The 72,089-nt window shown below is 37.9% G+C and overlaps 3 protein-coding genes across 7 annotated transcripts; all 3 read right to left on the bottom strand.

Moving 5' to 3' along the window:
- Positions 1 to 42,685: 42,685 nt before the first annotated feature.
- LOC145807712 (uncharacterized) lies at positions 42,686 to 45,092 on the bottom strand. Its single transcript, XM_082906391.1, has 5 exons — positions 44,607 to 45,092; positions 44,205 to 44,512; positions 43,725 to 44,130; positions 43,436 to 43,641; positions 42,686 to 43,354 (listed from the first exon to the last, which is right to left on the bottom strand). Exons 1-5 carry the CDS (start codon positions 44,707 to 44,709, stop codon positions 42,701 to 42,703), a joined length of 1,677 nt encoding a protein of 558 aa, XP_082762517.1. The 5' UTR covers positions 44,710 to 45,092; the 3' UTR covers positions 42,686 to 42,700.
- A 3,166-nt stretch (positions 45,093 to 48,258) lies between these two features.
- On the bottom strand, positions 48,259 to 51,795 carry LOC145807006 (protein FAR1-RELATED SEQUENCE 5-like). The gene is made up of 3 exons (XM_082904900.1): positions 51,443 to 51,795; positions 50,258 to 51,166; positions 48,259 to 48,412 (listed from the first exon to the last, which is right to left on the bottom strand). Exons 1-3 carry the CDS (start codon positions 51,445 to 51,447, stop codon positions 48,259 to 48,261), a joined length of 1,068 nt encoding a protein of 355 aa, XP_082761026.1. The 5' UTR covers positions 51,448 to 51,795.
- Positions 51,796 to 53,862: 2,067 nt separating this feature from the next.
- Positions 53,863 to 60,470, bottom strand: LOC114301591 (putative serine/threonine-protein kinase WNK4). Of its 5 annotated transcripts, none has more exons than XM_028246544.2 (7): positions 59,570 to 60,470; positions 58,068 to 58,333; positions 57,131 to 57,354; positions 56,468 to 56,625; positions 56,081 to 56,393; positions 55,338 to 55,673; positions 53,863 to 54,742 (listed from the first exon to the last, which is right to left on the bottom strand). In XM_028246544.2, exons 1-7 carry the CDS (start codon positions 59,657 to 59,659, stop codon positions 54,624 to 54,626), a joined length of 1,506 nt encoding a protein of 501 aa, XP_028102345.2. In that variant the 5' UTR covers positions 59,660 to 60,470; the 3' UTR covers positions 53,863 to 54,623. The 5 variants fall into 5 exon arrangements, with proteins under 5 accessions (XP_028102345.2, XP_028102342.2, XP_028102343.2 ...); XM_028246541.2 differs by having other exon boundaries at positions 53,863 to 54,722; XM_028246542.2 differs by having other exon boundaries at positions 53,863 to 54,641.
- Between the last annotated feature and the right edge of the window lie 11,619 nt (positions 60,471 to 72,089).

Below are 72,089 nucleotides of genomic sequence, written 5' to 3'. Positions count from 1 at the left end.
CAAAAATTCGTCGCTAAAGACTTTTCTAGATACACTTTTAATGACTTTTTTAGTGACAAATTTAATTTTATTACAAAAATTATTTAAAAACCAAAATAATAATTTTAAGAACCAAAATAATTAATCACCAAAAGTCTTATATATTATATATGGACTTTTCTCATGTGTGCCTTGCATATGGTATGCAAGGCAGTTACACCCTTCCATTTTGCATTTACACATTTATATGTATTGGGTTATATCAAAATATTTGGAAACTTACACATTGGTGACCTGCTAAGCAGGTCAGTTTCCAGGTAAATTAATAAAATAATATATTATATGACTAAAGGTGTAAATGGTCTCAAGAAAGGCGTAAGGAATTTCAGAAAAGGCGTAACTGATTACTGAAAAGTATAAATCATTTACACCTTTTATGAACACTTACTCCTTTTGTGTAAGAATTTTTGGCATAAGATTTATACCTTTTGTGGAAGCCCAACTTAAAGCTTTTCGGAAGTCAAAAATTCTTACACAAAAGGAGTAACTTTTCAAAATATATATAAGCACTTCCACGAAAAGGTATAAGGTTAAGAAAAAGGTGTAAATTTGATGAATTTTTTTTTCCACGAAAGGTATAAGTGACTTCCGAAATAGGTTTAAATTGGCCTTTCACAAAAGGTGTAAGTTCGAAGAAAAAGTATAAATCTCATGCCAACAATTCTTACACAAAAGCAGTAACTTTTGAAAAATGGTGTAAATATTTTCACGAAAAGTATGACGGAGTAACATTTCAAAGCGTTGATAACGAGAAAAGGAGTAACAAAGGGTTCATTTAAAAATGTTCGTAAACACAGAAGGAGTAACATATGTTCATGTCAGAGTAGTAGTAAACACAGAAGGAGTAACATTTCGAAGTGTTCATAAACCCAATTGAGACAACCACTGAACAAATGAAAGGGTCGTCACCACCGCTGACCACACAAGCGTCGGTGGGCTCCAGTGCTCACAGCCTTCTGAGATCGGCACCTCCACTGGCACCGCCGCCGCAAATCAAAGGTTTTTTGAAAGATTGGCTATCGATCTTGGTCTCTCTGTGTCGATGTCGGTCTCTCTCTGTCGATCCCTGTTTATCTCGGTCTGTCTCCAGCGATCTTGGTATGTCGGTGTCCATGTGGGTCTCTTCTCTGTCGATCTCTGTCGATCTCGGTCCCTCTGTCGATCAGTGTCCATCTAGGTCTCTATGTCTGTGGATCTCAGTCTATCTCTCTCTCTCTCTCTCTCTCTCTCTCTCTCTCTCTATGTCTCTGTCCGTTGCTCTATACTAAAAACGGTATCTATATCTGTCGATAACAGTCTGTCGATCAGTTATACCTTTTGTGGAAAAATAAAGTCATCAAATTTACACCTTTTCCCTAAGCTTCTACCTTTTTGTGGAAGTGCTTATATTTTTTTGAAAAGTTACTCCTTTTGTGTAAGAATTTTGGCATAAGATTATACCTTTTCTTCGAACTTACACCGTTTGTGGAAGGATAACTTAAAGCTTTTTCGCAAGTCAGTTATACCTTTTGTGAAAAGATAAATTCATTAACTTACACCTTTTGCTTAAGCTTATACCTTTTCGTGGAAGTGGTTATATTTTTTTTGAAAAGTTACTCCTTTTGTGTAAGAATTTTTGGCATAAGATTTATACCTTTTCTTCGAACTTACACCGTTTGTGGAAGGCCAACTTAAACCTTTTTCGGAAGTCACTTATACCTTTTGTGAAAAGATAAATTCATCAAATTTACACCTTTTGCTTAAGCTTATACCTTCGTGGAAGTGCTTATATATTTTTCGAAAAGTTACTCCTTTTGTGTAAGAATTTTTGGCATAAGATTTATACCTTTTCTTCGAACTTACACCTTTTGTGGATGCCCAACTTAAAGCTTTTTCGCAAGTCAGTTATACCTTTTGTGAAAAAATAAATTCATCAAATTTACACCTTTTGCTTCGGCTTATACCTTTTCGTGAAACTGCTTATATTGTTCTTGAAAAGTTACTCCTTTTGTGAAATAATTTTTCTCATAAGATTTATACTTTTTCTTGAAACTTACACCTTCTGTGAAAGAGTATATAAGCACAAAAGTATAAATGTCATGCCAAAAATTCTTACACAAAAGGAATAACTTTTCAAAAATGGTGTAAGTATTTTCAGTAAAAAGTGTAAGCTTAATCAAAAGGTGCAAAATTAATGATTTTTTTTTTTCACAAAAGGTATAAGTGACTTCCGAAATAGGTTTAAGTTGGGCTTTCACAAAAGGTGTCAGTTCCAAGAAAAAGTCCAAAGTATAAATCTTATGCCAACAATTCTTACACAAAAGCAGTAACTTTTCCAAAATGGTGTAAATATTTTAATGAAGGAGTAACATTTGAAAGCGTTGATAACCAGAAAAGGAGTAACAAAGGGTTCATTTAAAAATGTTCGTAAACACAGAAGGAGTAACATATGTTCATCTCAGAGTAGTAAACACAGAAGGAGTAACATTTCGAATTGTTCATAAACCAATTGAGAGAACCACTGAACAAATCAAAGGGTTCGTGACCCCCGCTGACCACCCAAAGCGCGGTGGGCTCCGGTGCTCACAGCCTTCTGAGATCGGCAACTCCACTTGCACCGACGCCGCAAATCAAAGAATTTTTGAAAGATTGGCTATCGATCTTGGACTCTCTGTGTCGATGTCGGTCTCCCTCTGTCGATCCCTGTTTATCTCGGTCTGTCTCCAGCGATCTTGGTCTGTCGGTGTCCATGTGGGTGTCTTCTCTGTCGATCTCTGTCGATCTCGGTCCCTCTGTCGATCAGTGTCCATCTAGGTCTCTATGTCTGTTGATCTCAGTCTATCTCTCTCTCTCTCTCTCTGTCCGTTGCTCTATATTAAAAACGGTTCTCGTTTACATTGACATACTTGGTTGGATTTGGACTCGGAGTCGTTATTGGAAGCCTTCCCAGACTCGTCTTGTATGAAACGGAGTTCTACTGGGAGAAAGGCCAAGCCCTCCGAAACGCCCTTCTCTCTCACATTGCCATTATCTGAACAAGACAAATACAGTGTGATTGGATTTTAGGAACTTGCAAAAAAAACGGAACTTGGACGTTTTGCGAAGTTACTTACATCTCTTTGTGGCATAGATCTATACGTTTTCTCCGAACTTACACCTTTTGTGAAAGTCCAACTTAAAGATTTTTTGGAAGTCAGTTATACCATTTGTGAAAAAATAAATTCATCCAATTTACACCTTTTGCTTAAGCTTATACCTTTTCGTGGAAGTGCTTATATTTTTTTGGAAAAGTTACTCCTTTTGTGTAAGAATTTTTGGCCTAAGATTTATACCTTTTCTTCGAACTTACACCGTTTGTGGAAGGCCAACTTAAACCCATTTCGGAAGTCACTTATACCTTTTGTGAAAAGATAAATTCATCAAATTTACACCTTTTGCTTAAGCTTACACCTTTCGTCGAAGTGCTTATATTTTTTTCAAAAAGTTACTCCTTTTGTGTAAGAATTTTTGGCATAAGATTTATACTTTTTCTTCGAACTTACACCGTTTGTGGAAGGCCAACTTAAACCCATTTCGGAAGTCACTTATACCTTTTGTGAAAAGATAAATTCATCAAATTTACACCTTTTGCGTAAGCTTACACCTTTCGTGGAAGTGCTTATATTTTTTTCGAAAAGTTACTCTTTTTGTGTAAGAATTTTTGGCATAAGATTTATACCTTTTTTCGAACTTACACCGTTTGTGGAAGGCCAACTTAAACCTTTTTCGGAAGTCAATTATACCTTTTTCTGAAAAGATAAATTCATCAAATTTACACCTTTTGCTTAGGCTTATACCTTTTTGTGGAAGTGCTTATATTTTTTTGAAAAGTTACTCCTTTTGTGTAACAATTTTTGGCATAAGATTTATACCTTTTTTCGAACTTACACCGTTTGTGGAAGGCCAACTTAAACCTTTTTCGGAAGTCAATTATACCTTTTTGTGAAAAGATAAATTCATCAAATTTACACCTTTTGCTTAGGCTTATACCTTTTCGTGGAAGTGCTTATATTTTTTTGAAAAGTTACTCCTTTTGTGTAACAATTTTTGGCATAACTTTTATACCTTTTGTTCGAACTTACACCGTTTGTGGAAGGCCAACTTAAACCTTTGTCGGAAGTCACTTATACCTTTTGTGAAAAGATAAATTCATCAAATTTACACATTTTGACCCTCTCGTGGAAGTGCTTATATTTTTTTTGAAAAGTTACTCCTTTTGTGAAATAATTTTTGTCATAAGATTTATACTTTATCTTCAAACTTACACCTCTTGTGAAAGAGTATATAACCACAATAGTATAAACTTGATGCCACAAATTCTTACACAAAAGGAGTAACTTTTAAAAAAAAATATAAGCACTACCACGAAAAGGAATAAGGTTAAGAAAAAGGTGTAAATTTGATGATTTTTTTTTTCCACAAAAGGTATAAGTGACTTCCGAAATAGGTTTAAGTTGGCCTTTCACAAAAGGTGTAAGTTCGAAGAAAAAGTATAAATGTCATGCCAACAATTCTTACACAAAAGCAGTAACTTTTCAAAAATGGTGTAAACATTTTCACGAAAAGTATGAAGGAGTAACATTTCAAAGCGTTGATAACCAGAAAAGGAGTAACAAAGGGTTCATTTCAAAATGTTCGTAAACACAGAAGGAGTAACATATGTTCATCTCAGAGTAGTAAACACAGAAGGAGTAACATTTCGAAGTGTTCATAAACCCAATTGAGACAACCACTGAACAAATCAAAGGGTCGTGACCACCGCTGACCACCCAAGCGTCGGTGGGCTCCGGTGCTCACAGCCTTCTGAGATCGGCACCTCCACTGGCACCGCCGCCGCAAATCAAAGGTTTTTTGAAAGATTGGCTATCGATCTTGGTCTCTCTGTGTCGATGTCGGTCTCTCTCTGTCGATCCCTGTTTATCTCGGTCTGTCTCCAGCGATCTTGGTCTGTCGGTGTCCATGTGGGTCTCTTCTCTGTCGATCTCTGTCGATCTCGGTCCCTCTGTCGATCAGTGTCCATCTAGGTCTCTATGTCTGTCGATCTCAGTCTATCTCTCTCTCTCTCTCTCTCTCTCTCTGTCCGTTGCGCTATATTAAAAACGGTTCTCTTTTACATTGACATACTTGGTTGGATTTGGGGTCGGAGTCGCTATTCCAAGCCCTCACAGACTTGTCTTCTCTGAAACGGAGTTCTACTGGGACAAAGGCCAAGCCCTCCGAAACGCCCTTGTCTCTCACATTGCCATTATCTGAACAAGACAAATACAGTGTGATTGGATTTTAGGAACTTACAAAAAAAACGGAACTTGGACGTTTTGCGAAGTTACTTACATCTCTTTGTGGCATAGATCTATACGTTTTCTCCGAACTTACACCTTTTGTGAAAGTCCAACTTAAAGCTTTTTTGGAAGTCAGTTATACCATTTCTGAAAAAATAAATTCATCAAATTTACACCTTTTGCTTAAGCTTATACCTTTTCGTGGAAGTGCTTATATTTTTTTGGAAAAGTTACTCCTTTTGTGTAAGAATTTTTGGCATAAGATTTATATCTTTTCTTCGAACTTACACCGTTTGTGAAAGGCCAACTTAAACCCTTTTCGGAAGTCACTTATACCTTTTGTGAGAAGATAAATTCATCAAATATACACCTTTTGGTTAAGCTTACACCTTTCGTGGAAGTGCTTATATATTTTTCGAAAAGTTACTCCTTCTGTGTAAGAATTTTTGGCATAAGATTTATACCTTTTCTTCGAACTTACACCTTTTGTGGAAGCCCAACTTAAAGGTTTTTCGGAAGTCAGTTATACCCTTTGTGAAAAAATAAATTCATCAAATTTACACCTTTTGTCTAAGCTTATACCTTTTCGTGGAAGTGCTTATATTTTTTTTGAAAAGTTACTCCTTTTGTGTAAGAATTTTTGGCATAAGATTTATACCTTTTCTTCGAACTTACACCGTTTGTGTAAGGCCAACTTAAACCTTTTTCGGAAGTCAATTATACCTTTTGTGAAAAGATAAATTCATCAAATTTACACCTTTTGCTTAAGCTTATACCTTTTCGTGGAAGTGCTTATAATTTTTTGAAAAGTTACTCCTTTTGTGTAACAATTTTTGGCATAACTTTTATACCTTTTGTTCGAACTTACACCGTTTGTGGAAGGCCAACTTAAAGCTTTGTCTGAAGTCACTTATACCTTTTGTGAAAAGATAAATTCATCAAATTTACACATTTTGACCCTCTCGTGGAAGTGCTTATATTTTTTTTGAAAAGTTACTCCTTTTGTGAAATAATTTTTGTCATAAGATTTATACTTTTTTTCAAACTTACACCTCTTGTGAAAGAGTATATAACCAGAAAAGTATAAACTTGATGCCAAAAATTCTTACACAAAAGGAGTAACTTTTAAAAAAAAATATAAGCACTTCCACGAAAAGGTATAAGGTTAAGAAAAAGGTGTAAATTTGATGATTATTTTTTTCCACAAAAGGTATAAGTGACTTCCGAAATAGGTTTAAGTTGGCCTTTCACAAAAGGTGTAAGTTCGAAGAAAAAGTATAAATCTCATGCCAACAATTCTTACACAAAAGCAGTAACATTTCAAAAATGGTGTAAACATTTTCACGAAAAGTATGACGGAGTAACATTTCAAAGCGTTGATAACCAGAAAAGGAGTAACAAAGGGTTCATTTCAAAATGTTCGTAAACACAGAAGGAGTAACATATGTTCATGTCAGAGTAGTAGTAAACACAGAAGGAGTAACATTTCGAAGTGTTCATAAACCCAATTGAGACAACCACTGAACAAATGAAAGGGTCGTCACCACCGCTGACCACACAAGCGTCGGTGGGCTCCGGTGCTCACAGCCTTCTGAGATCGGCACCTCCACTGGCACCGCCGCCGCAAATCAAAGGTTTTTTGAAAGATTGGCTATCGATCTTGGTCTCTCTGTGTCGATGTCGGTCTCTCTCTGTCGATCCCTTTTTATCTCGGTCTGTCTCCAGCGATCTTGGTCTGTCGGTGTCCATGTGGGTCTCTTCTCTGTCGATCTCTGTCGATCTCGGTCCCTCTGTCGATCAGTGTCCATGTAGGTCTCTATGTCTGTCGATCTCAGTCTATCTCTCTCTCTCTCTCTCTCTCTCTCTGTCCGTTGCTCTATATTAAAAACGGTTCTCTTTTACATTGACATACTTGGTTGGATTTGGGGTCGGAGTCGCTATTCCAAGCCCTCACAGACTCGTCTTCTCTGAAACGGAGTTCTACTGGGACAAAGGCCAAGCCCTCCGAAACGCCCTTGTCTCTCACATTGCCATTATCTGAACAAGACAAATACAGTGTGATTGGATTTTAGGAACTTACAAAAAAAACGGAACTTGGACGTTTTGCGAAGTTACTTACATCTCTTTGTGGCATAGATCTATACGTTTTCTCCGAACTTACACCTTTTGTGAAAGTCCAACTTAAAGCTTTTTTGGAAGTCAGTTATACCATTTCTGAAAAAATAAATTCATCAAATTTACACCTTTTGCTTAAGCTTATACCTTTTCGTGGAAGTGCTTATATTTTTTTGGAAAAGTTACTCCTTTTGTGTAAGAATTTTTGGCATAAGATTTATATCTTTTCTTCGAACTTACACCGTTTGTGAAAGGCCAACTTAAACCCTTTTCGGAAGTCACTTATACCTTTTGTGAGAAGATAAATTCATCAAATATACACCTTTTGGTTAAGCTTACACCTTTCGTGGAAGTGCTTATATATTTTTCGAAAAGTTACTCCTTCTGTGTAAGAATTTTTGGCATAAGATTTATACCTTTTCTTCGAACTTACACCTTTTGTGGAAGCCCAACTTAAAGGTTTTTCGGAATTCAGTTATACCGTTTGTGGAAAAATAAAATCATGAAATTTACACCTTTTGCCGAAGCTTATACCTTTTCGTGGAAGTGCTTATAATTTTTTTTGAAAAGTTACTCCTTTTGTGTAAGAATTTTTGGCATAGGATTTATACCTTTTTTCGAACTTACACCGTTTGTGGAAGGCCAACTTAAACCTTTTTCGCAAGTCACTTATACCTTTTCGTGGAAGTGCATATATTTATTTTAAAAAGTTACTCCTTTTCTGTAAAAATATTTGGCATAACTTTTATAGCTTTTCTTCGAACTTACACCTTTGTGGATGCCCAACTTAAAGCTTTTTCGCAAGTCAGTTATACCTTTTGTGAAAAAATAAATTCATCAAATTTACACCTTTTGCATCGGCTTATACCTTTTCATGAAACTGCTTATATTTTTCTTGAAAAGTTACTCCTTTATGAAATAATTTTTCTCATAAGATTTATACTTTTTCTTCAAACTTACACCTTCTGTGAAAGAGTATATAAGCCCAAAAGTATAAATGTTATGCCAAAAATTCTTACACAAAAGGAGTAACTTTTCAAAAATTGTGTAAGTATTTTCAGGAAAAAGTGTAAGCATAAGCAAAAGGTGCAAAATTAATGAATTTTTTTTTTCACAAAAGGTATAAGTGACTTCCGAAATAGGTTTAAGTTCGGCTTTCAGAAAAACTGTCAGTTCGAAGAAAAAGTATAAATCTTATGCCAACAATTCTTACACAAAAGGAGTAACTTTTCCAAAATGGTGTAAATATATTAACGAAGGAGTTACTTTTCAAAGTGTTGATAACCAGAAAAGGAGTAACAAAGGGTTCATTTCAAAATGTTCGTAAACACAGAAGGAGTAACATATGTTCATCTCAAAGTAGTAAACACAAAAGGAGTAACATTTCGAAGTGTTCATAAACCCAATTGAGACAACCACTGAACAAATCAAAGGGTTCGTGACCCCCGCTGAACACCCAAGCGTCGGTGGGCTCCGGTCCTCACAGCCTTCTGAGATCGGCAACTCCACTTGCACCGCCGCCGCAAAGCAAAGATTTTTTGAAAGATTGCCTATCGATCTTGGACTCTCTGTGTCGATGTCGGTCTGTCTCTGTCGATCCCTGTTTATCTCGGTCTGTCTCCAGCGTGGGTCTCTTCTCTGTCGATCTCTGTCGATTTCGGTCCCTCTGTCGATAAGTGTCCATCTAGGTCTCTATGTCTGTTGACCTCAGTCTATCAACGGTTCTCTTTTACATTGACATACTTGGTTGGATTTGGACTCGGAGTCGCTATTGGAATCCTTCCCAGACTCGTCTTGTATGAAACGGAGTTCTACTGGGAGAAAGGCCAAGCCCTCCGAAATGCCCTTCTCTCTCACATTGCCATTATCTGAACAAGACAAATACAGTGTGATTCGATTTTAGGAACTTACAGGTTTTCGGGGGAAAAAACCGAACTTAGACGTTTTGCGAAGTTACTGACATTTCTTTGTGGCATAAGATTTATACTTTTTCTTCGAACTTACACCGTTTGTGAAAGCCCAACTTAAACCTTTTGTGTAACAATTTTTTTCATAAGATTTATACTTTTGCTCCGAAGTTACACCTTTTGTGGAAAAAAAAATTCATCAAATTTACACATTTTCCTTAAGCTTTCACCTTTTCGTGGAAGTGCTTACACCATTTTTCAAAAGTTACTCAGTTGGTGTAATAACTTTTGGCATAACATTTATACTTTGTCTTCGAACTTACACCTTATGGGAAAGCCCAACTTAGAGCTTCGTCGGAAGTCACTTATACCATTTGTGAAAAAAAAAATTTATAAAATTTAGACATTTTGCTTAAGCTTACACCTTTTTGGGAACATATTTACACCATTTTTGAAAAGGTACTCCTTTTGTGTAAGAATTTTTGGCATAACACTTATACTTTTTCTTCCAACTTACACCTTTTGTGAAAGACCAAGTTAAAGCATCTTCGGAAGTCACTTATACTTTTTCTTCCAACTTACACCTTTTGTGAAAGACCAAGTTAAAGCATCTTCGGAAGTCACTTATACCTTTTGTGAAAAACAAAATTAATGAAATTTACACCTTTTGCTTAAGCTTACACCTTTTTGGGAAGATAGTTACACAATTTTTGAAAATGTACTCCTTTTGTGTAAGAATTTTTGTCATAACATTTACTCTGTGCTTATACAATCTTTCACAGAAGGTGTAAGTTGGAAGAAAAAGTATAAATGTTATGCCAAAAATTCTTACACAAAAGGAGTACGTTTTCAAAAATGGTGTAAGTATTTTCTCGAAAAGGTGTAAGCTTAAGAAAAAGGTGTAAATTTGATGATTTTTTTTTTTCCCAAAAGGTGTAAGTGACTTCCGAATAAAGCTTTAAGTTGGGGTTTCACAAAAGGTGTAAGTTGGAAGTTAAAGTATAAATGTTATGAAAAAAATTCTTACACAAAAGGAGTAACTTTTCAAAAATGGTGTAAGCCCTGCCACGAAAAGGTGTAAGCACAAGCTAAATGTGTAAATTTTTTGTTTTTTTTTATCACAAATGCTATAAGTGACTTCTGACGAAGCTTTAAGTTGCCGCTCACAAACTTAAAGGAGTAACTTTTCAAAAATGGTGTAAGTATTTTCACGAAAAGTATGAAGGAGTAACATTTCAAAGTGTTCAAAACCACAAATGGAGTAACAAAGCGTTCATTTCAAAATATTCATAAACACAGAAGGAGTAAAATTTCTGTTTATATTTACAAAAATTTAAAAAACTCAAATAAAAACTTGTTTGGCAAAATTTTTGATTTATAAATCAGTGGTCTCAGTTTATAAATTTGGCCAAAAAATAAAAACACAAAAAATGTGTTTCCATTTTGAGCTTTCAGTTTTTTTTTTTTTTACCACCCAACACTAGCCACCACCCGCCACCATTTTCCACCACCGTCTTCCGCCTCCGCCACCACCACCCACCCCCACCCCCACCCCCACCACCACCACTACTGCCCACCACCCACCACCCACCTGCCATCCAACCGCCACCACCCACCACTTGCCATTACCATCCACCGCTCGCCACCACCACGTACTTGCCACCACCCACCTGCCACCACCACCTGCCACCACTAGCCACCCACCACCACCTGCCACTCACCTGCCACCACCACCGCCCACCACCCACCACCACCATCACCTATCACCCACCTGCCACCACCACCTGCCACCCGCCACCACCACCACCCAGTCGTTACCACCTATCACCCGCCACCGTCACCCACCACCACCACCACCACCACCACCACCATCCGTCACCTACCCGTCACCACCCACCACCACCCGCCATCCGCCACCCACATGCCACCACCACCCGCCGCCACCACCACCCGCCACCGTCACCCACCCACCCACCATCACCACCCGCCACCACTCGCTATCCGCCACCCACCTGCCACCACCACCCGCCACCATCACCACCACCACCTATTCGTTACTACCCACCACCCGCCGCTGTCACCCACCCACCCACCCACCCACCCACCCACCATCACCACTCGCCACCACCTAGCACCTACCACCACCCGCCATCCGCCACCCACCTGCCACCACCACCCACTTGCTACCACCCACCACCCGTCACCGTTACCCATCCACTCACCACCACCACCCGTCACCTACCCGCTACCACCACCTACCACCCGCCACCACCACCACCACCACCACCACCCACTCGCTACCACCTGCCACCATCACCCACCCACCACCACCACCACCACCACCCACCACTCACCGTCACCACTTTCCACCACCGTCTTCCGCTGCCACTTGCCACCACTCGCCATTTCTCACTCTTTTTTATATTTTAAATTTTTTTAAAACATTTTGTCAATTACGAAACGCGTTTGTAGTTTATGTTTTTCAAAAAATAAACAAAAACTAGTTTATAAATTTTTTGTAAATATAAACTGAAAACGTAAACGTTACCAAACACACCAAGAAATTATTTGACAAAAGGTATAACCTTTTCAAATATGGTGTATGTTTGTCCGTAGAAGGTGTAAATGACCATAGAAAAGATGTAAGTTTTGTTTTTCACTAAAGGTGTAACTTGAAATAATAAGTGTAAATTTTACGAAAAAGGTTTTTCCACAAAATGTGTCATTTTTCAAGAAGTTGTAAATATTTCCGAGAGGAGGTGTAAATTTTTAGGAAAGGTGTAAACTTTAGGAATAGTTGTAAACTTTGTGATTTTTTACAAAAGGTACAAGTTCCCAAATAAGAGCAACCATCGAAGCTGAATGTTTCGTTTTTACAAAAGATATAAGTTCCCAAAGAAGACCAATCCGAATTAAAGCTGAATGTTTCGTTTTTGGAAAAGATCCAAGGTGTAACTTTTACTAAGAAAATTAATGTAATGTAAAGATAAAGTTCCAAGGTGTAACTTTTATGAAGAAAATTAATTTATAAATGATGTCAGTTTTCATTAAAAGGTGTAGGTTGTCAGAACAAGTATAAAACTTAAAAAATTGTCGAAGTGTTCAGAAAAGGTGTAAGTTCCGTCGGCCCGTCCGTCTCTCTTCCATCTCGGACCTCTCTCTTTGTTTGTCTTTCTGTCTGCCCGTCTCTCCGTTGTTCCATTTCCCCGTAGCTGTAGGGTTTTACAGAGAACAATATTTGAGTGCTGAGCTTAAGTTCTTGGGAAGGCTAGCCATGGAAGTGGATGCGTAAATACTTTTTTTGAGTTGATTTTTGTCGGTGGAGCACAACCGCAAGGGTTAATCGAGCACCACCGTCGGTTCGTCTGATCCGGTTGGTATTTCCTTTATTTCGTGCTGGTACATTATCTGTCTCCTTGTTTGTCTTCTATCATTCGCATATACCTTCACACCCAACCCGAAATCGACCCAATAGGAACTGTTCTGTACTCCATTTTGGTATTTTGTGCTATTCGAATAGGAACTCTTCCCTCTGCTAACCGAAATGAACCCAATAGGAACTGTTCTGTACTCGATTTTTTGTATTTTCTCCCTTCCGAATAGGAAGTCTTCCCTCTGCTATCAGTGCTGCAAGTTGAACATAGGTATGATAGTAGTTAGCAACAAGAATAAAAGGTGTTCTGCATTTACATGGCGAACTTGTTATGTTGGGTTATATATAACGAAAGAAGACTTTAAAAGAAATTTGTGTAATGTTGGCACGGGAAAAACAAATTTTTTTTTTTCTTTTCGAGTAGCCAAAAAAGCAAAAATAAGAAACTCGATAAACAAACAATGACTAATCTTGTTTCCGCAACAGGTAGCACACTCGGTTGAATTGTGCTTTAAATTTTGCTGTACTCGGTGATTTTATATTGCCGGAACTTATGTTTAGAAACAATCTGTGGTACACGGACTCTTCAAAATAGATCAAATACCCGTGTCGGACACCTGAGAGTCGGACAAGGGTATGGGATATGTGTCGGATACTTTTCAACGGACACTTCTTATATAATTGTATAAAACACAATTATTATATGTGCAAATTATTGTGAAATTACTATAAATGTGATTTTGACACCGTGAGTTACATATAGTACCATTTTATGGCACATATTAGATTAAAAATATGATATTTTTTCCCCACACCGTGTACCATTGAATGTAGGGTTAAGATATAATGAGTCGGACCTGTACATGCATACCGCACCTGGGACCCGTACCCGAGTCCGTGTAACACAGTAAACAACTCTTTCTTTCAGTGCTGAAGTTCATGCATAGTTGACGGTATTCAACTTAAAACATAGGAAAGCCAATTGAAAGAGTTGAAATGAGGATGACGATTTCCAAATTTTGTAGAGAGCTATTCGTTCCCACACCCAATTCTGAATCAAGAGTTGAAGCATTCACTTTCATGGCTAGCCTTTCCAACAACTTAAGTGGCCGGAGACGATGGCTGAAAACCAATACCTTCTCCCCACCTGAGTCGGAGAACCCTAACAGATTAAGGAAGAAGTTTGCCTTCAGTCCTTGTCTAATATCCAACTTTTCTAAGATGTGGTCCATCCGGGCATCGTCAATGCCCTCTGTTTCTGTGGTTGACGTGTCTGTAGGTGAAATCTTTAGGAGGGATCTCAACTGTGCGTGCACATACAGTGTGCTCCCATCGCAAGTGATGTTCAACTGCTTAACGAAGTTGTTCAGTTCTTCAACTTCACGAACTGTCGTAAGGGTGAGGTGAAGAAATTCAGAGAAGTCAACAAGCCCAGGCAATTCACGAAGAAAATCTAATTTGTAGAAATGGACAACCTTGCCTGTCATTGCACGCAACTTTTGAATGACGGTTACCTTTCTGTTGAAGTTATCATCTTGCATATATATACAGCAGTTACATTTGAAGAGGAAGGTAGCTGTCATTCATGAGTTGCGGGCTGTTTGAACTTCATTGAGCGTAGAAATGAAATGCGTACTCTCATTTGTCTTTTTTATGACCTTCGTGCAGAATGAGAATGGATGGGTACGTTAGTAATATTTTTTGGCAGGCAGTGGCAGTCTTGCTTGTTTCATTGTCGCATACAATTGATGAAACTTGTTTGTCAACCACAGAAAAGTATTCTTCTCTGATCTGCCCACTGTCTGAGCACCCGAAGGTAATGGTGCACGGGCCAGGATGCAGCCACCTCGATTCTCTGCAACCAAGTTGCTCAGTAGGAAATTGAAGCCCTCAACTTGATGGCTGGCCTTGCCAACAACTTAAGCGGCCGGAAAGTGCGTGCACGCTGTATGTGCACGCACAGTTTAGATCCCTCCTAAAGAGTTCACCTACAGACACGTCAACCACGGAAACAGAGGGCATTGACGATGCCCGGATGGACCACATCTTAGAAAAGTTGGATATTAGACAAGGACTGAAGGAAAACTTCTTCCTTAATCTGTTAGGGTTCTCCGACTCAGGTGGGGAGAAGGTATTGGTTTTCAGCCATCGTCTCCGGCCACTTAAGTTGTTGGATAGGCCAACCATCAAGTTGAGGGCTTCAATTTCCTACTGAGCAACTTGGTTGCAGAGAATCGAGGTGGCTGCATCGTGCCCACTGTCTGACCACCCAAAGGTAATGGAGCACGGGCCACGATGCAGCCACCTCGATTCTCTGCAACCAAGTTGCTCAGTAGGAAATTGAAGCCCTCAACTTGATGGCTGGCCTTGCCAACAACTTAAGTGGCCGGAGACGATGGCTGAAAACCAATACCTTCTCCCCACCTGAGTCGGAGAACCCTAACAGATTAAGGAAGAAGTTTGCCTTCAGTCCTTGTCTAATATCCAACTTTTCTAAGATGTGGTCCATCCGGGCATCGTCAATGCCCTCTGTTTCCGTGGTTGACGTGTCTGTAGGTGAACTCTTTAGGAGGGATCTAAACTGTGCGTGCACATACAGTGTGCACGCACTCTCCGGCCGCTTAAGTTGTTGGCAAGGCCAGCCATCAAGTTGAGGGCTTCAATTTCCTACTGAGCAACTTGGTTGCAGAGAATCGAGGTGGCTGCATCCTGGCCCGTGCTCCATTACCTTCGGGTGCTCAGACAGTGGGCAGATCAGAGAAGAATACTTTTCTGTGGTTGACAAACAAGTTTCATCAATTGTATGCGACAATGAAACAAGCAAGACTGCCACTGCCTGCCAAAAAATATTACTAACGTACCCATCCATTCTCATTCTGCACGAAGGTCATAAAAAAGACAAATGAGAGTACGCATTTCATTTCTACGCTCAATGAAGTACAACCAGCCCGCAACTCATGAATGACAGCTACCTTCCTCTTCAAATGTAACTGCTGTATATATATGCAAGATGATAACTTCAACAGAAAGGTAACCGTCATTCAAAAGTTGCGTGCAATGACAGGCAAGGTTGTCCATTTCTACAAATTAGATTTTCTTCGTGAATTGCCTGGGCTTGTTGACTTCTCTGAATTTCTTCACCTCACCCTTACGACAGTTCGTGAAGTTGAAGAACTGAACAACTTCGTTAAGCAGTTGAACATCACCTACGATGGGAGCACACTGTATGTGCACGCACAGTTGAGATCCCTCCTAAAGATTTCACCTACAGACACGTCAACCACAGAAAAGTATTCTTCTCTGATCTGCCCACTGTCTGACCACCCAAAGGTAATGGAGCACGGGCCACGATGCAGCCACCTCGATTCTCTGCAACCAAGTTGCTCAGTAGGAAATTGAAGCCCTCAACTTGATGGATGGGGTTTCATCTGGTTTTTGTGCCTAGGATGAGCACCAATTTCTGTCACAGAAGAATCGTGTCCTGATTGTTTAACCCCGTCATGAAATAGTTCAGTTGCTTCTTTGTCATTTGTAGGCGGGCCTTCATAAAAGTATGTGCGTGTAGTCCTTCAGCCCTAAATGAAAAACACAATGTAGTCCTTCCTCTTGAATATTTGTGAAATTATGCATTTATCGCTTCTACACATAATTGTTTTAATTGTAAGCTGTGTGAAAGAAATGTAAAATTTCCATGTGTGCCCTTTCTTTTGTCTGTTTCAAAATCTATATGTGTTGGGAAATTCTGCGTGTTGTTGTCTGTGTTTACGCAAAATTTTAAGGTTAACAGCCACATGTTGCAGCCGTTTGTTTGTGTTCCTGTAAATATTGATTGCAATACTTTGCAGGAGTTGTCGTCATTGCATCTGATGGATATTGGTCACCTCGCACCAACAATGTTAGTTTTCTCCTTAAAGACTTGCTACCAGTTGGTTTGGTACATATGTTTGTAAACAAACGAAATCCATCACCAAGGAATACGCTGATTTTTTTCCGGATCAATTCTTACAGCAGCCCTTGTACTTTTGTGTTTGTGTTATTTGTTTTGCAGTAGGAAATTTTGAATGGCCTCGCTTTGCACCATCAATTTTGAACTTTTGTTTCAATTACGTCCATTTGATTTCAACTCTTCACTGTTTTGTATCAGAAAATATGCATATACGTGCCAACTGTATTTTTTGTTGTAGTCAACTTATAACTTTACTGAACTTACATAATCTGAATCAATTGACATTACAATCTTTGTTTTAAAAATGACAAACGGCATTAGCAATTTGACCGAAAATGTCCACGAAATTTGAAATGGACTGTCACAATTTAGGTAGTTTAAAGTGCATCGATCGAAATTAGACGACGGACAAAATGTGTACACCACCCCTGTAATTTTCCCTTCAATCTAATTTGTATGATTTGCTCTTTCATAAGGGGAAGGAAAAGATTGAAGACAATTGCCGAACAACATATCCAAATGTCTGACACTATCGCTGGCTCTTGTCGAAAGCGGCCAGTTGCACCATTCATTTGTTACAGGTACTAGTTCTTTATTTTGACAATCTGGAATTACATATTTCGTACTGAAATTACGCACCTCGTCGAAGTTCAGTTTGTGATGTTTCAAATTGGTTTTGTTCCGCATGTCTGAAAATGTTTAACTTGGTGTCGATTCAGTCCCGGATGTACGAAAGCTGTCTTATGCCGATTTCAGGGCCAGCGTGACATAAAAACTTGCATATATATATATATATATGTATTCATATTTCACATTTAGTGATGATAAGCTTGACGATGCTTGCATGCAGCCAGCAACAATTCAAGGAAATGCAAGGGCCAGACAACACTCGACGAAAAATGGTGAGTGTTGAAATCTGTATTCTCTATAATACAGTATGATGGAAACACATCGCTGGGTTGCTATCCACACGTTGTATTGAATGGTCGTAGTGGGCTTGTGATTGTTTCGCGTTTGTAGGATTGTAGCATGTAATAATGTCACCTTCCTATTGTTTTTGTAAATTTCAATTCGTTGTAAAAGTCCAGCTACGTTTCGTCGCTGACTTTTTGCTGCAACTGTTATTTGTATTTGCAATCTTATTTAATTAGCAACAATGCACGCGGATTGCGTTTGGCATAAAGTTGTAGTTACAGTAATTTCGGACTCATAGTTGTTACTTGTCTTGTACGTCTGTCATTTTCTTGGTTAAAGACTAGAAAGGAGATTGGGGAAAGGTGGAAGGCACTCCCCTCTGATGAGAAAAAGAGGTTTGTCGAAATGGCTAAGGCGAGCGCTGAGGAACACGCCAAAGTAGTACCATGTGCACCGAAGTCTGAAAAGGTCATTACGTACTTCATGTTTTCGTAAATGCATTTGCATAGGTCCTGCTTTGCTGACATTGTTGGTTGTATTTTTTTATTAATTTAAGGGTAAAAAATGTGCAGGGTAAAAGGCAACTCCGCATATCATTGAAGTCAATTGTTGAGCTAGTTAACCGGTTCAACGAAGCACAAAAGCAGGCAGTCATTGACATTGGGTTTGCTGGCCTCCTGGGGATGAAGTGTACACGTATAGATCACGACTTGTGCGCATGGTTGGTACAGAACTTCGATCCTGACAGTAGTTCATTGAATGTCCATGGTTGTCAAGTGAGGCTCACGTGTAAGGCAGTTAATGTTTTATTGGGAATACGGTGTGAAGGCGATGACGTGCAGTTGGCTGGGTCATTGGAAGCATATCCCAATATCTACGATGAGGTTGGAGTTGTTAACGGAGTCATTCCTTTGAACAAGTTGAGACTTTATCTGACCGAGACTGCTGGTGCGGAGGACGAGTTTCGGCGGAAATTTGCGCTGTACGTGTTGGGGGCCATGTTGTGTCCTACCACAATGACCGGGTTGAAGCCATCGTTCATTCATGCCGTGAAGGACGTGAATCGTATGCGAGCTTGTAATTGGGCAAAGTTGACACTGCAATTCCTTCACAACGGTGTTCGCAAGTATAAAGGTCATCGCGGTGCAACTGGATGTGTTTTCCTGCTAATGGTATGCCAATACCTTGAATTTTTTTTTTCCATTCCCCCCTTCATGTGTTTCATGCATTGTTCTGTCATGGTTCAACAAATTGGCCTTGATTGGGACATACAATGGTACCTGCTGTGTGAGTACGACAAACAGCACTCTTCCTGACCAAGTATGGTACTTGCAGAAATAAATTTTGTGTGACTACCGTCATGAATTTAAGAACAAAGAGTACAGGGCAAAAAGTATGCTGAACCTCAATGGAGGAACCAATTAAAACTACGTTGCGAAGAGGGGAACATGTACATAAAAAATTTTTCTTGGTTTCATCAATAAAGTCCTTGGTGTGCTGTACAATTTTTTCCCCAAAAAACATTGCATGATATGTGCCTATAAAGTTGACAGCATCCTCAACAAAATCGGTATGCTATGTACGTTCCACTGCAAAATTGAGAATAATGAATGTCATTGTTACTGAATATAGTTCATTTCTGTGGGAAGAACAACTTAATTATGGTATGCCCCTTAATGTCCACAGCTGTTGTACCTTGATTGTGTTTGTCTGAGCTCGACTACGACGCGGTCCACACCTCGGCTTCATTATTGGGGTGATACCCAAATACGGGAGACGCTGCGACGTATCAGAAGGAAGCAAAATTTCCCAACAATTGCGGTAAGCACTCCTACCACTGTGCACATTTCACACCATCGACCCACTTGTCTTCAACATACAATGTCAGACTTCATTTATGTGTTTCTATGATTAGGTGGAGTTTGATTACAGTAACGCCGATGATGCTGACATGGATGCATGCCATGTCGAGAACCAACAAACAGGACAGTACAATGAAGTCCGTATGAGCAATTTGGAGTCCGACATTCGTGAACTGAAGGAAATGATGAAGCAAGTTCTCCACAACCAAACAGATTTAATGGAGATGTTGCGACATTTCGAAGGCAAGCAAGTTGTTCGCAATGACAAGGTAATCCATCCAAGCATTACGCAATTTTCACACAGTTGAGCCACATCATTTGAAGATGGTTTGTAAGACTAAGTTCACGAATGTGTATGTATAATTAGGTGGAAGGCAATGATGTGTGTATCATTAACCTCTCCTCCAATGTTGCTCAACTGAAGGACATGCTGAAGCAACTGCTTCAACGTTTCAGTTTGGGCTGCAACGAACCGTTCACTGAACAAACCAATTTACGTGAACTGAAGCAAATGCTACACCACCTCATCGAAGGTATATTCTCTACACCGCAACCGGCAGGCGTGGCCAAACAGGGTGTGGACCCTGCTGTTGGAGTCGAGGCGCATGAGGATGGCGTGGTCAAACCATCGGACGAAGTTAACCCAATGGAGTGTAATATTTCAGATGTACAAGGGGTGGATCACCAACAACATATTTTGAAGGGAACCTTGGCAAGGGACAAAAGTCATTTGCATGATGGGCACAAGCTGAACATCGAAGAAGGTGGCGACAACAATAAGAAGGGAGGCCTTCAGTCAGGGGAAACATATGAAACTGAAGATAAATACAGTCCTGACCTTCAGTCAGTGGGCGTGAAGAACGTGGCGTGCGATGTGCATACTTCTCCTACTAAGCTTGGCAAACCATTGGGAGCAACTGGAATCGTTAGAAGAAGTGCAAAGGGAAGACGAAAAGGAAAAGGAAAAATGTGCGGAAGTGGAGTTCAAGCCACTGAGGTCGGGGATATGCAATTGTGCATCGATAGCAAAACAAATAGTGGAGTTGACGACAGCAGTTCACCTGTGGATGTTGATGGTGTGGACAACGTGAACAAGGTACAAATACTGCCTTTAATGCCCCACAAGTTGTGAATACCCAATTCATGCCCACATCAATAATGTGAATCAGTAATTTTACAATCATCTGTGTTGTATTGTACTAGTTGTCAAAGAATTGCATGTTTGCAGTTATGACTGCTGCCATATGTTAGTACACATTTCTAACAAACTCCGCACCAAACATCACAAGTTGGGAAAACTCTGGGGCTCACAGTTTTTACATCATTTCACGTTTTTTTTATGACTACAGACCTTGTAATATAAGCTTCAATACTTTTATGAAATGTGTACTGTTAGTTGGCTGTTTATTTTTGTAGGACTCGTTGACGATGTTGGACAGCGAAGGGTTGTTATCGGCGGAGGAACTAAAACTTCTTCACTATGTATTTGACGATAGCAAAAATGAAATGTATTGTTTCATTTACTACTTGCAAATTTTCAATGACAGTCCACTGTGAAATAACTATCGTTCTAAGGATCATTTATTGCTTGTAGGGACATTGTTGTTTCCATGAATCTTCATGGACGGGCATGTGAAGTTGGCACCCGGCGTGACATGCGCACGCTCAAACCAGGGTCGTGGCTATCCGACACTGTAAGTGTTGGCTGCACAAATATGAATTTGCGTTTTTCAGTACCCCTAACTCAGAAACCTTTCTAATCAACTTGCCTTGTGTCTTGCATACAATGTTCCAGCCAATCAACTTGGTGGTGGTGCAATTGACTAATCGACAGAGGGATTTACACAATGACGGGAGGCACACTGATTGGTTCTTTCCCGTATATCTGTCGGTAAGTAAGTGTTTAAAGCTACGTTGTGTATTGTGTATGACATATTTTGACAAATGTTTCCGTCAATGACCTTTACGCATTACACATGCAGACTATGATTCTAAATAAAGATATGCAACCTCTGGACCATGAACATATCGTCACATCATTTTTCGGACATGACAGATACACTGGTGCGATTGATGCATGCCAGAGGGTAATATCAATGTTCATCCCGTTATATTAAAACGAAAATATGAAAGCCATTACATGTTTGCATGGCCTCTAAACAAGGTCTGCCGTTGTGTTTTCGTGTAGATTTACGTGCCTTTCAATTACAGAGGAGTGCATTGGTTGTGCGTTAAAATTGATATGGTGGACCGTGTAGCCTACCTATTCGACTCAGTCCCATCCAACCGACCGAACAAAAGGAAGCTAAATGCAGCTAAAATTTTGGTATGTCCTTCTGGTGCATTTCTGAACACTACAAAAAACTTGAACATCCTTTACGTAAACCAACTTCAACCTTGTGGAACAGGTTGAAACTATGCACGACTTGCTGCAACTACACTTTGGAAATGATTATGTTACAGACGTGCGTACCTTCCACCGCTGCATGTTAGACGAGAGGCCAGTACAACAACTGGATGAGTAATCCACAATCCCTCCCTCACATTAATGTCTAAGCTGCATGACTGACTTAATGAACCTATTACGTATTGACGACAACTTTAATGTGAAATTATTTTTGTAGCACGTTTGACTGTGGGATGTTCGTCATCAAATTCATGCAGCAACCTGATTTAAGCCCCGGTCCACACAAGGTACATTCTACCGCTTAATTTCCATTTGTCAATCAAATCCTTCCTCGTACGTCCTCCAATTTTAACTGATTTGTCTTACGATTTTTGTGGACAAAGTTCGCTCCCTCTGTGCGTCATAAGTTGTTGGTTGACATCGTTATGGATGTCAATAATGCAAAGATCGCAGAGTACCGGGACTGCCTTCATATGAGCAATGCCACAAGCTAGGCCAGTGATGGGAATGGGCTGCCAGTACGCCACTAATTTGGGTGGCAATAGGACTTTAACTAATTTTTTATTCTTTGATTTCAATATGGATGTTAATTATGGGTCCCCAGTATTGTTTTTGCTGGACGATGTAAATATGGACCAACTGTAAACATGGATCAAACATGTCGATGTAAACATGGATCAAACATGTCGACGTGGCTGCTGACTTAGTATTGTTTTGTTTACGCATGTTTCTTGTTCGGATGAATGCGACTGTAACTGTATATAATTTACGGCTGCTTTTGTTACCGAAGTTAATTTATAATTTAATTACAAAAAAGGCAAAATTAATTTTCAAAAATGAAAGAAACCACATTATGAATGAAAACTCAATACTCTTCGTAGGTAAGTTATATATCAGCCCATTAGCACATATGACTCCAGCAAAAAAAAAACTTTCATGGCTTACAGGGAAGGATAAAAAAAAAATAAATGAAATCTACATATCTGCTGCATCATCAGCAGCGTCTTCTGAAGAGTTGTCCGTACTGTCTGACTGACTGTCCTCATCCATTGTCTTATCAGACTTCGCTTCGTCCGCCGCCAATTTGTCATCGGTCAGCCAATCAACGTTCTGCTTGATAGCGCCGACTTGCCGCTCCAAACTTGACAACCGTGTGTCCACTTCATTCAGCCTTTCGTAGATAGCTTGCAACTGCTGGAATACAGGAGCAACATGAGCTTCAACAATAGCTTCAATCTTGTTCGAATCGGACATTTTGTAGGAATATGTGTATGGTTTATTTTACTGACTACTTTTTTAAAGGAATGTACAGATTCATAATATTACACAACACTATGCTGTAAGTATTTGTAATATATGGTACATGACTTGTATGTTTGCAGAAGACCTCATGCATTGTGACATACATCGTATTAATTTCTCAAACTGGCCGAATTCATCTTGCAAAAATTCGTTCCTTCTTGCATGCACCAAGTCATCCGTTCAGTACCCCTGATCGTCCATTATTTGGCATTTCCAACACACATGCATTGTACCTTCCATCAGTACTAGCCCACTGTCATTGATTTCCACACCCACAGTTCATCATACAGTCACATTCGTCATTTGTATTTGTGCCCCATGCCAATTACATGTCTACTCATCCATAAAGGTTAGCAAAATTGCTCTTATCAGATACATATGCCGTTCCAATTGCACCGAACCTTTAAATGCAATACCCGCAGTCATTAAGTTGCTTTTACGCAGTTTGGGTAGTTGTTGCCACCAAACAACAATAAGTGTGTTCACGTCTTTAAACCTACCACCAACGTATTAATGACTATGGGTTGAAGGTAATTTAACATTTACAACCAACCACAAAAAGGTTGCAACCAGTGTTGTTTCCTTTGCATTTGGGTTTGTTTTTGCGTCCATATATTCTTCGTGAACCTGCGAAAACAAAGTTGGACTCAATCAAGAAGCTTCACACCTATGGATGCACACCACGGTAAACGTGGTCGTGGACAATCACTTGCAACGGCTGGCAGCTCCCGACCGAAGTCACCAGAATTGGATTATGCAGGTGGGTATATTGATTCCTTCGGTGATCGACGTTTCTTTGAAACAGGGTTCCCACTGTGGAGTTTTGAACCTCTACGGGATTACAACTGCACCCCAATACAAGATGCTTGCCTGGGGAAGTATTTTGGAATTCCAGTTTCACTGTTTGCCAAACGAGTTCAGTGTGAACACCACTGTCGATGTGCTTTCCTGAAGGTCACAAAAGCCCGATCGGTTGAAATGCAGCGGCAATTCCCTCATGTCAGCGACTCCCAACTTAGGCATCGTTTGCAAAGTGAGGTTGATCAAATGACTCGTCGACTCATTAGGAACTCACAGATAGAGGACGCAAAGGCAGAGTCGAAGATACATGGATCGAACCCGGCATCTGCGATAAAGGCTATAATGGAGGATCCTGCACTGGTGTCGGACCCTGACCTTTCAGATTACTCAGACTCCGAAGTTGTTGATTTGAGCGAGGATTAGCAGACCTGGACATGTGTATGACATAGTAAGCGTAGTCTTGTGAGATGGCATCGTCGCGCGAAAATAAACGACTTAGAAACTAACAGACCGTCATACTCTGCTAACCATTGCAACGGTGCATGCATTAACGTCTTCATCAAAATGATTTGTTGAAGGTATTTTTTTGGCTCACCGTCCTCGACTAAAATCTGTCTTATGATTTTTGTTGGTACGATGACAAGGTAATATTTTTGTAATGTCAATGACCGATATCAGAAACTATCATTAACCTACGTTTTGTTGATTACTTCATGTTTGTGAATCGTTCAATATGGACAACAAGGTTTAAGTGTCGGAATCATTGCCTGGAATCACAAGCTGTAATTGCAAACAAAAATTGTGCACAACCAGCCAACGGTCTCATACACTCTTACCATCAATATGGGCACAAAATGTTTTGTTTTTTCAAAGACGACGGTTGTGTGGAAGCATACCCCATGGGGTCAACCTGTGCATTACCAATTTTTCTCCCATTGTGCATTGTTATGAACTAATCAGCTCCCCTTCAAACAAAAAAATATACAATAGACCATGCAGAAACAGAGTATTGATATTCATTAATGAAGAAGTCAGCACGATGGTGAAGAAATGTACCACGCATCCTACATCTGCTTTCAACTTGCTAACAGATAATAGTTGAGGCCACAGATAAGTGACAAACAGATACTAGTTGACAGATAACAGATTTGCCAAATCTGTTAATTACAAACAAACCTGCAACACATAACAGAAGTTGTTCATTACAACCAAAATTGATGCACCCAGATAAGAGAACCTGCAACAGAAAACAGGCCACAGATAAGTGACAATGCACCGAAAAAATTCAGTCATCCACAAAGCATCCACAAAATTCATCCACAGAGCATCCACAAAAATGAATCCACATACCATCCACAAAATTCGTCCACAGATCTGCCAAATAGCATCCACAAAGCTCTTACAATGACACCAATGTTTCCCAAAATTCATTACAGACTAACATTATAAGTCACATCATAATAACTTATAAAATTCATTCCGTACATTCATTCCATAATAAAATTCATTCCACAAAGCTATTAAGTTACATAAGTTACATCATAATAAAATTCATTCCATAAACATTACTTACATAATGAAGTACAATACAACAAAAACTGGTACAAACTTCCATTCAATTTCCCAAAATACAAACAAGTACGAAAGTTACATGATCAAGTACAAAATGATAGAAGGGCTGTGCTACATCCCCCGAATTTGGGGGCCCCTAATCCCCCGAAAAATCAGAACAAGGCAAAAAAAAAAACATGCCCAAAACGACGTTGCTTTGGGCATTAGGGGGATTAGGGGGGGCATTTTTAGGGGGACAAATCATTTCTCAATGATAGAAAATAGCAAAATGATTTGTCCCCCTAAAAATGCCCCCCCCCCTAATCCCCCTAATGCCCCAAACGACGTGGTTTTGGGCAAATTTTTTTTTTTTTTTTTTTTTTTTTTTTACCGTTTTTTTTTTTTTTTTTTTGCCTTGGTTTGAAATTTAGGGGGATTAGGGGGCCAAAAATTAGGGGCATGTAGCAAGGCCCTAGAAAAAATAATGAAATACACCATCGCTTTGATTATATTTTCTATCCTTTCAAGCCTTCGACCATGGTCATTTCCCAAGTCATGAAGCCTCGTCCTTACATCGTTGAAGTGTTCTACTGTTAAAGCATCACCAGCTCTAGTGTTGGAAGGGATTGTGGACATAACGCCTTCATCATCTTCAGCCACGAAGTTGAAGTAATTGCAATGGGGAGTGGGAGTGGTACTCTACAATGCATGACAATCAGTTAGTTGAATACGACAAATATTACTGTGACTACTAAAGGATTAAAATTTCCAATACATACTTACATATTTTGATGGGCAAACAAAGCACAAACGCCCTTCATTTCCATTCTTATTGTTCTGACAATACGTATGGCAGCGGTTCTTCCACAATTGCACAGCCTCGTTTGTAATCTTATGTTGCTAATGTTAGAAGAAGAAGCCATTTTTAAAATCCGCATACATGAGAAATTTGTAGTGGTCTGCTATGCTTCTGTTTGATGGGGTTAATAGCAGGTCTAGGTTAATTTGAGGGACAGAGTGTGTCTTTACTGAAAACATCTATTTGTTCAAACTGCCATGTTTAATAGCATTTGCACAGAGGTTACACAGACTAAACTGTTAATAGCATTTGAACAAACATCGCAGCTCAATGTACACACGTAGCATTTTGAAACTGAACAAATACAGCAGTTTCAAACATAGCATTTGTGATTAATTACAGACATGTTACACACATAGCATTTTCAATCTGAACAAACATGGCAGTTTTACAAACATATCAGGTCAATGTCAAGTAAATTATCAATCACACATGTTAAACAACTATTATCAACAAATCATGCTGAAGTGAAATGATTAGGGGCAGATTGTTGGAGACTGTGATTCAGTAATTATCAAACTGAAATAGTTATCAACAAATGACACATGTGATTTTCAACAAAGCACATTGAAATACTTATCAACAAATCAGTAATAGTTATGAACATTTAAGTTCAGTTTGATAATAGTTACCAATGTTGATAATAGTTAATTCAAGTCACGCAGCTAACACATTAGTTGATAGCAGTTCATTACAACAATTCATGCGTGATTGACAACAAATTCAGCAAAATCACATTATCAATCACACATTGAAAATTACACAACTATATGCATTCGTTCAACTAATTATCAATCTGCATAATCATACTATGTTCTGCAAAGATGTGATCCTTTCATTTTATGTTGGATCAGTTTCTGCGTATTCATACTACGTTCTGCAAAATTTATACTTTAACTCTAAAAGGTAAATGCATAAATGTTCGTCACAATATGTGCCGCATTTTTCAAGCATACCATTTATCTATCTGCATAACAGTAATTTTCAAATATATTTTGTGAATCACAACCCTAACTTTTTTATTTCAGCGTTTGGAGGACGAACCTGGTTCATCTATGGCCTGAAAGCCCACGTTATCGTCAACAAATTCCTTCTCTACAGCCGATGGTGGTCGCGGTCGAGCTATGGTTCGCGAAGCAGAGAAAATGAGGGCTACAGCGGTGGGTTGGGTTTACGAGTGGGTGGCCGTCGGGAGTGGTCGCCGGTGAGGCTGGGTTCGGTGGAGGAGGAGTGATTCGGTGGAGGAGGAGTGAGTGTGACAGTGAGGGGGAGTGAGAATGAGATTGAGGTGTATACTCTGTATAACCTGTATAGCAGAGCCGGAAAACGGAAATTTATGTTTGGTTTGCATTTGGGAGACGAGTTTTAAAGAAAAAAATTTCTAAAAAATTGTTTGGTTTTAGTTTTTGTGAAAAAAATTTCAAAATCACTTTCTCTCACTTACATATCAATCAATCACTTTTTCTCTCTCCTCTCTCCTTTCCAATCACTTTTTCTCTCACACACATCTACTCAAATTCTCCCAAAATATCAAATCATTCCAAACTCCCAAAAAAACAACTCTCCCAAAATACACAACCATTGTTAACATAAATTTCAGAAAATAAACCTTACACTTTTGATCATTTACCATGTGTATTATCAAGAAATCAAGACAAAATGACATACCTGAATCCATTGATGAACGGTTAAACGGAAGCGTGATTATCAATGAACTCTTTGTTATTGATTATGTTATTGCCTTCTAATCCTTTCCCCTTTGGTGCCTTATGTTTTTCCTTGAGAGGATTTAGAAAATAAAATGGCAGTGTTCTTCTTTTTTCACCTTTTTCACTTGGGAAGGAATACGGACCATAACCTTTTAAAGGTTGTAATTGGTTTTCAAAACTGAAAGGTTGTGGAAGTTAAAAATGAATGAAAACCAACGTTAACCATTATTGGTTTTAATTTCTATTTATTGGTTTTCAAAACTGAAAGGTTGTGGAAGTTCAAAAGGAATGAAAACCAATTTTAACCAATATGTTTTAATTTCTATTTCTGCCTGTCATAGAAATAGAAATTATACAACTAGCTAGTATCTACACATTAGGTCCATAACACATATACCCTTAAGCCTATTAACTAAATTGAATCACTTAAATTGTAGGCTTCTTATAAATGATAACACCACATTTAATTATGTGGTCCCATTGAGACATTATCTAACAATCTCCCATTGGACCACATATGTATCCTGAAAAATGTGCTTAACTTTACTGAGCTCAGAAATTTGTTATCATAACTTGAGGGTATCCAAACAATCTTGTCCATTAACTATATTAATATAGGATCAAAGCGGTCTTCATTACATCAATCGTAACTCGACCCACCAATGGTCACGTATACTAATACAGCTAAATGACATAGATCAATCATGGATGCGTAGCATGGAAATTACATGTGATGTGATCGATACATGCCTATTTCCAACTGGTCCTACTTAACTTTATTGAGATCAATACTTCACAATACGTAACAGAGCGTAATAAACAGAATATTTCATTTCTGCAGAAATTAATCCAATTACATAGCTAAAACTCGAGGCTGACATAAAGCAGTAATATAAATACAAACTCCCACTAAACCAGAATGTTCTCAAATAGAACAACACCCATCTGAGCAGTGTGCTCATGAAAAACCTTGGGTGGTAGTCCCTTCGTAAGTGGATCCGCTATCATGGAGTTTGTCCCAATGTGCTCTATGGAAATCTGTTCACTCTGCACTCTTTCTTTTACAACTAGGAACTTGATATCAATATGCTTTGATTTTGTCGAGCTGCTGTTGTTATTTAAAAGAACAAACCTAAAAATTTTTAAACTCTCTCCCCAAATTTTTTTTCAAAAACAACTCTCCCAAAAACAAACCAAACAGTCTTCATTTTAATTTTTAGTCCATAAGCCAAAAAATCACTAACAAAAGACAGAATGAATTAAGACTGGGACCCCCTTTCCCCGTACAAGGATCCTCTCCTTGCAAGCCCCTCCTTGTGCCCGTCCTTGCAGAGCCGTCGGGCCTACTTTTAGGCCCAATTTTGATAATCCAAACCGTTCAAATTTTCTGATTTATTCAGTATATCATACCTGTAAAAAATCAAGTTGATTTATTCACTGTAACGCCCTAAAAATTTACCCATTATATATATATATCAATGACATGCATTATTTAAAGAAAACACTTCAATAATTCATTATAATATTCATCAGAGTCTTACTAAACAAAAACATTACATGTAACATCAAATTTAATGCCCTAACGGCTTACATCTTTCCAAGCCAACACTTGGACACAAAAGTATGAGTTCTAACTCAAATATAAATAAAGCCCTAGGCTTGAGTGTTTACTTGTACTAACAATAAAATAAAACAAATAACTAGAAATAGTCTTCAAAGTCCAAGTCCTTCCAAGCTAAGTCCTTGGAGGTAGCTTATCACCTGAACCTGAAAATGATGTTCCCATAAAGGGTGAGCCACAGCCCAGTAGAAATATACTAAACCACATATAAGCAATGAATAAAGCAATAGCGTTCAACAGATGGTTAACCAAGATAATCAATTACTTCATTTTACAGTCTCATGACACTATTGTCTAAGATACGTTTTACTTTCCAACTTTATCAACATGGCTCAGAACCTGGCCAAACTTACAACAGTGAATTATATATATCATATTCACATTCTTCCAATATCAACAAACAAATGAGACTCAAGCTCAAATCAAAACACTTCATACTTCCAGATTGATACACATTTTAGTGTTGTATCAATAAAACACTTCTATATAAATAAGCACACATAAAAGTGATGCTAATGGAGTCCATCCCCTATCTCCTCCCAAACAAAATCCGGTTTAGAGGTCCATCCCCTATCTTTCCCTAAACCGTGGAGTACATCCCCTATCTCCTCCCACACAAAACAATGTATGCAAATGCAATGCTCAATCAATACACGTATTTTCTGTATCAATGCAATAGTCAAAAATTAATGACTTAACCAATGTGATTAGTTTCAGTTATTCCTAATCCACATGCAATGTCTACAACAATCACGACTATCCTCCACCGATAGCCCAAAACAGTTATTTCTAGACTGCAAATAAATATATCAATATCAACAATTCAATAGGTGAGTGATTTAAATTACACAACTACTCCATTTAATCAATGAATTCCTCAATTTCATGAATTTAACAAAATTCCCCAATCTCCTGAAATTAATTATACAAATTAATTTATTATTACAACTAGGGTTTTTCCCAAAATTACCAAAGCATTTCCAACATATCAAAATACCAAAACTTAGAACAAAACTTATAAGATGGAGTAGGAAATCCCTACCCTTGAAGAAAAGAACTGGAATGAAAAAGATGACGAAAACCAAGGTGCTCCAAACCCACGATTGTTCAGATTAAACGGAAGCCCTTGACCCTCTCTATCTTTTTAACAAAGGACTTAGGGTAGAAATACACTCTAAGTAGATCAAACCTAAGAGAGAAGGTGTGTAGGGAGAGGGAGAAGACGGTTCTAGGGTTTTAAAATAAAAAAGGAGATGAAAAATGATCCAGAAAGTCGGATCTCGGATTTTTATACCAGTCGCCCCGCTCGAGCGTGGAAACCCCCGCTCGAGCGCCACTCACAGACTCCCGCTCGAGCGGCCAAACTCCCGCTCGAGCGGCGAATGCACACTCGCAGAAGTTTTTGCAGACATGTCCCCGCTCGAGCTCCCAACTCCCCGCTCGAGCGTTATTCACGACTTCCCGCTCGAGCGTGTAATCCCCCACTCGAGCGGCCAACACTACACAGGACATACTGGATGGGTGTATTCCCCGCTTGAGCGTCCAAACCCCCGCTCGAGCGGACAAGCCAAAATCTGGGCAACCAGACTGGGTTCCTAAGCTCAACCAACCTACTCCAAATCTTCCCAACACAACCCAAGACTGAAAATAAGGATTAAAGGGTGCAAACAACATACTCTCAACAATCAGCTCCACAGAACCTAAGTCTATATATAACAAGTAAAGAAAAGGGAAACCGGGATCGCTATATTCACTCTCTCTGCTTCCAAGTCCCTATGGAGCCTCCCTTTCTCTTCCCTGCCTTGGCGCGCTCGCCCTCCAATTCCCTCTAGAGATCGCCTACTCTGCTATCCACCTCGTCCTTCTGCCTGACCAGCTCCTCATTATTGCTCATAGCCTCTTCATGTCGCTCGACCGCGGCGGCACAGGCTCTTTGGGCCTCGTCGATCTTCTTCTGCTCGCCAGCAAGTTGGAACTCGAGCGACACAACCTGGCGGTGTGTGTCCTCCAGCTCCGCCTGAACCGTTTGCAGCTCAGTGTGGACACTCTCCCAACTTGCACTCTTCTCCTTCAACTTTGCAAGCTGGGCCTTGGCTTCATCTGCCTTGAGTTTGCCACCCCCCGCCTTCCTCAGCAGGGCCCCTGCTAAGGTGGTTACCTCCATTTGAGCGAAGTATAACCCCCTTAGCAGCTCAGCCTCGTTGAATCTGGAGGCCGAGCGCAAGGCTGCCTCTTCTACAATCCCTACAAGGCGATCTGCCCCTGCTTTGGCTGGGCCTTCTTCTCCCTCCAGCCGCCCTGCGGTCCTACCGACTCCTCCTTCTTGAGGTAGAAGACCCCCCTGAGGCTGTCCCTCCCTCCTTGGCCCAGGGCCAACAGCCTCATCCTCCACTTGCCTTTCGGGGACGACCTTTGCGCCCCCTACGGCGATCGCCGCCGCCACTGGCACCACCTCCATGACCTTTGAGGCAAGCATTTATTACGACAACACCTCTCCGTCGGAACAGGACCCCCTTACCCTGAGCAAGGTAAGGTACAACATAGGCTTTCGGCAAGGAGAGCAGGTCGGAAGGGACAACGAAATGATGAGAAAAGGATATAAGCAAATGTTGTAGACAAGAAAAAGGTTAAGTTCTCTATTTGGAATCCTCTCCCATATACTCTGCTTCTTTCCAACAACTTGCTCGTCCGAGAGTTCGCTGGGGGACTACTACGTTCCCCGTTGAACTTGCCTGCAGGTTATCTGGTGGGCTTGATCATTTGGACACGGCCTGGAGGAGCTTAGACCTGTCTGATCCATACACTGGGACGAACAACATTAACACATAATCAGTGCAAATTTCCTGTCACAAACATCATATCCAAGTACAACAAAATCTATTACTTTGAAAACACAAAAAATTAAATTTAAAAAATATGAAAATACTAAAATAACATAAAAATAACAACTTCCTAACCACCTTTTAAGGCTGGTTTGGCATGTTTACAAAAAGCCAAAAGTCAAAAAGTCAATATTTTTACTTTGATCACATTATTTTAAGTCACATCACCTGTCACACACATCATTTCAACCCCTAACCCAAACGGAACTCATATTTCACAAAAAGTGAAAAAATACATTTATTTATATTTAAAAAGTGAGGAAAAAAATTGGACTAAAAAAGTGCAATTTTTGTCTTTGTGGATGAAAAAAATGTGGATGTTTGGGTTAACTTTTTGACTTTTATAAAAAAATGTGTATTAAAAAATTGTATAAATTAATGTGTAAAGCAAAATTAGAATTCGAAATTGTGTAGGCCTAATTTTTGACTTCCTGTGAATAGTAATAACTTTTTGACTTTTTGGTTTTTTTTCCCAACTTGCCAAACTTGGCGTTAATATGTAGTGTCACGTACGTTTCCGTTTCCCTCCCAAATTTGGAACAAAAACCAAAGTCGGCAGACAGCGCTTTTGAAATCCCACAGACGCAGTACTTTTCATGATGACACACATGCCGTAGCCTTTCTAATCTCACCAACTCATTTCCATTTCCCATACAAATTTCGGCTACTTTGCTGTCCCTCCTTCTCTCTCCATTTCGGTTTTGCTGTCCACCTCCAGTAACACACTCTCTCTCTGTGTCTCCATTTCGACTGCGCCAGGTCGCCGATGGTAACAGTCACCATTTTCTCCGGCATGTGTGAGTCTGTCTATTTTTTATTTCGGAGCACATTATTATTATGACCTACTGTGTTCCACTCGCACGACATTACCATTTATGAACTATGAAACTGTTCCTCCTTAGGTAATTGAAACCATACGTACGATTAGGTATACAAACTACACGGGTGACAAACTGATATTGCCATTGAGGAGTTCCAAACTGACAAACGGTCTTCGTTGAGCAGTGTAGTCGGGTTTTTATTTCTCTGCATGAAGGTAAGTTGCGTATGGGTGCTGTTGGGTTGAATGTCCGATGTGGCCCTGTTTCAAGTGTGCGCATTGGTTGTTGATTCGGGCTTCAAGTCGTAAATACTATAAAACGAGTACAACATATGGCCAATTAATTTTCGTAAAACAGTGGCATGCCATATCTGCATAAATTAACGACAACATATCGTAGTTGAAAATAAACGAAAAGTACCACTCGTACAATGCACGTACGACTCAATGGTCCGTTGATTGTAAGTTGTTAACAGTCAATTTCGTTTTGTTACAATGTGGGACTAACGTTCTTTCTGCATCCTTATGAATATTGCATGCAATTCTTTGCAGGAATTATCGTAATTGGATATGGGCGACATGTCAGACAATGCGAAGCAACTGTGAGTTTATGTCGTTCAGTATTTGATACATTTAGGTTTGCAAGGTTATGTTTCCTGTACCTACTAAATACCACGGTCTGTTCGTGTATGGCATATTGTGCCGTTATGTACTGCCATCAGGAGGTTGTGCGATTTGAGTTTGACACATTTGCGATAGCCTCAAATTGCACCATGAATTTCGTGTAATGGATTAAAACTGTGTCGATTTCTTACCAGAATATGTGCACATACGGCACATGTCGCGTATTCTGCGGAGAGCATTTGTGAAATCCATAATTCACTGAGTTATACTAAACCAATTCGGTTCATCATTTTCGGTGACAACGGAAAACGACGTTACCAATTTCACGAAAATGGCACAACTTTTGAAATGGGAAGGCAAGATTGACTAACTTGAAAGTTAACCGACGAAGATGATAGGATGCACAAAACGTACATACCACCGATGTAATTTGGCCTTGAACAAAATTTCATTTACGCTGATATTTGTTACAGGCAAAGGAAAACATTGAAGGCAAGTGGCAAAGGTTCAGGAATGGAAAGGGTTGACATTACCGAGCCCCCTCGTCGAAAGCGGCCACTTGGGCCATTTATTTTTTACAGGTTCGATCCGTGTCCTTCAAAGCGGCTCACAGTACGAATCCCTCTCGTCAGAAACATGTGACAGTATTTTTACACAATTCTGCATTACATATTTTGAACTCATAGCTTGCGCCTGTGCAGATTTCAGTTTGTACTCACAAGAAATTAAGATTTTAGAGACCAAAAGTAAGGGCCAAAATAATTTGGACCATTTATAATTTTTGTTGCAGAAATGATGTGGTTATTATATTTTTAGCAACCAAAATTGGACATTACGGATGCATTATTATGTAGTTGGGACCAAATTTGTTTGTGTCACAAATTGTGTACGTATATGTATATATATCCATCCATATCTAACATATACTTGCGCCGAAATTGACAATGGTTGCAGCCAGGAACAATTCAAGGAAAGACGAGAAGCAGACAACCCCGGACCGAATATGGTTAGTGTGCAGACATGTAGTAAGTAGAGTACCGTGATGGAAACACGTGACTGCTGTGATAGCAAAGTATGGACTTCTATTCCATGCGCGCACCAGTCATGTGCTTCCATTGTGTCGCATTCAGCGATTTCCAGCAGTCATAGAAGCCATATTGCATGTTCTTATAAACTCCGATTATTTGTAAAATTCCATGTCCGTTTTTATTTCAACTGTGTGCGAAATAGTAATTTGTATGTGCAAACATATGTAAATACCAGAAAATGTGCACACATTGCGAGTGATACAACTTTTGCTGACAATTATTTTGGACTTACAGCTCCTATTTGTCCTGTATGTGCGTCACGTTGGTGTAACACTTACAGAGCCGAAAGGATATTGGGGAAAGGTGGAAGGAACTCCCCTGTGATGAGAAGAAGAGGTTTCAGGACATGGCTAAGGCAAGTGCCAAGGAACTGGGCGAAGAAGTTGCAAAGAAATCTGCAAAGGTACTTACGTGCTTAGTGTTTTCGTAACTGCATTTGGGGAGGACCTGCTATCGACACAATGTTGGTTACTTTTTTGTATTAATGTTCACGTTAATCACATTGCAGAGTAAAATGCAAGTCCGCATATCATTGAAGGCAATTTTTGATATCGTGAACCGGTGTAACGAAGCACAAAAGCAGGCAGTCATTGATATTGGGTTCGGTGGCCTCCTGGGGTTAAAGTGTACCCGTATAGATCATAACATGTGCCAATGGTTGGTACAGAACTTCGATCCCGACACGTGTTCGTTGACTGTTCATGGCCGTCACCTGAGGCTCACCTGTGAGGAAGTGCATGTCTTATTGGGTATACGGTCAGAAGGCAATGACGTGCAGTTCACTGGTTCAATAGACGCATATCCCAATATCTACGAAGAGGTTGGAGCTGTTAAAGGAATCATTCCTTTGAACCAGTTGAGAGTTTATCTGACTGAGAGTGATGGTGCGGATGACGAGTTTCGGCGGAAGTTTGCGCTGTACGTGTTGGGGGCCATGTTGTGTCCTACCACAATGACCGCGTTGAGCCTGTCGTTCGTTCATGCCGTGAAGGACGTGACCGGTATGGGGGCATGTAATTGGGCAAAGGTGACACTGCAATTCCTTGTGAAAGGTGTTCGGAAGTATAAGATGAAACTTCAGCGCCAGGCAACTGGATGTGTTTTCCTTCTAATGGTAACGTAATCGACCGTTGTTTGTTTGTACCATGCCGATTACATATTTCATCCATTGCTGTGCATATGGTTCAATAAAATGGCAGTCGTTGCGAAATACAAACTTACCTGTTATTGAACAGCATGACAAATATACCTGTACGGGCCACATTTTTTGTAACCACGAAAAGCTTATCTTTTGAACCGGAAAGCTGCATGGGGATTCTGCCATCGAGACACATAAACACATACATATGATTGTGTTGTAAGTTGTATGCATTGTTAGCGAATACGGATTACTTTGCTCGGAAGTGTATAGTAAATATCTTTTCCCCCTTACAATGCAGCTATTTTACTTGGATCGTTTTGCCCCTCCCTGCAAGAGTACGTCGGCTACTACACGCTCCATCCCTCGGCTAAATGATTGGGGTGATGCCGAAATACGGGAGACGAGGCGACTTATGGAAAGGAAGCAAATGTTGCAGCAACATGAGGTAATCAACCCATTCGTTCTGCACATTTGACAGCATTGCCCCACCTGTGTTATGGATAACGGTGACAGACAGAATATGTGTTCCTATGACTAGGTGACAAGCACCGACAAACAGTGACCCATTCCTTAGCGTACGTCATATTTTCAGTTTGTCCCTCCCTATTTACTCTGAAATACTCGAACTTTTGGGGGGAAAACATGAAGTTTCCATGTGGACGATGTTGTAGCCTTACAAATTCAATTTTATGTACTACTTCTGTTACGAAATGAATTTTCGTTAAGCCCTGAAGTCAGATTTTTGGAAAAGCTTGAAGATTTTGGTTTTTTAACCTTGTAAAAAGGTCAAAACATTGTCGTTCAGTTATTGTTAGTTAGTTTGTAATTGAAAGTTTCTCTTTGTTTATGTAATTGGGAAAAGGTAAAGTGGTAAACATGGGATCGACTGTGAAGTTTTTATCCACACCAGATGAGCATCATTTACAACAACATTTTTTTTCCATTTCAGACGAATGGAGTAATTAATTTTTATTAGATATATTTAATATGTAAAGTGTGTATGTACACATATGTTGTGTGCAACTTAAGAAAGCAGACGGAAACTTTACGATTCACAGTTGAGCTCGATTAACGATTCAGTGCATTACCATTTTCATTTATGATTTGAATCCCGATTTGACAACTATGTTAGGTGGAGTTTCATCCAACAAAAGCGGAAAGCAACGACATTGATGATGCAATTGACACACACCACGTCAATAACAAACAGAAACCACGGATTGATGATGTTCGTTTGAGCAAGGTTGAGACTGACATTGGTGAACTGAAGGAAACCATGAAGCAAGTGCTTCACAGCAATGCGGAAATAAGGGAGATGTTGCTCAATTTCCGAGGGAAGGAAGCTGTTCACAATGCAAAGGTAAGCAAAAGCAATCAGTACACATGCTTCACACAGTTCACAGAGGTTACTTGAAGATGAAATATCGTACCAGGTTAATGTATGTGTTTGTGTGATTAGGTGGAGTCCACTGAAAGAAATTGTAACATTAACATATCCTCCAGCATTGGTGAACTGAAAGGAATGCTGAACGAACTGGTTGCAGCTATATTGTCTGGGAAACAACCGTTTACTGAACAGACACACATTGCTGAAATGAAGCAAATGATGCAGCAAGTGCTGGCAGGTTTATCGGAAACAGCACAATTGGCTCGCTCAGAGGAAAAGGGTGTTGACCCTACCATGGGAGTCGAGTTGCATGATGGCGGCGTGGTCTTCCCAAATTATTATGGTAGCCCAAATGAGGGTAATGTTCAAGATTTACAGGGGGTGGATTGGGAGGACAATTATGTGAATGGAATGTTGTCCAATGAGATAATTGATATGCACGTTGGACAGTTGCGTACCGTCCAAGAAGTTGGGGACATGCACAACAACCGTCGCCTTGCGTTGGAGGAAACATACGCAAGCGAAGAAAGCAAATCTCTTTCAGTTCAGTTTCTGTCCATGAGGAACGTTGCAAAACAGAGTTTATCTTCGTTTGATGATTTGCAAACCTTGCCACCAATGCGAGGAGAAGCAGACAATGTGCATCCTTCTGCTGGTAAGGTTGCCCAAACATTGGGAGCGGGACAAATTGTAACAGCCACACGAAAGGGAAGAGGAAGAGGAAGAGGAAGAGGAAGAGGAAGAGGAAGAGGAAGAGGAAGAGGTGTTGAAGCGACAGACGTAGGGGATATGCATTCGTGCAACGATAGCAAAATAAGTACTCGACTTACTGCCGAAAAATTCCCAAGTCGCCACATCACTTCACCTTTCGTATGTTTCATTACCAATTGATGCCGACAGCATTACTGATCATAATAGAACCATTATTTGTGTTGTATTTTAATATTTGTCATTCTACTGCAAGTTTGCAGTAACAAATGTTGTACAATTGTCTTACAGATTTCGGACAAACTCCTGTCCAAACTGCACAGGTTGGACAAGCGGTTCCGTTCAGAGGTTAGACATCGCTTCACCAATTTTAGATGCATAAGGATGTGTTATGTACTTTGCAAATCACATTTCTGAACAGTGGTGAGTTAGTTAATTTTTTATATTAATAGGAGGAGTTGATGTTACTTGATTGTTTATATTGATAGAAGGACTTGATAACACTGGAGAGCAGAGAGGTTTTATCAGCGGCCCAAGACGAAGTTGTTGACTCTGTACTTGACGACAGAAACAATGAAAGGTACGGATGAGTTTAGTACTCGCAATTAACCTGTTCCGTAGTATTTGTGAAATAAGTTTGAATTCCACAATTTTCATGTGTCGTGCTATGTTTATTTGATTCTTGTAGGTATCAGTTCTTTAATTTTGCATTCTCTATGATTTTGATGGGTTTATGATGGGTTTATGATGGGTTTATCCATGTCGTATGTAGGATTCTCTTTGAATTTAATGCAGTGGGCTACGGAAAGATCAGTGGCTAAATTTCCTGTCTGAAGTTTTCTTCTTTTGGTCTTATCCTGCACACATGTACCTATTGGGAAAATTGCAAACCACTGATATTTTCACAAAAATATTTACACATTCATGGAAACCTTTATAATTTTAATTATGAAACTTAATAAAGTTTACCAATGATTTGCAAATTTTTTTGAGAACTTATAATGAAGTGCAATTTTCCCTACCTATTTTCTTCTACTCTGCTTACATTTTCCATTTTGATCATTTTGGGATATTGTTGGCTCCAGTTTGTAAAAAACGTGTTTCTTTTTTTTTAACTTGCTGACCTGTAAATGAGCATTTCAATTTTCACATATTATTTTAGCAAATACTATTGGACATGTCATGAGTTGTAATATCTAAAACTTTGTCTTTTCATTTTGTTTTTTAAAAACTTAAAACTAATCTTCATTGGATTGGAGCCTAGTAGAATCAGGAATATCTGCCATAGTTGTACAACAGGAAAAACTAATCTTATGTTGTAGAGTTAAGCCAGATACGTTTAAGTTTTACTAGGCTGTAGGTTGCTTCTTACTGATTGATGTATACGTTTTATGTAGGGACATTGTCGTGTCTATGAATCTGCATGAAATGCCTTGCGAATGTGCTACGCGACGTGACATGCGCACGCTGAAACCAGGGGCATGGCTATCCGACACTGTAAGTCGTGGCATCTGACAATGTTATTTCCACTATATTTGCATGATGGACATATCCATGTAGGGACATTGTTATTTCGTATTACATTTAAACAAATGGCAAACCTTATTTCGCAAGTTGCCTGGTCTGTTACAATGTTCCAGCCAATCAACTTGGTCGCGGTTCAATTGACTAACGGACAGCGGCAAGTACACAAAGACGGTAGGCATACTGCGTGGTTCTTTCCAGTATATTTGTCGGTAAGTAAGTGTTTTAGGTCGGTTGTGTATTGCAGAAGACATATTTTCAGAAAACTTTGGCTGACTGAACTTTACACACTAAACATGCAGACTTTGATACTAAATCAAAAAACTCAACCTCTGAACCATGAAAATATGGTCAAATCATATTTTGGACATGACAGATATACTGGGGTGCTTGATGCATGTGAGAAGGTAATATGAATGTCCATCCCATTGAAGCGAGTAGATTTAATATGGACGTCGGTAATATGAATGTCGATCCCATTTACTTGAATGTCAATGTAAATATGAAAGTGCGTACATGTTCGCATGCCCTCTAAACAATGTCTTCGCTTGTGTTTATGTTTATGTGTAGATTTACATGCCTTTCAATTATCGAGGAGTACATTGGGTGTGCCTAAAAATAGATATGGTAGACCGTGTGGCGTACCTATTTGACTCATTGGCATCCGCCACACTGGACACCAACAAGCTGAACACAGCAAAAATGTTGGTATGTCGTGCTGAATTTCACAAATCTACTTCCACACTGTCACATCCTTCACATAAACTAACCGTCTCATTCTGCAACAGGTTCAAACAATGCATGCCTTACTGCAACTACAGTTTGGAAATGAATATGCTGTAGACATGCGTACCTTTGAGGTGCGCATGTTAGAACAAAGGCCATTACAACAGCTGGACGAGTAATCCACAAACCCTGCGTCACATTGACTTCACTCTTGAATCACTCATTTAACGAACCTGCTTATATTTTACGAGAGACTGAATGTTACATTTCATTTGTAGCACTTTCGACTGTGGGATGTTTGTGATCAAGTACATGCAGCGGCCTGATATACCCAGCGGTCCACACAAGGTACATTGTACCGCTTAATTTCCAATTGCGAAATAAATCCGTTTATTCCCTACCGCTGTAACCGTACCTGATTTGTGTTATTCGCTTTCTGTACATAGTTTCATCCTTCTGTGCGCCGGAAGTTGGTGCTTGACTTCGTTATGGATGTGAACAATACAAAGATGGGCGAGTATCGTTCGTGCATGTGATTGATTGCAATTACAACAAATAGTGCAGCGATTTTATCATGGCCTGCCAGTACGAGTGTAATTTCGATGCCCAACCACAACTGGATTACTGCATCAGCTTGTCGTGACAACTTTTTAGGTCGCAGCTGTGATAATACTAATTTCCCACGCGTATTGATTGTACACATAATTCCAATGTTTGGGACTCGAACAAACGAGGGAAAGTAGTCATGTTTGTTTGGTTTTATCGTGGCCTGTACGTAATGTGATACACATAATTCCAATGTTATGGGTACAGTACAGAACAAACAATGCAATGTCATATTTGCCCAAATGACTATACTAATGTTTGTCCAGTGCAATGTGATATTTGTCCAACAAACAATGCAAGTTGAAAGTAGTAATGTTTGTTCGCTTTTACCACATGAATTATGTTTGTTCGATTTTTTTTAATGCCATGATTTTGTCCAAAACAAAGCAAAAAAAAGCCCACAGAAGAAACAAATGGCGGTGACTATAATGCACTTTGAAGGGGAATTGATTACTTCATAAAAATGCACAAACGGTGAAAAATTGCACAAAAAATAAAAACAACCATACAACAGACCATTAAAAACACAGATTATTGATATTCAATTTTTTTTTTTTGTTCAGCAAAACAAAAAACTGTATTGATGGAAAAGCACATACAAGGTGTCAATGATACATCAACAAAGAGGAGGTTGGAGACCAACGAAGAGAAACAAAAATAGAAGGAAAACAATAACAATGTAACTCCAAGCCCATCCTCACAAAACCACATAATAGGGCAACCAGATGAAACTCCAAGGCAGCATGAACAAACTTCAGACCATACAGCCACCATTGAGACTTGAGCCTGAACCTTCAACCTCCATTGAGACTTGAGCCTGATCCTTCAACCTCCAAAAAAAAAAAATTAGTACAGCAGCAGACCAACAATTACAACAAGGCCCGCAGCAGACCTCCAATAACTTTCCCCAATCCAACAGCAGACTTCCAATACAGCACACCAAAACATCATTCAAACAATTGCAAAAAGGCCAATATGCAGCAGCAGACTGAAGCCTATTCGTTGATCCCATATAGCAGCAGCAGAGTACATATATAGCAGAGCAGATTTGAAGCACAGCAGAGCAGCAACCAGAAATGAGCATGCTTGACCCCATAAACTAAGCCAGAGCAACAAGCCAAAAATAAGGCAAAGCATAGCAACATTGAAGCACAGCAGAGCAAAAGTAGCCACCAAGAAGATATGGTAATACCACAGACTGACCAAAATCCTGCATACCACAGCTTGACCAAACTCCTGCACCCCAGTTTCAAAAAACACCAAACACCACCCCCTAAATGAGACTTTGATACTATCCAGAATACAATATATGTCGTCCACTGAATACTGTAGGCCTCTATAACTTTGCTTACAGCAAAGTGCAACCCTCACTTTCACCATCTCAGCCAATTCAGGCCCATCAACAATCTTATCATTAAAAAGGTAATCATTCCTACCTTTCCAAATCATTCCTAGGTGTGCAATACAAAAGAATACATATATAAACTAGCCTAGGATTTGGGGAACAGAATGCCTAGAACACCCCACTCTGATTGAGCATCTGCCAGCATGGCTTGGGCTTGGTCCAACTCAGCTTTAGTTGTCTGAATGGATGCAGAACGATGTCTAATTTGGGAGAGCATCATCCTTGCTTCTTGATTAAGCTGGTCGTGTTGCTGCTGCAGATGAGCCTTTCTTTGCCGGACAGAGGCAAGTTCTGCCATGAGTTTGGCTTCCTCAAGTTCAAGTGCTGAGTGTTGCTGAAGAATGGCTGCAGAGGTCTGCTGGCTGAGTTTGAGTGAAGTAGATATGGTGTGGGCTTCGTTTAGGAAATCCTTATTGGTTTGAATATCCTTCGAGCAAGTCTGAACCATCTCTGAAAGGGTTGGCCATTCTGTGATGATCTTGGCCAATTGCTTTAGTTGAATGGGGTTGAAAGGATTAGGGGAGAGGTTTACAACAGCAGAAAGACAGGCCAAGGTTTCATCAGGTTTGTGGAGAATGATTTCTTCAACTGGGGTGTTAATGAGGTTGATGAAGGTGGTTAAGGTTTGTTGAGTTTCAGCATCAAACAGATGTAGCCTTTGAGGCAATGGGGATATTTCGTCTAGATCTTGTTGAAGAATAGAAACTTCGGCCCAAATATCCTGGCATGGACCGACGGCCTGTGAACATTAATAGTTTGGTGAGAATATATGCTTGCAAGTAATAAAGAGTAAATAGGATGAGGTTGGAAATGGTAGTACCTGTCCTGATAACGTGCACGCAGACGGTTGGCCTTGTTCAGCTGTGGTTGTCGCATGAGGACGAGTTGTTTCTGGTACTGATGAGATGGCAGCATCAGCGCCTTGAGGGTGTTTCTCTGGTTCTGCTAGCAGGGGAAAGTCATGAGGACCTTCAAGTTCTGTCTCGCCCATTGGTCGTGGAGATGAGTCCTGTATTATGTCCATCCCTGTAAATTGGAGAACAATACCAGTTACTTAAAGAGAAGTTTTTTTTTCCCAAACGAACAGTAACATTTGTATTTCTATTTACCTTGGTTGTGGTGAACTTCTGGTTGAGGGGATTTTGTGTTGTCATCTGTTGGAGAGGATTGGCTGTTGATTGAAATGTCAAATTCAATCCTCTGAGATTCTTTGTTTGACGTTTGGGAATTGGAGGGGTTGGATGGTGATGGTTGAGGGCTAGAGACAGAAGGGACAATGTGTTGAGGAGAAGTGGAAGGATGTTGTGATGCAGACTGTGTGGATTGCTGTGGCAAAGACTGTGAAGCAGGTTGTAAGGGAGTTTGTTGCGATGCTTCAGGTGGTGGTGGAGTTGGTTGTACAGTGGGTTCTGTGGGTACATTACTGATTGGACTGGGAATTTGATGAATGTGTTGAGGAGAAGTGGAAGCATCGTCATCATCAGCAGCAGCAAGGAGTAATCTCCTTCTTTTTCTCTGCACAAAAGTAAGTGATCAGTCGGGCGTGAATGCAAATTCAGATGCTGTAAATATGTAAAGTGAAGGCTTACTTGGTAGAGCTGCCCTGAAGGATTTGATGTTGTTTCGCCAACCATTTGGCTGAGAGGGATATCCCACTCACTTAGGTCTGTGCTTAGAGCAGGAGCAGTGGAAGGCTCTTCTCTCTTCTTCGCCGTGACCTCTGTCTCAGCAGGGGTACGGGTGGTAGCTCCTCTCTGTGCTTGTGTCTGCGCGGCTGCGAAAGAGTCTGCCATTAATTTCGGAACTGAGGGGGTGTTTGTCTGAGTAGTTGCATCCATTGGATCCTTGCCTTTACGTTGGTCCCTAACCAATGGTTCAGCAGCAGGCACAATTTTGGCTGTCAAGGGTTAAACAAGTTAGTGTTGTAGAGAAAAAAACAAAACAAATTGCATGACACAGTCAGGGATATGAAGTATATGAAGGAAGGATACCTGTAGCCTTAAGCTTGGAAGGCGAGGATATGCGGCCCTGAATATGAATACAAGTATCGTTAAGGCAGCTTTCAAGTGGCTTGCAGAAAATAATGGCAGTCATAAGTCCCCACCAATGGTCAAAAGCAGCCGAGCAGTCCGAAGCAGGTTTGAAGAAGAAGGGGCCAAAATCTTGGAAAAGTTTGGTGTTCTCTGTCAGAATGGATTCAGCTTGTGTAGGATCTTTCAAGTGGATTCTGGACCCAATCTCCTCATGGATGGTTGGGTGGAAATAAGGATAAGGGATAGCCTGGGAAAGACCAAATTGCCTGGACCATTGATTGGGACAGTATGTCTCAAAACTGCAGCTGGATAGCTTGGCGGAGGATATGGAACAGCCAACCAAGACATGTCTACAGGTGAGAATGTGTCTCCAACTCTCATTTTGTTCTTGGACTTGCTCATTGTGTAAATCAGAAGGGTCTGTGAAGAGGAAGCGAAGTCTACTGGAGGAGAATTAAAAGTTTTGAAATGGCATGTACAGGTTGGAAGGTCTCTGGGAAGAAAGGTTGTAAAACATGGTAAGATGATTTGTGAAAGTGAGTTTTGAATGGCTGTTATAAGTGAGCAGTTGCTCAGCATAGGAGTGGCAAACAGGTTTCAAGGTGTTAGGTGGTGGGGGTCGTGCCTCAGGGAAATAGGCATACAACCAGGCCTGGAAGAGCCAGAAGGGGCCACCACAGTTGCCAGAAATCTTCTTGTCGACAAAGGAAAATAGGGCCTTGTAAAGGGTGGCAAGAAGATAAGGGGCTAAAGCCATAAGTTGGCCGTCTTGAATACACAAGGCAAGGGGGAGGTATTCTTTCTTGATCTTGTACCCAGGGACACAAAAAAGAAACTCACAAAGCCAAAGTAAGTAAAAAGCAGTTCTTTCTTTGTCATCGACAGGGGAACCACGCTTGCCTTGGTATTTTTTGGCAAATTCTGTATAGCACATGTCAGTGTTTAAAGTAAATGTCACTTTTGGAGGCTCAAGGAGAGCATGAATTGGATTGCCCAAGATTGGCAGACCAGTCAAGTGAGCTACATCTAAGATGGTAGGGGAAATCATACCAAAATTGAGGAGTAGGGAGTTACTAGACTGCGACCAAAAGCATGCAGCAGCAGCAATCAGCCCTTTCTCCACGTCATAAATTTTAGTCGACAGTCTAATTGCTTCAGCAATGCCCTGGTGCTTCCATACTTCGGCGTCGGGACCTTCAATTCTCCTGGCCCAGCTTCGCCAATCAGAGTCTGGTGACCTCCACCCTCTGAGTGGGTTTTTGCTGACATTCCAGTTAGTCCACTTGAGTCCAGCTTGGTTGAGAAGAAGGTTCTCACCATTACCAAGGGGATAGTATGGAGCTAGCTCGTCTGGGAAGTAAGACGCGAAGGTAGGGCCTAAAGTAGCCTTAGCGACAGAGCTTGGGCTGGGCAATAGGGTTGCAGCAAATTTTAGAGGAGCGATAAGTGCTCTGATAGGGTCCGGGAAGCGGAGTAGGTCTTCATTGTTCTCCTCAGATGGAGATGGTTGAGATTTTTTCGGTGCCATGGCTTAGGGTTTTGTGGTGCTCTGGTTTTGAACGGCAATGGTTGAGAAGAAGGAGTACAGTCTGGGGAGTTCGAATCAGAGGGAAATGAAGTGGTTTGAAGTTGAAAGGGTGGGTCTTTTATAGCTTATGATGGGGCCAGTATATTTAAAAGCTCTTATATTGGGCTGTACTTTATGCTTGTTTTGGGCCCAAACAATGGCCCCCTCGTTGAAGTTAAATATCATATGACTTGGACCCCCATGACCCCCTCTCTCTCTGATTGGCCACTTTTTTTTTTTTTTTTCAATTTCTTATTTTTTTTTCCTTCTCCAAACAGCAGCCCCCACGTGTGTGTGTGTGGGGGGGGGTGGTGGTGATTGGGGGGGTCTCAATCACTTCCGCAATATTTAACTTGAACATGGGGGCCATTGTTTGCACCAAGTTTTGCCAGTCTCTGTCGACAGATGGTCCACTTAATCGAGGGCATGTGGCCAAGTCTGAAGGAATGTCCACGACCTGAAAGTGGGCTCTCTGCATGTGGGTCACCTAGAAGTGATAGGGGAAGTTTTTACCACCAGTCACGGAGTTAGCGGGCACACTTTCAGGAGGAAGCATGAGACAAAGCAGGAGCCTTGCTCTGTCGACAGAAGTTTAAAACAGTTGGTGGCCATGAAATAAACACAAGAAAAGGGAGCTCGACAGATAGAAGTGGAGGTTTAGTATTGATATCCGTATACTGTTTTTGTGGCCCATCATTGCATGATCCTACACGTCTACACCATAACTGCCACTGTAACTGCCCCGACTTCGAATCTTCAAGTCCACTCTGCCAAATATTGACTCTTCCCTGTCGACCTTCCTTTTCACCATTGTGGGGCATGTCCCTCATCATTATGAGACAAAAATCGACAGAATATTGTCCACTAAACACAACCACAGTCCTTGCAAACTGGGTCAATGAACCGCAACACTTGGCCACTCACAGTTACTGCCCCTGACTATGAATCATCAAACTCTGCCAAATATTGAATTTTCCCTGTAATTTAATCAAAATATATTCAATGTCGGTAAACTTGAAAATACGTTTGAAATAACCTTTTTCTGTATTGTAATGACTTAAACACAATTGTTGTCCTACATTTTACGTAACGAAAATACACAACTTGTTTATATCAAAAACAAAATATACATCTCGGGTTTATAATCCAAAAAATGGGAACTACTTTTTTTTAAAAAAAAGTTCACTCATATTTTCACCTACATTCTGATTGGATATTAGATTAAAAATTCCTCTTTGCACCTATTTTTCCCACATCCTCCCAACAGCTGCTCCATTCAACTAACATTGAATCTTGCATGCCACCTGACTTACACGCTGGAGCAGTTACTGGCAGTGCTCATGGATTTAGTGGCCACCCTCCAACAGGAAACATGAACGAATTGGGAGTCTGTATCTGTCGAGGAAAGGCTAAAAGGACCTGGGCACAGGTGGTAACTTCAATTATATGCACTTCGACAGGTGGCAACTTACTTTCTACATTGTAACTTCTGTGTAGTTTTTTCCCTTCTACTTTCTACTTTGTTACAAACAACACAACAACACAACAACTTACTTTCTACTTTCTACTTTCTACTTTGTTACTTTCTACTTTGTTACCATCACTTCATCGAAAGAAGTCTTCATCCATTTCAGGCATTTGAACCAATACCACAATTGCTTGATTTTCTTCTTGAACTTGTCAACTTTAAATTACTGCTTCGTTGCTGTCCATATAGGCCCACCATAATTTTACTAACAATAAACCCATAGTAAACATTAAATAATTTCACAACTCCTGTTCGTAACTCGTAATTCATATACCGATCGGCATGGAGATAAAGTAACGAGTTCGTTGGGTTACTTTCTCCAAGTAACACCCAAAATTAACTGCCACTTGGATTATATACAAAATGCATGTGCTGGTATGTAATTTTGCAAACCCACTTGGACAAAATTCGTATTTTACTCGAAATATAATACTAATTTACAGACACAAGTTATAACAAATCAATACGAAGCGAAACACATCGTTAGTTGATAAACCACACCGCAAAAAAACCCTTCAGTTAGATCCAACCAAATATGGAACAGAAACAAGCAACCCGCAATAGGAATCTTGGAATACAGACATAAGCCAATTTCCCACCCAAAACAACACACAGACAACCCATATATATCTCACCTCACCTTCAGTTAGTTTTGAAAATGACAAGTCACTGCAAACACAAATGACAACATCACTCTAAACAATATGGGAAATTTACAACTCGTGGCCTTGTACATAAGTAATGTTGTGCCATTTCCTGGCATTGTACATAACCAATTATTTACACGTTACGTACAGCAATCCGTGCAAAATGAAAACTACATACATTATTTCCATGTGTTTTCAATAGCTAAGGGAATAAGTAAATCATACAAATTATACAATTACCTGATTCACCTCATCAATTGTGTTCGAATCATTTTTCCACACTGCTGCTTCAACACTACCATATTGGCCCACAGGCTGCTTGGAATCAGGAGAAACATCAAAAAATAGTCGCCGTTGCTTAATGTGCGGTGTACTTGGATCCACCAACCCAGTTTTGCAGCGAACGGGCAATGACTCCGCATTGTACTCACGGTCAGTTATGTGGGGTGTATCTGCATCTGAGTTATTACCCACTGTTCGGCTAAACCGAACCTTAGGACACGTTCGCTTTGTGTGCCCAATGCATTTGCAATTCCCACATTTTCTTGGTCTTCGACAGTTGGACGAGGCCCGTCCTGGGTTCCCTTTTGTCTTCACAACATCAGGATCTTCTACTCCAAATTGTCGACAGAATGAATGTTTCCCTTTGTCTCCATTCCCACCGTTCAAATTCCTCTCATATAACTCCTTCATCCGGGTCGTCATTGGAAGACATGCATCCCTAGCATCCTTGAAACCTTCCGTTGATTGCGAGGCATAGAAACACATTTCGTTGTAGGAAGAACACAATATCCCATACCGGGCCGTCTGTGTTGTAGTGCTATCAATTGAGGGTTGAGGCCATTGCTGGCCATCCTTGCTTGCAGCCCTTGTCCATCTATGCAGCACACAAGTTGGGGGAATTTGCGTTAAATTTTCAGCTTTCATAACACATATCATGTGGCAGCAAGGTAGCCCCAACGACTCAAACTTCATGTAAGAACATCTCATTGCAGCATCCATTGGACTGTGTGTTACTATCCATGATCTATCCTTCACTCTGTACTTATGAATATAGTAGCATTTCTGACCATCCGGCAAAGGGAACACATCCTTCACATTCAACTTCCCCTCTTCTAAGATTTCATCACGGAACATTCTAAATATATTTCGGGTGAATAGCTCAGCTCCATGTCTCTCTATATCTCGCAATGGAGTAATCAATACCGGAAAAGTGTTATTTGTTTCAGCATCATCTCCAGCCTCGTTATACCTTATCCTTGCAAGAGCCCGATCATAGTGCCTAACAAATTCATATAGCTTCAATTTGTGTTGGAGGAAGGGATTGAAATAAGCATTCATACACTCCGAGCGCTGAGTGCTCTTCATCCCAGCAAAGAAATGTCCACGCATATATGCCTCAGCCCACATATGACTCTTCTCATATGTCTCCAACACCCAACTGTTGGTTTGAAGTCCAAATTCTTCGACCATTGTCGTCCAGCCATGCTCAAACTTTGTCTCATCTGTTTCCATGTCCATGCACTGCTTGAAAGCATGTGCAAAGCCACTTATGTGAACATTTGAAACAGCATTTTTCCCAAGATGCCAATTACATAATCGATGTCTTGCATCTGGAAATACTCTTCTGATTGCCTCTCGCATCGACTTATCCCCATCTGTCAGTACGGACACAGGTGCTTTATTGCCCATCGCCTCCATAAATGTTTCCAAAACCCATGTGTATGTCTCAATTGTCTCATTAGCTAGCAAAACACATGCAAATATCGTGGTCCTAAAGTGGCTAGTCACACCAGCCAACATGACAAACGGTTTCTTGTATGCATTGGTTCTGTAAGTTGAGTCAAATATCAACACATCACCAAACTTTGCGTAGTCGGCCCGCGATTTCGAATCTGCCCATAACAGATTTTGTAACTTGTTATCGTTACACACATCATACTTGTAAAAAAAACGTGCATCAACATCAAGTTTTGCGCATAGGTAAACCAACGCACCCTGCGCATCACCATCCTCAACTTCTGCTCTACGTTCGGCTTGAATATGGTTGTGCAGATCCGTGCGGATGAAACCAACATTCTCATAAGACCCGGACTGATTTACCATATAGTCCATGATTTGGCTAGTCTTCACACCGACATTGCGCATAGCCATTGCTTGAGCTTTGTCACCGCTGTTTAAACTGCGATGTGACCTCAGATACATCACACAGTGTTGTTCCGCCAATTCATGGTTGTGGTCTGCGACGAAGTGAGTCACAACATACTTTCCCCCTTCACCAGCATCCGCATCGTACCGTATGCGAAATTGGGCTTTGCAACCTACTCTTGTTAGTGCCTTGGGAGCTCTACTCTTCTCAGCAACACGGTCCAAGTATTTTGGTAATCTCTGACCTTCCCTTGAACACAACCACAGCCTACTAACGACCTTTCCCTCTTTATTTGTGTTAAATCTGGATTTTCGTATACTAAATCCCTTCGCTTTAGCATACGCATTGTAGAAATCTTCTCCATCTTCGACCGAATCAAATTTCTGTTCCAGAATAGCACGTTCAACATCACCAACCATGTCATTGCGATGAGCATCGTCAACCATTTCTTTTTTCACATCGGCTCCGCCATCTTCAACGTTCATGTTGGTTGCTTCTTCATTGCTCGGACCAGCTTCGCAACCATGATCAGGTTCTGCCCGACTTTCATTCATCAAACGGATGTCATCTGCTTCATTTGGAATGTCATAACCATCACCTTCCCTTTTAACTTCCGCTGGGGCCATACTGCACATGACATTACTACCAACAATTACTTGATGACCGAAAATTGTTAACACAAACACAAACATGACATTTTCACACGGGTTACCTGTTTGTGCAAACACAAACACTCGCTTGAGAAACAGAAAGAGAAAGGTTAGCTGCCAATGGAGGGGTTTCCGTTGGAGCGAAGCGTAGAGCGGTTGAAGTTAGGATGGGGGTTTAGTTGAGGGAAAATAGCTGAAGTGAACGGGCCAGAGAGACAGAGAGGGAGACAGAGAGAGGGACACAGCTCCATACCTCATATCTAGTTCGAGAGAAGGGCTTCACTTCAGCAATGGAACCAACACAGCCTTCTAGTTACGTTGTTGTTGGAAATCGCCCGTTATACTGTTCCCTACAGAGCTTCGTCAATGGAACGAACCCAACAGGGGCTTCTCCCTGTAATGGAAATCAACGGTTACACTGACTCAACCTTACACAGAGAGGAGAACAGAGAGAGATAGAGACGAAATACAGAGAGTGAGTGGGATGCAATCATGCAAATACAAGCATTAACCGGTTGCCCCGGTTTCAACTTTTTCAGGATTAAACAATTCAATGGTCTTGATCAATTATTGTAATCTAACGGCTAACAATTGGGTTGCATATGGTGTGCAACCTTAAGGGGGTTGCACACTTAAGCATGACCCATTATATATTATAGTGCCTACTTTCAAACGTTAACTGCTCATGACTTTTTTTTTTCTTTGGGCCCCTTCGCCACCTTCATTGGAAGAAAAAGTTTAAAAAAAATAAATAAATAAAATGTGTGGCACCAACCAGTTGGATGTTTGATGCTCTTAAGCCTTTATACGAGGCAAGGGAGGTGGGTGGGGCCATATATGTTACCCGAATTAAACTTTTATATGGCTCCGTTCGAGAAGTAAGTTTCGGTTAAAATTATTATATAAGATAAAATTAGTTATTTTAGTTAAATAAAATAAAATATCATATTTAATTTATAATTTTTTTTTTTACAAAAGTCAAAAAGTCTAATCTAAACAAAAATTTTTAGCCTCACATTGAAATAGTCAAAAAGTTAATCCACATCCCAAATGAAGACATAGATGGTTTGTTTCACATAATTTATTATCAATTATAAATTAATTGATTGATTAATAAAAAGTAGAAAAGGTAGGATTAATAATCCGTATAAATTGTGGGATTAGCATTTTTATGAATAGTTGGGTTTGAAAATAGAAATACTATTTTGCATGTGGTTTATAAAAATGAAGATGACCTCTCTCCCCATTTATATTAGACTGAAAGAGTGTCGTTGAACCTCCGTGGGCTTGCCATAGAACTTGTTGATACAAATATAATCTAATTAAGTAATTATTAATATTTGATTAACATAATTTTTTGTAGAGATAAAATACTCAACGAGCTCTGTACATTAAACAGTTCAGATCATTGATATAGGCTTCCTGATGGACCCACAAAAATCCAACAGCAACATCTAGTTGGTTTTCCCAACTGAAAAGATACTCCTCCCTACAAAAATAACAAAATTAACTTTTATTTAGTGAGAATTCTTACTTCTTTTCTTTGCATAGTTGTATTATAATCTTAACCAACTACTACTATCAATTAAGCCATCAATAATTTTTGAAATTATTTGTTTTTATTTATAATTAATGAAATTTAACATCGTAACTGTTGCTCTACAACATTACTTACCCGTTCAATTTAGTCTCATTACCCTAGTCTGAATAGTTCAGAGTCTTCATATTATATCTTTTTTTTTTTAAGGATAAATTACACTGACACCCCATGAAGTTTGGTCAAATTACATATTATTTTTTGACGTTTTAAAAATTATATTTCTACCCTGTGATTAATAGTCTCATTTCACAAACCCCGTTACTTATATAAAAGATAACAACTCTTAGTAAAACAATAAAGAAGATTATAGTGAAAAAAAAAAGTAAAGCAAAGGAAATGGAAAAAAAAAAAGTACATAAATTCAATATTTTCATTCCGTTTAAATAATTATAATGATAGGAGAAGTAGTGTAATTTTTCAAATGTTAATAGTAAGTGATATATATGAAATTCAAATCTCAGGGAGTATAAATGCAATTTACCCTTTTTTAAATGGATTGGCTTATAGTATTAAAGTAGGTTATATCGGTGGCAACAACAAAACTATTTTGGCTTATAGTATTAAATCTTCATATTGGCTAGTTTTTTTTTTTTTTTAATCAATAAATTATAAGTATGAGACATATTACATCACCAATCAGAGTACTATCTCACAATAGATAGAAAGTTAACAAAACATCTAATAATCAATTACCAAGCCTACTAAGCTCAAACTCAACAACTACTATACTACTACTTACATACAACTCTCATAATGGATAAAAATAAACACCACCACAAAAGTAGTTATACAACCCCCTAGACAAAATGCCTTGATTACATATTGGCTAGTTTGCAGCTTGTTCTTTCACTCCTTTCATCAATTACTTGTTGAGAGAAAGCTCACATAAAACTTTGCTGTCTCTCCAAATTTGTAAGGAACTTATAACTTTGAAAATGTGTTCAATCAAAAAGTCATGAAATGGTGGCTCACGCAGACAAGTATGGAACAACATAAACAGAGAACCATCATCAGCACTTCCACTAAAACACAATCCAATCACACAAAAAAAATTACACACAACGCTCAAAACAGTACCGAATAAACCTTCCTCTTCTGAATTTTATTGTTTTTTGGGTAATTCAGAAATACGTAAAACATACAAGCAAAATACAAAACGATGACATCAACCACAACCATAGTTCCTGAAGCTGTCCCGGGATTAATGTAAGATCAATCAACCAAAACTCGCCGAGCAAAGCTACCAAAGAAAGGGAAGCTTGGGATATAAACAAGGTTTTTGCTGCTTGATGAGAATCTTTGTTACAATACCTCAAAATATAAACAGAGAGTCCAAAGTTTGTGTGGACAATGTCTAGGCATCAGACAACATTTATACTTGCATAGCTATATATACAAAGTTGAACTATGTCTGAATTTTTTTCAGATTCAAGCGATCTGAGAATTTAAGTTCTTCTATCTTTATGCCCATGTCTCTTACGTTCGTTTCTAGTTCTCACAGAAGATGCACCTCCCACTGGACGTGACTCCTTCCCAGAAACCTCACAAGGTGCCTGAAACCCAATATTTTCCACAGCGCCCACAGTCTTGAACAATCGTCTCTTATTCACCTCTTCCACTAATGACCGGTGCAACAACTGGCTACGCATATCCACTAGAGATTGGTTCCTTGTTAATCGACGGCAGTCCATCAGTCGTTTATCTTTAGAAGTAGAAGCTTGCTTGTGGCAGTTTCTAACCGGGGACTGCCTCATTCTAGAAGTTTCTTCTCGACAGAACCTTGTAGAGTTGTGCATATTTGCAATCGAGTATTGATGATCTCGTCTTATAGGGTTCATATCAGAATCGTGCTCTTCACCAGAATAATAATTAAAGTTGGAATATTTTCCAGAATGTAAAGAACTTTGAGAGCTGGTATCATCAAATAAGTCATCTGCAGCAACATTTTTGTTCCTATTTATTGGTTGATAGTATGGATTCTGTGCTTTGTGTTTTAGTTATGGAAAGCTAGCATCATATGTTTAGTGATATAAAGCAGAGAAAGATTTCGTAGTCCAATTGAAAAGAAAATAAACCCATGAATAGCATGATTTAACAATGTCATATGTCATGTCTATTGTGAGGATCATAAATGAATTTGAATACACTAAGTGCATTAGTGTTCTACTTCTACTATGGGCCTGAATATATTTTGTTACCAATTGACGTGATTTGGAATTTATAATACAGAATATTTCTCTATGGAAGGCACTATCATGAAAAACACAATGAAGAACTGAAGAAATTACACGTAATATGACCATTATGGAACATGGATTTAAGCTTGACCTCATATATCATATGGAACAGAATCAATAATGAGACCCTTGGTCACAAGGATAGTGCCTACAACCTGTGATTCCCAGAAAGATAATTATGCTATTTTTTATATTAAGGTGATGCTGCGATAGCATATACTGATTAAGATAGCTATGTATGTTTCTTCATTGCTAATAGATCAAATTAAAATCTACACCCGGCCTAATAAATAAAATTACTAGAAACATACCTTGGAGCCAATCACAACCATGGGACCTTTCATCCACCTCGTAACAATTAATCAACTCTGAGAGTGAAACTTGCGATGATGAACAAGAGGAGAAAGGGTAGAGAAGATGATGGTGTCCGTCCTCCTCTTGATAATTATGTATGTGGCAGTGATCTGATTGATGCTGGTCCTGTTTCTTCCAATGTGGTATGAGAGCAGATATCTCTCCATCGATCATATCCGCAATTTCAAAGGGTTCCCAATCAATGATCTCCAACTCCTTCACCATCTCAGACGCAACATCTAATGGCGTGTCACTTACAATGTCAAACGGGAAATATACATTCCTAACAGAACCTGCAAGAAACACAATACAAGAAACAAAACCACATAAAGATCTAGAGGTAGGCTTCAACCAGAGGTACCAGCTTTTGCTGCCAGTGAGTTTTTTTTTTTTTTCCAGGGCCAGCCATGCCTTGGGCTATCATTTAGACAAGGCTTACAACTACCAAGCAGTGTACAAGTTTGACCCACTTGCAATAGAGGGGGTTACACCACAATGGCAGAGGACTACAGCATCTTATTTTTTCATTTGGTTTTGTATTTGTCAGACTTAAAAGAACAACATGTGGCTTATTAATGGTATTTTATCTAACTGGTAAAGCATAACTAAACTGACAAAACTCACAATCTCTTTAAATAGATAGTGCATGTAACCATGTTAAATAGTAACAATAGGAACAAAAATGTTTCTCAAGTCACACCTTCTTCATTGGCAATCTGCACCTTCAGAAATATGGTGTCGTCGTCAGGATTTAGCTTCCCTGTGATAGTCATGTTGGTTCTTGGTGGACTTTCATTGAGTTGCAGTTCGGCAATTCCTATGTCGCCATTCAAAAATGGCTTTGGACGTCCAATCTTTGTTGAAGGCAGCAAGTCATCTTCATCAAGTGCAAGAAATGGGTCAAGCAATAGTTCTTTCGCTGATAATCTCTTTGAGGCAGTTACTAAGCATTTGCCTATAAATCGCTGTGCTTCAAGGTCTTCTATTTTGTACAATCCTCTAGGCAGCTTTCCCTGAATGAAGAAAGCCAAAGGTAGGTCAGATTATCAGTGACTGATAGATATTCCATATCCAAGTCTGACCTTACCGATGTTACTTTCTTGTAAATTTGTGCCGGGTTGGTGCATTCACTATATGGGTATTCAGAAGTGAGCATCTCTAAAACGCACATACCAAATGAGTAGACATCAACAAGTTCATTGTAATTTTCCTCATATAGTTCTGGTGCCATGAACTCTGGTGTGCCTAGCACCAAGAAAATTTTATAAGTAGTAATTAGTTTAAACTTGCTTAGTTAAAAAAAATGATATATTGAGGTTACAACTCAGGGTTTGACCAATTTATATTGCATGTCATAATTTGGTTCAATTTTCTACCATTAAAATAGATAAGGTCCTGCTTGGCCACCTGGTTAAGGATAGTTTCACTTCATCCTATGCAAGGTGGAAGTATTTTGGGTCAAAGAAAATTAGGATGCTCTGTTACACTACTGTATACCTTAAAACTTATAGTTTGTTTTTGGCTCAAATTTCAAACAGGATATAACATCATTCTAGGAAAAGTTGATTTGGCCAGAATGTTTTCTAAAATGGGTACTTGGGTAGGTTTGGATTTGATCATTTTGATCCACTGACTAAAAGATTCAAGATTAGTTGAATGAAGTGACTTAACCATTTCACCCACTTTAAAATTCTTGTTAGTGTGTCTACTATCTAATATTGTAATGTGCAAATGATAAAGAAATGAGTACCTATAACACTGTGTGCTGTCTGAGAACCTCGGAGAATTGCTGCCAAGCCTAGATCACCAATCTTCACTTGTCCAAGATGGCCATTGACAAAGATGTTATCACACTTAAGGTCTCTATGGATCACTGGAGGATCATGGCCATGCAGATAAACAAGGCCAGCTAGTATTTGACGGGCCCAAATCTTGATCGCATGGATGTCTACTTGATTATATTTCTTCCTATATCTGCGATACATCACATAGTTGTACTTCTATTCAATACTAGTTCATGTAAAGAGTCAAATATAAAATTAAATGTATCAAACCATTGAAGATTCCAACCATGTAGCCATATGATGAACCTGAGCAAACTATTCATTGATCTTAGTATGGCATATTCCAACCAAGTTTAATGCACTCAACATCCAGCACATGTCTAAGCCACTTAGTTGGATGATCTATCATAACATCCTCCACAGCATCCACTGAACTTCATAACCTCATTTTATGTACTTTCTTTGGATGACACAAGGGTGTGAAGTTCTGAAACTCTCATCATCCCTAATTGTCCATTTATAATAAATATCTATGGTAGTTTGAACTTTTTATTTCTTCTTGTTTTCTTTTTCGCTTACCTTAAGTGAGATCATCATCATAATTAAACAAGATGACAGTGGACCCCACCCCATTAACCCCTCATGCTGAGGGAATCAACCCTGGATTTACTCATAAAAACAACTATATCTAAGAGAATTTTTTTCGGGCTTGTGGTTTAGGAGGCTAACAAAATGACAGTAATTCCATCCACCACCTTATGACTGACTTATTTAGAGCATTCAGAAAATCTGTCAATGGTCAATGAATATCATTCACGGAAATTTCAGCTCAGCAACATCTAAATTTTGAGGACACATCAGAGTTGAGATCTAGCCAATAAAAAAGTGGGAATCAGAAATTACTCTCGCAGGGTGCCGGAAGTAAACATTTCAGTAATGAAATTGAAGGTTCTTTGATTAACATCAATCCAAGATGTGTAGAATCGGATAATCGAATCATGATTGAGTGTGCTGAGGAGGTGAACTTCTGAGTATAGCCGCTGTAAGTCCTCTGGTGACTGAAGCAAGTCATTGAGTTTTACCTGGTTCCATGCCACTTCCATTCCAAGTATCTCATCAATGGCCTTGTACACTGTTTTCATTGCCCCTTTTCCAAGAACTTCTTCATACTGTCCAATGAGAGATATGAGACACTCATATTATGGGTTTCAAGTGATTAATTACTAAATTATCCAACACAAAACTCAATCAGTAAATATGAAAATTGATTCTCCAATAAAACAAAGATTGATTTTTCTAGAATCACCACTGGAAATTGAGATTCTAAAACCATTCAAATAGTTTTGAAGGTAGAATAAATCGTAATCAATGTTGTTATTGTAGATGAAGCCAAAGGGTGCTAGCTGAAAGGGCTATGTTAACAAAGTTCGTTTTATTTACTTCAATAATTTGAAGGTACAAAATCCAGTTGGACTAACTTCCATATATATATTATTCTTAATCTGAAGTCTTGTTAGTAATTCAGAGGTTTTCCGATATGCATGTTCCTGCTTCTACTTTTCCTGCTTGGTGTTATTAATCTCATGCAGAGGTATTGCTCAACCATCTTAAGATAACCGATAACGAACCTCCAAATTAATAATAACACGACTCCTAGTTTGATTTGATAGGATAGTCATATCATTGGTAATTTAGTAATTAATACTCTGTGTGCTATCGAATCCGAGGCAACCCCAATTAATAAACCCACATAAACTATGTATATGACAACCACAAGCATGCGATCGAAAACTGAATTAATATTTTAGTTCACTTTGCAGTAATTCTGTATCACAAATCGCACTTCTTCCTATATAGGGCCATGTTTCTTCATGAATATGTGCAGGAGGTCAACTCAAAATATGAAATAAGTAAATAAATAAAACAACAAAATTGAAAAGAGTTGAAATTGGTGGGACTATGACATTTAAAATAGTCATTTTCATGGATTTCTTTCTTTTAGGATGATTTCATCAAATAAATTAACAAAATCGATGCGAAAAACTCAGTGATAAAACAATTATAAAAAAATAAATAATTTGAAGCAACAAAACGCACTTAATAGAGACTTCATAAACTATGAAAATTATTGAAGGAGTGAAAGCAACAAGGCAAATTAAACTATTCAATCATAGAGAGTTAGTAATATTATATTCATAATCACAGGTGTGACTTTTGTAAAACGTATCAGCACTTCAATTAAAAACTATTACACCTTCTTCACATAACCAAATATGAAACTATATGTTTCACAACTTGTTGATGCTAAAATCACTGTTTTTAAGAGTCATATATATATATATATATATATATGTCTGTATGTATACTATATCTATATCTATATAGATATGAATATATGAACTTACACGGCCATAGCGTCCGGTTGGATCGGTTTCAGCGTAGCCATGATCGGGCTTGGCATCATCAGTGCGTTCTCGAAACCTTCCTTTGTGCATGTTTTGAGCTGTGTGTGTGTGTGTATCGACGAGTGCGAAGTGAGGAGAAGATCTTCGAACTAGCTTCGAGGTAGAAAATTATTCAACTCTATATGTGTTTTGACGTAGAAATTTAATTGAAACTTAGGAAAGAGCTAATTGGAAGCACAAAAGCTAAATTCGAGGCTTTCCTTCGTGATTTTCGTAAGAGAAAACACCAAATAGTAGCCAGAAGAGCCTCGAGTAGTCAATCCTTAGCATAATCCAAGCCATCTCCACCACGGCGCGTGAAAAGTCGTAATTCTTAGCAAACATTTGGTTGTTGAGAAAGTTGTGGGGTTGGATTTGACAGCGAGAAAACGAGAGCGAAATGTTTGTTGATAGGTACAACAGCGTAGCAGAGTAACGATATTTTCTTGGGAAAATGGACCTTGCCTGGAAAGTCCAATTTTCTGGAGGGCGGAAAGGAAAATTGCTAGGGAGTGGGGGAGGACAGAATTGGAAAGTTGGAAGAATTAAAAATGGATAATGGGGAGAGAAAGAGAGAGAGAGATCAAAGGGCTTTCGTGATCAAGGAGGGCCTGAACTTGAAGAATCTGTGGCTGCAATTTGAGGGAGCCATTTGTGGTTGAGAAAGGAATCAAAGAGGGATTTAGAGAGAGAGGGAGAGAGAGAGAGAGAGAGAGAGAGAGAATATCAGAGAGAGAGAGAGAGAGGGAAAAAATTTGGGAGAGAAATACAACACAATTTTGGGAGAGACAAAGGTACTTGATCTTGGAAACATATTGGCCTTATTCGGTTTGTTTTTAAGAAATAAATTTTGGAGAAGATTTTTTAAAATTTTGTTTGATTTAGTGATTTTAAAAACAAAAATTAAATCATTTTTTGTCTCTTACATATTAATCAATTATTTTTTTTCTCTCTTTTATCTTTCTCAATTTTTTTTTTTCTCACGCACATCTACTCAATTATAATAAAATATGGGTAGGGCTTCTGTCCAGTCCGATCCCCGGACTGGACCGTGCTGTTGGGCCTATGGGGGCCCACCACGGGTCCCGTTTTGATAATCTGAACCGTGCAATGTGTAGAACTCATCGCGTACTATATGTCTGTAAAAAATCACGTTGATCGGATATCGATAGCTATATGATCAAAATAGTTTTTTTTCAACCGTTAATTTATTCACCGTCCAATTTTTTTAATACAAAACTGATTTGATCATATAACTATCAATATTCAATTAACGTGATTTTTTACAGACATATAGTACTCGATGAGTTCTACACATTGAACGATTCAAATTATCAAAATGGGACCCGTGGTGGGCCCTTATGGGCCCAACAGCACGGTTCAGTCAGAAACTATATCCATAAAATATCAAATCATCCCAAATTTCCACACTCCAAAACTATTTCTAAAATATACAACCAAATAAACCAACAAAATTTCTAAATTCTCTCCGCAAGATTTTTTTAAAAAAAATTTATCACTCAAAACATCCATTATTTCAATAATTTTTTAATTTTTTATATAAAAAATAAATTAAAAAAATAAAGAGTACTGTAATAATTTTATAATAATTTTTTATTTTTTAATTAAAATATGTATTTTGGGAGAGACAAAAGGTATTTGATATTGCTTCGAAACATATTATTTTAATAATTTTTTAATTTTTTATATAAATATATATATATAAAGTAATGTAATAATTTTATAATAATTTTTAATTTTTGAATTAAAATATGTAATTCCTAAACGAGGTCTCAAAATGCCAACGGAAGTTGTGGGGTTAGTGCTGTATAACTCTATGAATGCAATGTTGATGTCATCCATAAAGATAAAGAAATTTTATTTTTACACACTTAATTAGTTTAAGGTATAATTTTTTTTTAATACATACACTTATTAATTTGATTATCAATTAATTTTTTCAATTCACACATTTAAAGTTACAATTATACCCTTCACTTATAATTATTGTACACATATCCCTAACCCGCTTTCCACATACTTTTAATTAGCCTTACTTTCACATTGACCCACCCACACCCTTAAAGAAGACTGTGGTTCGAAATGAAATTTCCTCCATTAAAAACTTGCATAGACTTCCATTAAACTTCCATTAAAGACCATTACAAATGCTCCAAAATAGTATATTTCTTTCTCGCACACAATTAAAATAAATAAATACTTCTAAACGTTAATAGAAATAAATTAATCTCCCATAAAAATAACATTTTGAGAAAAGATGTCACTAAATCCACAAGGAAACTATGGTTCACAAGGCTGTCTTGAAAGTTTAAAAATGCTCTGATATATGGGCATCAAATGGTGGCCCTTATGTTCTGCTATGTTTTGAGGACTATTTACAGAAACAAAATTTGCAGTGGGAAGAGATTAATGTACTTTATTTGTTTTGACCACCATCGCTCTGCTTTTATTGAGATTGATGATCTGATTGGTCTTTATGAAAAATAATAAAAAAAATTAGGATTTAATTTATTTTTTTTTAATTCAAAATGTGTACATTAAGATTTTTTTATTTTTAATAGATGTGTATAAAAAAATTATATAATATTATGGGTATTGCCGGATGTCTATTATAATCATTTTTATTTAAGATATAATTGTCATTAAATTAACATTTCATTAAGTGTGTGCTTTGAGCTAATTAGATATGTGGAAATAGAATTTTCCATAAATATATCCTTCGTTTGTCATGCTAGATTTTTTTGACTATTTTAGTCAAAAATAAATAAAATAAGCTTTTTAATCTAATAAGATAAAATATCACATCCAACCTATAATCATTTTATTTTTTTTCTCACAAAAGTCAAAAAGCTAAATAGTCTAATCTAAACTAGACTTTTTAGCCCCAAGTCAAAAAAATTAAAAATTTAAAAAGCCAATTCATATCCCAAACGAATCCATAATGGATTAGTCTTCTCGCCTTTCATATTTCTTAATGTGAGAATTTGAGGGGTATATGTCTAGTTTTAATAATTTAAATCATTTATTGTTTAAGAATCATTAAGTAAATATTTATATAAAAAATAAAATAATTAGATATTAATAATTATATATTTGAATCAAATTTATATTACAAAAAATATATGATTATTTTTAAAATTATATTTGTCGTCTATTTTTTTAAAACTAATATGATTCAAATATATAGTTATTAATATCCAATCATCTTATTTTTTATATGAATATTCTACCTAATGAATCTACAAAAGTGAACAGTTCAAATCACCAAAATTAATTTCAAAATCAGCCTGGGTTGTTTTGGAAAGTGCTAAATAAATTGGTTTTTTTTAAGGAGGATTTTTTTTAAGGTCCCTGATATTAAGAATTTATAGCATAAAGGACACTCAATATTTTCATAATGTTTAAGGTCCCTCAACATCAATCCAGAGAAAATTCGATCCAGAGAAAATTCGACCAGAGAAATTCTCTCCAGACATCCAGAGAAATTCTCTTTATCCAGAGAAAATTCAGATAGTCTAGAGAAAATTTAGACATCCAGAGAAAATTCACACAATCCAAGAAACTCTGCATCATCGTGCATTTTATATGTTCTCTTACAAATATCTTTTCATGAAGGGTTGCTATCAAAATTCTGTTTGCTAATCCTAGTGCTCTTTGTAGATCAAGTCCAACAAGATGAGGTGGTTGACAGTAAGATCTTGCCATACCTTAGCATAGACAAGAAAGAGAAGAAGTCATTCCCTAGACTTCCAGAGAAAATTCAACTTCAAAGAGAAAATTAGTCCAGAAAAAGAATTTCTCTGGACTTTCCAATTTCTCTAACATTCCCTAGAATTCCCACTGTAAATTTCTCTGGCCTTCCATTCTCTCCAGAGAAATTTCCCTTATCTCCAGAGAAATTGTAATGTGCTTCATCTTGTTTGAATATGGTATATTGTTGATATTGATTAAGAATTTCTACAATTGTTTGGGAAATTCCTATCATTTTCTTTGAATGAATTCAATAAATTTTTGTTGTACTTATCTACAAATTTTCCAGGGTATATCTATCCTTACCTAATTCTAATGGAGAATGGGAAATATACGGAAGGCCAGAGAAAAAAATTTCTCTGGAGAGAAGGGAAGACCAGAGAAATTTGCAATAAAAAGTCTAGGGAAGGTCAGAGAAATTTAAAAATTTCTCTGAAAAGTCTCTGCACCAATTTTCTCTGTGAAGTCGAATTTAGCAAAATCAACAATTATTACCAGCTCTACAACCTGAATTCTGTAGAATCAAATATCAATTATTGAATATAAGTAGTCTCGATAAGAAGAGTGAGAGAAACTTACTAGTTATGAGATCAAAAAAAGAGGTTCTCCCAAAATCCAAACCAAGTTGGAGGAGATTTCTATTTGCTTGTTTCAGGCCTGACAAAATGTTCCATTCCGTACATGAGTTTGTCATTGACAATGGATAAATTCTGAAATTCTACTGAAATGATAACAGTAAATCATTTTTTTACAAGAAATCAGTTGACTCATATATATGCACATTATCACAATTCACAAACACAATAAAAAGAGTGGGATTCTACTGGAGAGAAGAGTACACATCATCAATTTCCTTCTTCCCAAGTCCGACCCCTCTCTCTCTCTATATATATATATATATATATATATTTATACAATCAAATAATATTTGCCATATTTATGATTTTAACTTTCGAAGCACTCAACAGAACTTTCAACTCCCAATCGTCGAGCTCCCAACACAACCTCTGCGACGCAGCGTCGATTGGATTGTTCTGAAAAGTTGTCAAGATGTTCCAATTCACCTCTTCAGAAGAAGCAATGATATATGAGATAGGACGACTGGCTCTGTGAGTGGCTGAGCTGACTTGATGTTCCGCCGAAGATACCAATAGGACGCCGCAAAGATCGTCGTTCATGATGGTGATTCCAACTACCTTCGTTGCTACTCTCATGGCTCCACCCCCTTTCCATGGTTGCGATTGATCGAAACCTAGAACAAAAAAATATATGTAACGATTTTATAATATTTCATAGAGTCAAATTTCTCTGTGATATATGAATGTGGGAGTTGAAGGACCTTAGACATTATAAAATAATATTGTGGATCTCTTCTATTACTAAAAATGAGAGAGGGAGGATTTTTTTTAAGGTCCCTGGTATTAAGAGTTTATAACATAAAGGACATCAAATATTTTCATAATGTCTAAGGTCCCTCACACATTGATCCAGAGAAATTTCAATCTCCAGAGAAATTCTCTCCAAATTTCTCTGGACTTAAATTTCTCTGGACTTCTCTTCAAATTTCTCTGGACTTCCCACTGTCTAGGGAAATTCTCTCCAAATTTTTCTGGACTTCTTTCCAAATTTCTCTAGACTTCTTTTCAAATTTATCTGGACTTCCCACTGTCCAGAGAAATTCTCGCCAAATTTCTCTGGACTTCTCTCCAAATTTCTCTGGACTTCCCACTGTCCAGAGAAATTCTCGCCAAATTTCTCTGGATTTCCCACTCTAATTTCTTTGGACAAAGTAAGTTCAAGTCTCATCTTAGCCTAAACTCTCTCTCACTCTCTAATATTTTTTCTTTGGATATATGGTTGCAGAAGAAGCTTCTGATTCTCCAAATTTCTCATAGCCATTATTAGTCATTCAAAATCAAAGAATTTCTCTAGTTACCTACCAAGAAATATTTCTTGGTTATCTAAACTTCTTTATTATTGGTCATTCAAAATCAAACCAAACCAGATAAATTTGGGCTACCTAGAAACAAAAAAACAATCATAATTTTCTGTGTTCTGAACAAACTAGAGAAAATTGTAATTGTTTTTCTCTATGATTATTTTTCTAAGAAACATTTTATCAAACAAGTTAGCTTCAAAGCTCATAGCTATATGTTTTACAGTTCTAAAAAGAGTTTTGTCAAACCAAATCTCACAGTTATATGTTTTGGAGTTCTAAGAAGCATTTTGTCAAACAATTTAACTTCATACTATATACATGGATGTTTATATGTGTATGAGTTGTGAGAGAGAGAGAGAGCAATCTCCTCTTGACCAGTCAAGAAGAGGAGGATATCACGCTCAGGTTCTGTCAAGTGGATCTCTATAACAGTGATTAGAGATATATCTAGGTAGTCACTTTCTGGCTATTTGGTGTAGAGTATCTCCATCGGATAAGTTCTTCCAAGAATTGTAAAGATATTGCAGTTAAAGGAATAACTTGAAAATTTCTCTGCATCTAATGTGACAGATGTGACAATCAATCGAAGGTCAAGTCTCCTCTTTACAAGCTGCTTCAACAATCCAAAAAGGACATCAATGTGGATTGTCCTCTCACGAGCTTCATCAAGCATTATAACTGAATACTGAGATAAATTCTCATCAATCAAAATCTCTCTCAGAAGCATACCATCTGTCATATACTTGATTACTGTATCTGGTCCGGTCCAGTACAAATGACGATGATGAACTCCGATGATGGAGGTAGAGTTCATCGGAGAGAGAAGAGCAAAGAGAAAAGAAGAGAGGGAGAGGCAGTTTGATTTAAGGGAATCAAATTTCTCTGTGATATATGGGTGTTGGGGATTGAGGGAACTTAGACATCATAAAATAATATTGTGGATCTCTTCCATTATTAAAAATGGGAGAGGGACCTTAGACTAATTTTCCTTTTTTTTAATTAAGTAGAGAGGTGATGTAATCCAAATAAATCAAAAAGTCAATAAGTTGGCTTATAAGCCACTTTTCAAAAGAGACCTATGCCCAAACACTCTTTCAAGTTAAGATGACAATTTAAGAAAAACTAAACCCAATATAAAATATTATAAACAAAATTAGATAAATTATAGAAATATATTTTTAAATTTAGAGAAAATATAGTAAATTATATAAATTTAGTATAATTATATTGAGTTATTTATTATAAATTTGTTAGTTATGTAATGGAAAAATAATATTATTTTCTATTTTATTCTAAAATATATTTTGGCTCATTTATTTTTATTTTTTACCATCTGCATCAATTTTAATCATTTTAACATTATTAAAATTATAAAATTTGTTATATTTTTTTCAAAAATTCAACTAATAAATAAACTAATACGAATGGACTGAGGGAAGATGTCGACTTGTTGGTTGCAAGGTGCCTTGAACACAGCAGACATCAGCGTGGGAGCATCTATTTACGCACATCATTCTCTCTTTATACACATCCTTCACACACAATTTTTCAACACACTTTCTCATTAAGTGTTTAGGAAGAGGGGATTTGGTGTGTGCATATAGAAGCTCCCCATCGGCATTGTTTGGCATGTCAAGTTGGGATTAATTTAATGACTAAAGAAAAATGACTTACTTTTATAAATAAGACAAAATATTATATTTAAATTATAATTGTTTAATTTTTCTCTCATAATTATCAAATTAATTACGAAAAAAATTAATCATCATCCTAAATATAATTTTTTAACTAAATTAAAATAATTAAATAATTAAAAAGTCGGACTAAAAACTTCATCTGAATCAAAGACTTAGACCTCATTTGACAAGTGATTGTTTTAGTTTAAAAGCTAAAAAATTACTAAAAAAATTAAAAAGCCAACAACTTATATTAAAAAGTCAAAAATTCTCTTTTCTCTTTACTTTTTACACATTTTTTTATAAAAAATTAAAAAATCATCTTAAATATATTAATTTTTTATTTTATATTTTAACTAAAAAATTAAAAAATTACTAAAGGAAAATGTTTGGTAGCTCAAAATTTTGTGGCTCAAATGGCTCAAATCTGTCAAAACGACGTCGTTTTACACTCATTTACACTCAAAACGACGTCGTTTTGAGTGATTTGAGCCATTTGAGCCACAGAATTTTGAGCTACCTAGCATTGTTGATTACTAAAATAACATAATCTCAAACGATACATTACTATCCTATTGCAATCCTTATCTATAACTATGTCACCGAGTTATCAAGCGAATAAAACAAAACAAGAAGTCGGCTATGATAAAATTCTGATACTCTCTGCAAATGAACAGATTCGGTTTCAATATTTTGGATTTAATTTTTTAAAAATTAAGTTTTTTTTTAATATATTTTATTATTTTTATTAAATATTTTTAAAATTTTAAATAATTTTTTTAACTTATTTTAATATATCTAAAAAATAAAATATTGGTAAAAAAATATTTTAAAAACTCATTAAATACACAAAAATACAAAAAAAAATTTAATAAATTTTACTCTTTTTTTATTATATATTTTTTATATTTAGTGAATTTTTTAAAAAAAAATTCACATACATTATATTTTTTAACTCTATTTATGTTATATGCATCTAAAAATTAAAAAAATTACTTAAAATATTAAAAAAAAATTCAGTAAAAAAAAAGGAAAATAAAAGGTTTCAATTTTTTGAAAGGTGAATCCAAAAAACTCAAACCAAACAAATATTTTTTTTATATTTTCAAGGTTGTCATTTACATCAAAAAAAAATTTTATAAAATTTTGTGTAAATATTCAATTTATAAATTATTTTTCATAAGATTTTCTTAATAAAGAAAAAAATATAAATATACTTTCTTTCTTTTTTACTTGGATTATATAGCTTAAATAAATATTTGCATAAGTATATATTTTTTTCAATTGTGCATCATACGCATCTTATAACTAAATAAGGAAATTACAAAATTATATATTTTTTGAGTCATAAAAAAAAAAATTTAATTATAACTGTAACAACCCCGAATTATGATTAGCTGACTAACCATAATTAATTATGCCTAATAAGTAATTAAGGTGAATTATGAATTAATTGCATGTGTGTTGCATTATTTGTGTTTTTATCTGTTTCTTGTAGGAAGATCTGTTTGTGTTTCCATCTTAATCTGCGAATTGAAGGCCTTATCGGCATTTGATCACAAAATTAATTTGATATATGTGTTACTTGGAATTTTTAGAAATTTATGGTAGGCTTAATTGAAATTAGATTCGGAACGAAATAATTAGAATAAAATAATTACAATTGATTAGTCAATCTAAGTTAGAATTAATTAATCTTTACTAATCAAACCTATATAAGGTTAATGAGAGTTCTAGATTTCTTTATATACACACACTCCTTCATCTTCTTTTGATCAAAAACGTAGGAGAGAAGGAGAGAGAGAGAGAGAGAGAGAGAGAGGTTGAAGCCAAACATTAAAAGAAGAAGAGAATTAAGAAGGAAATAAGGGAGATTGAAGGGAATTGAGGAAGTTTAGCTCCAACACTTGCAAACTCAAGGTTAGGTAGGAAATTCAACTCCTTAATTATGAATTTGAAATTACTTAGTGTAAGAATTCAAGAGAATTAGAAGATGAAGCATGAGAATTAAATTAAGAATGTAGAATGAAAGATTACTTCATACATGCATGCATAATTCATGAATTATGAGTTAATTCTCAATCTATTCATACATGTAAGAGGATATTTTTGTTAAAGGCTGAGAGCTCACCATAGTTTTGCACTTATAATCCCAAATTACTCATGTTTTGAAAGAAAATATCTTATATCATTGCATGCATGTTATATACATAAAGTTTCAAGCTTGGTTTTGAAGAATTTATTTAGTTTTGGGCCTTGATTTTGTGAATTGATGTTCATCTCATATTGTTACACGAGTTTCTAAATGTTTTCTTAAGTTTTTGGCCTAAGAAACCATAAATTTGCAACTTTGGGTTGAATTTGAAGCTTGGAAGCAATTATGGAAATTCCAGAATTCTACCTTCATACTTGAGTGACAAATCCTGCGCTCGAGCGACCACCTTTATTTTTGAACTTCCGCTAGAGCGATCAAAAGTCCACTCGAGCATAAAATGCATGCTCATAAAAGTTTGCGCGTTTTGCAGATCGCTCGAGTGACAAAAGTTGTGCTCGAGCGAGGGCATGAGTCTCATGCTCGAGCAAGCGTCGAGCGAGCGTCGTGCAGAAAAATCAAGCAACCAACACTTTTGTAAAGTTTACAGACCGCTCAAGCGAAGGAATGTGCGCTCGAGCGACCACTTGCATTTTGCATGTCCGCTCGAGCGAAGAAAGCTACACTCGAGCAAGACCATTGTTTTCAGCAATTTTTGTTAAGTGTTTTCAAGTGCATTTTAGCATCCTCATTGCATTCCGAGGCCAAGATTAAGATGTAATAATGAGGGTAAAATGTAGAAACACACTAAGATCGGAATGTAATGAGTTAGATATATTCCAACGTGTGTTTCAAATGTGTATTCGTTATGTACCACGAATGATTAAGCATGAACTCTGATTTCTATATATGATTTGAACAAGAATATGAATGTGAATCTGTTTATGATATAAACGCTGATTTCTAACTCTGTGATGGACAACATTCATTAAACTCCTTTACTCTGTTATTATTCACTAGGCTCTTACTCACTATTTCTATTATGTATGTAGGTGATCAAATACGTGACCAGGCTCAGAGTTGAGAACCTAGCATATTAGTTTTTGTTAGCCAGCCTTTGTGCCTTCCGAGAAGGTTCCAGATTAAGTCAAGTTTAGTGGCTATGTTTTTGTGAATGTATAAGATTTTTAAATTTTTGTTCCTTTTGATTTACGGATAAGTTTTCTGCTTATATGTATATGGAGTGACATATAAATACTGTCTCTTTTTACATCACTTGTATGTCTGTAAAAGCGTAAGATTATCTATCCCATGTATGTTTACATAGCTCGATAGACTATGCATATTTTATATATTTACTTCCGCAGCCCCTAAATATATGTTTTTCTGCTAAGAGGCCTTTGGTAATCCAGGGATTACTGGCCGGTTACGACGCCAAACCTATAGGGGCGAGTTTGGGTCGTGACGATAACCAAACATCACATGAGGCATAATCAATGATCTTATGTTGAATTGTGTATTATACGCACCTTATAACTAAATAAGAAAATTACATAACTATATATTTTTTTAGTCATAACTAAAATTAAAAAAAAAATATATATATATATATATATAACCAAACACCACATGAGATATATTCAAAAATCTTATGAGTCATAACTAAAATATTGGCATAATTAAAGAAGAAAATTGATTATAACTAACGAAGAAAATAACATAAATAGAGATGCATATGATATATATATATATATATATATATATATATATATATATATATATATATATATATATCTTTAAAAAAATGTGTATAGAAAAATTTCCCATTATTTTTTTAGTATATATATTCAAAATATCCTTATTTGAGTATGTATTCCACTTTTCTAAAAATTTCATTGACAAATTTTGTTCCACCATTTTTTGGGGAAATATGGATCAAGTCCTTCAATTCCTTACTTCAGAACTATTTGAATTAATAAATTGAATTATTACTATTTTTTTTTGAGAATATAGAAAATATTTATATTAAAAAACAACAATATTCAAAAATAAGATCTCAAAGGGCCATACAAACCATACAACAAAACGAGAGAAAAAAACAACTAAAAAATAAAAAAATTAATTACGATATAGGAAAAAACACCGATTTTCTCAAAGATGTGGTCTGGAAACAAGATTTTCATCAAACCAAGCAAGATCTGCTTGAAAGCCCATCATCCAAATTGACGTCGTCCCCGTTGCCACTACCTAACTCTGCTATCGTCGCTGTAGTACTTCGAACATCGCCAAAAGCTAGGGTTGAGGAGAAGCACTCACAATGGTATGAGAGAATGCTTTAGAGTAGAGGAAATCATTGTGGGTATCAAATATCCAACAATTATGTCGAAATTAGAGGAGAAAACTCTCAAAACTTTTACTTTAGACATAAAGAGTCCAGATTTACATTCTACAACTGCAGATCTATACACTAAGAATGTAGATCTACACTTTAGAAGTGTAAAAAGGATCGCCAAAGTATCGCAAGAGTATCGCCGAAAATCTCCTAAAGAGAGAAGCTCTGCTCTCTCTCTCTAAAATTCTCGAATTATTATTAATATTAAAATCAAGAAGTATAAACACTTGAGGTTAACTCGAGTTCTTATTCTAAGATCAGGTTATGGCTCAATGTGTGGTATGTCACTTTGTCAGACTTATTTAGGCTCCTTGTAAAGCATCTCTAACGGTGCATTAATTTTTTCACCAAATGTGAGTAAAAATTTGAGTAAAAATTTCTTTTGATATCAAGTGTTTCAACGGAGGGTTTTGGCTTTTCATCAAGCTACCAGTTGACTGACCAGTGTAATTTTTTCACAGATTTTTGCCTTGAGGTGGTCATCCGGGGGACGATCGGGAGAACATTTGGGGGACATCCAGCAACAGCAATGAATAGTGATTTGATGAAAGAAACATTGATCCTCAGTTCGATAAAAAAAAAAGTGAAATTCTCAATTTGATACCTATTTAATACAACCATTGGAACAGGAAAATGACTCATTTTTCGTCAAATTCAAATTTAATGAAAGA

Source organism: Camellia sinensis, chromosome 14, assembly GCF_055761805.1.
Source record: "Camellia sinensis isolate YWXY chromosome 14, ASM5576180v1, whole genome shotgun sequence".
Taxonomy (NCBI): Eukaryota; Viridiplantae; Streptophyta; class Magnoliopsida; order Ericales; family Theaceae; genus Camellia; species Camellia sinensis.
The sequence above is the reverse complement of the archived record's forward strand: the minus strand, read 5'-3'. Positions and strand labels throughout refer to the sequence as shown.

Coding starts and splice junctions, on each gene's coding strand:
- LOC145807006 (XM_082904900.1), bottom strand. Junction 48,413..50,257: donor TCGCGGGCCGACTACGCAAA/GTTTGGTGATGT, acceptor TTGTGTTTGCAG/TGACTTGTCATTTTCAAAAC.
- LOC145807712 (XM_082906391.1), bottom strand. CDS start 44,709: ATGACTGCCATTATTTTCTGCAAGCCACTTGAAAGCTGCCTTAACGAT. Junction 44,513..44,606: donor TTCCAAGCTTAAGGCTACAG/GTATCCTTCCTT, acceptor AACCCTTGACAG/CCAAAATTGTGCCTGCTGCT. Junction 43,642..43,724: donor AGAAGTTCACCACAACCAAG/GTAAATAGAAAT, acceptor TCCAATTTACAG/GGATGGACATAATACAGGAC.
- LOC114301591 (XM_028246541.2), bottom strand. CDS start 59,659: ATGCACAAAGGAAGGTTTCGAGAACGCACTGATGATGCCAAGCCCGAT. Junction 57,355..58,067: donor ACTTCCGGCACCCTGCGAGA/GTAATTTCTGAT, acceptor GATGTATCGCAG/ATATAGGAAGAAATATAATC. Junction 55,674..56,080: donor GCAGATTGCCAATGAAGAAG/GTGTGACTTGAG, acceptor TGTTTCTTGCAG/GTTCTGTTAGGAATGTATAT.